Source organism: Lucilia sericata, unplaced genomic scaffold, assembly GCF_015586225.1.
Source record: "Lucilia sericata isolate MDLA Ls3-8-SP2 unplaced genomic scaffold, ASM1558622v1 Contig001556F_arrow, whole genome shotgun sequence".
Classification (NCBI taxonomy): domain Eukaryota; kingdom Metazoa; phylum Arthropoda; class Insecta; order Diptera; family Calliphoridae; genus Lucilia; species Lucilia sericata.
This window is the reverse complement of record NW_023995479.1, coordinates 18,440-90,528: the sequence shown is the minus strand read 5'-3', so window position 1 is coordinate 90,528 and position 72,089 is coordinate 18,440. Positions and strand designations below refer to the sequence as shown.

The following is a 72,089-nucleotide window of genomic DNA, read 5'->3' as shown; positions in this document are numbered from 1 at the left end:
ATAGAGACGACCGGACTTAAAACCCAGCAGTTTTAAAAGCAAATAATTTACAACTTTTACATAAGGGTCACCTGGTAATTTATGAGAGAATCAATCTTCACTTTAGTGTTTATTTATAGAAGAGTGAAGACACTTTATCTCCCACTTTCTACCGAGTCATTAGGTGAATTTCTTATACTGAAACAGCAATCCTTCTGCACTGCTGGGTTATTTTCCAAAAGTTAGAAAAAAGCTAAAAGAATAAAGCAAAAGTTAAATACTTAAAAGAAACAAAGATAAATCATTTTAATTTTAAAAGAAAAACACATTAGTAATGAAAGGGTTTAGAAAGTTTTTTCTTTTTAAAAAGCTCAAAAATATTATGGAATTTTTGTAACTTAAAAAGTTTCTAAAGGAGTATTAAGTAAATTCTAGACTGAAGAAAACAAAAAGTTGTTTTTTTTCAACTTAAACCAATTTGGATAAAGCCTATCACCCTTGACTAACTTGACAATCTATAGATAAGTTTCTATTACAGACTAGTCTAGATTCTAGTCTGCAGCGAAGTCTACAGTATAGTCCAAACTGTAGTCATGACCCATCCAGGCTATAGTACAGGCTATATTTAGGTCTACAATAAAGTCTGTCGTCAAGTCTTTATTCACGTCTACAGTCAACTCCATAGTCAAGTTTTTAGTCCAGTCCATAGTCTAGTCTATTCTCTATAGCCTAATCTATAGTATAGTATAAAGTCTAGTCTATAGTCTAGTCTATAGTCCAGTCTATAGTCCAGTCTATAGTCTAGTCTATAGTCTAGCCTATAGTCTGGTCTATAGTCTAGCCTATAGTCTGGTCTATAGTCTAGCCTATAGTCTGGTCTATAGTCTAGTCTATAGTCTGGTCCATAGTCTAGTCTATAGTCTGGTCTATAGTCTGGTCTATAGTCTAGTCTATAGTCTAGTCTATAGTCTAGTCTATAGTCTAGTCTATAGTCTAGTCTATAGTCTAGTCTATAGTCTAGTCTATAGTCTAGTCTATAGTCTAGTCTATAGTCTAGTCTATAGTCTAGTCTATAGTCTAGTCTATAGTCTAGTCTATAGTCTAGTCTATAGTCTAGTCTATAGTCTAGTCTATAGTCTAGTCTATAGTCTAGTCTATAGTCTAGTCTATAGTCTAGTCTATAGTCTAGTCTATAGTCTAGTCTATAGTCTAGTCTATAGTCTAGTCTATAGTCTAGTCTATAGTCTAGTCTATAGTCTAGTCTATAGTCTAGTCTATAGTCTAGTCTATAGTCTAGTCTATAGTCTAGTCTATAGTCTAGTCTATAGTCTAGTCTATAGTCTAGTCTATAGTCTAGTCTATAGTCTAGTCTATAGTCTAGTCTATAGTCTAGTCTATAGTCTAGTCTATAGTCTAGTCTATAGTCTAGTCTATAGTCTAGTCTATAGTCTAGTCTATAGTCTAGTCTATAGTCTAGTCTATAGTCTAGTCTATAGTCTAGTCTATAGTCTAGTCTATAAACTAGTCTATAGTCTAGTCTATAGTCTAGTCTATAGTCCTGTCTATAGTCCAGTCTATAGTCTAGTCTATAGTCTAGCCTATAGTCTGGTCTATAGTCTAGTCTATAGTCTGGTCCATAGTCTAGTCTATAGTCTGGTCTATAGTCTGGTCTATAGTCTAGTCTATAGTCTAGTCTATAGTCTAGTCTATAGTCTAGTCTATAGTCTAGTCTATAGTCTAGTCTATAGTCTAATCTATAGTCTAGTCTATAGTCTAGTCTATAGTCTAGTCTATAGTCTAGTCTATAGTCTAGTCTATAGTCTAGTCTATAGTCTAGTCTATAGTCTAGTCTATAGTCTAGTCTATAGTCTAGTCTATAGTCTAGTCTATAGTCTAGTCTATAGTCTAGTCTATAGTCTAGTCTATAGTCTAGTCTATAGTCTAGTCTATAGTCTAGTCTATAGTCTAGTCTATAGTCTAGTCTATAGTCTAGTCTATAGTCTAGTCTATAGTCTAGTCTATAGTCTAGTCTATAGTCTAGTCTATAGTCTAGTCTATAGTCTAGTCTATAGTCTAGTCTATAGTCTAGTCTATAGTCTAGTCTATAGTCTAGTCTATAGTCTAGTCTATAGTCTAGTCTATAGTCTAGTCTATAGTCTAGTCTATAGTCTAGTCTATAGTCTAGTCTATAGTCTAGTCTATAGTCTAGTCTATAGTCTAGTCTATAGTCTAGTCTATAGTCTAGTCTATAGTCTAGTCTATAGTCTAGTCTATAGTCTAGTCTATAGTCTAGTCTATAGTCTAGTCTATAGTCTAGTCTATAGTCTAGTCTATAGTCTAGTCTATAGTCTAGTCTATAGTCTAGTCTATAGTCTAGTCTATAGTCTAGTCTATAGTCTAGTCTATAGTCTAGTCTATAGTCTAGTCTATAGTCTAGTCTATAGTCTAGTCTATAGTCTAGTCTATAGTCTAGTCTATAGTCTAGTCTATAGTCTAGTCTATAGTCTAGTCTATAGTCTAGTCTATAGTCTAGTCTATAGTCTAGTCTATAGTCTAGTCTATAGTCTAGTCTATAGTCTAGTCTATAGTCTAGTCTATAGTCTAGTCTATAGTCTAGTCTATAGTCTAGTCTATAGTCTAGTCTATAGTCTAGTCTATAGTCTAGTCTATAGTCTAGTCTATAGTCTAGTCTATAGTCTAGTCTATAGTCTAGTCTATAGTCTAGTCTATAGTCTAGTCTATAGTCTAGTCTATAGTCTAGTCTATAGTCTAGTCTATGTCTAGTCTATAGTCTAGTCTAGTCTATAGTCTAGTCTATAGTCTAGTCTATAGTCTAGTCTATAGTCTAGTCTATAGTCTAGTCTATAGTCTAGTCCTATATCTAGTCTATAGTCTAGTCTAGTCTAGTCTATAGTCTAGTCTATAGTCTAGTCTATAGTCTAGTCTATAGTCTAGTCTATAGTCTAGTCTATGTCTAGTCTATAGTCTAGTCTATAGTCTAGTCTATAGTCTAGTCTATAGTCTAGTCTATAGTCTAGTCCTATAGTCTAGTCTATAGTCTAGTCTATAGACTAGTCTATAGTCTAGTCTATAGTCTATAGTCTAGTCTAGTCTAGTCTATAGTCTAGTCTATAGTCTAGTCTATAGTCTAGTCTATAGTCTAATCTATAGTCTAATCTATAGTCTAGTCAATAGTCTAGTCTATAGACTAGTCTGTTGTCTAATCTATATTCTAGTCTATAGTCTGGTCTATAGTCTAGTCCATGGTCTAGTCTACAGTCTAGTCTCTAGTCTATTCTATATTATATTCTATAGACTAGTATATAGCCTAGTCTATATTTTGCCTAAGAATTCTCTTAATATTTCTCTTAAGTATTGGTGTATTGTAGGCCTTATTAAAGCAAACAATTTTTGAAATTTTATTAAAAATATCTAGCTGAAGTATTCGATGAATACGTACTTGTAATTCTTGTTTAACACAAGTCCATAACAAAGAAATTCTGAATATTTACAATAGAAGTCTTTATTAAATAAAACCTCTTTTTACCATTGCCTTATTTAACAATTTGTATTTCTTTTTTTTTTTTTTCATTTACATAAATGTTCTTTGTATTCACAAGCCCCGGCAAAGTTCATCAAATGAATTGAATTCTTTTTTTCTACTAGAAAATTAAATAGCAACAAAAAATACATTTTTATATAATTTCTTCATCAGACTAAATATAATTGCATGCATCAAGAAATTATTTCTTTTATTTCATATTGTCTCCAAAACTTTAGACCCATCTTGTATACAATTTGTATTGAATAAAATAATGAACAAAAGTTGCAAAGCGCATAGAAAAAAAAATCATGATTTTAATGTAAGAAAAAAAATTAAAAATGATTTGTACACGAACGATTACTAAAAATTCTCCACCCATTTTGTCTTCAATGTTGCTACAATGTTGAATAGAGAAATAATTGAAGCACATCCAGGAAATTCATTTTCATAGTTTGCTTATCAGTTTGGCATGTTGCCTTGCTGCTGTAGCGATGAAATTTAACTTTTTGACAAAGGCAACTAAAGGGTTTCTTTAGTAAGCAAACTTGCATTGCGAATACCCTGCCTTGTAAGTATAAGTGTTACGTAGCCATGAAGAAGATATAATAAATGAACGAAAACTCCTAAAGTTATATTGGTATAAAAGAAAACAGCATTTAAACATAAGTTTATTTTTTGAAAAGAAAAAAAAAAAAATAATTCAAAAGAATTGCAGAAAAAATTATATTCCTTTTGGCTACAAAGAATTTAATTCAAGTGCCACATCTTCGAATTTTTAGTCCTTATGTCTACTCCAATATCAACACTTGAATATTGAAATGTTGAAATCGCAAAAAAAAAACTTAACTTTTAAAAACGTTTTCAACAAAGTGATGAAAAAAACTATATAAACGTTATCGGACGTGGATGTTTGCAACTAAATTGTTCGTTTGCCATATTGATAATTTTTTTGCTTCTACTTTTCTATTCTTAACATTTTGGCCTTTCATGACATTTGCCATGTTGTTGTAACAGTAAAGTTACCAAAAGAAAACCTTTAGTATTTCCGAAACAGCTAGAAAATCTTTAGAGAAATATGTATAAATTTCTAAAATAGTTACTGTCTTCGAAAGAATATTTACTTGCTCTTCTGGTCACCTTATATTGCACTCCTCAAAATTTGTATATTCAAAATGTTAACGTAGTACTAGCAGCAGCAACACCAGCAAAAAAAAAGAAGAAAATATTATCTTAAAACATAGACTACGTGCAATTTTAATATTTTGGCCACTTGACAGTGGCAAAATCGTGGTCAATATGTTTTATAAAATTGGCGCCATTTAGAAAAAAACTCTTTCTTCTTTCAATATGTGAACAAAAAATTGTGAAAAAATACATACTTACCAAGCTACACATCATTGACTTAGACATTGCTTTTAAGCTCCAATGAACTTAAATAGTCATAGTTTTTTTTTACTATATTTATAACAATTTGTATTTTTTAAATTAATTTCAAAACTGTCTCTTGACATTAGATTGGACACACATATCGCATGTTGAATTGTACTGTGAGAATACAATAATTGTTGACCGTTCATAGATGCTTATCCGTTTAGGAAAGTGTGAGGAAAAAAAATGAAATTGTCATTAACTTTTAGTGTCATTATCCTGTTAGTATGCAGCATGGAATGCTACTATGTTTCATGTTCCATATATACCAAATATGTGTTGATATTCCCAGTTTTTAATTTGTATATCGTGTATTATTAAATCTGTTACTCCAACAGTTAGTTGGTAGTGTTTAAAAAATAAAATAATTTTTATTTTTTAATTATCTCTGTAATTGTTTTTCATGTTGTTGTCTGTGTCAGGCAATATGACTTAAGTTATTTTTTAGACCAGGCTATAGAAAACATTCTAGACTATAGAATATACTATAGAGTGGACTGTAGACTAGGCTATAGATTAGAATAAATACTAGAATATGGACTAGAATATGGACTAGACTATAGATTACACTATATACAAGAATATAGAGTATAGATTAAACTATAGACTAGCTTTCAGACTATATTATAGACTAGGCTGTAGACTAGTCTATAGATTAGACTATAGACTAAACTATATACTATACTATAGACTAGACTATAGACCAGACTATAGACTAAACTATAAACTAGACTATAGACGAGACTATAGATGAGACTATAGGCTAGACTATAGACTAGACTAGACTAAACTATAGACTAGACTATAGACTAGACTACAGACTAGACTATAGACTAGACTATAGACTAGACTATAGACTAGACTATAGACTAGACTATAGACTAGACTATAGACTAGACTATAGACTAGACTATAGACTAGACTATAGACTAGACTATAGACTAGACTATAGACTAGACTATAGACTAGACTATAGACTAGACTATAGACTAGACTATAGACTAGACTATAGACTAGACTTTAGACTAGACTATAGACTAGACTATAGACTAGACTATAGACTAGACTATAGACTATACTATAGACTAGACTATAGACTAGACTATAGACTAGACTATAGACTAGACTATAGACTAGACTATAGACTAGACTATAGACTAGACTATAGACTAGACTATAGACTAGACTATAGACTAGACTATAGACTAGACTATAGACTAGACTATAGACTAGACTATAGACTAGACTATAGACTAGACTATAGACTAGACTATAGACTAGACTATAGACTAGACTATAGACTAGACTATAGACTGGACTATAGACTAGACTATAGACTAGACTATAGACTAGACTATAGACTAGACTATAGACTAGACTATAGACTAGACTATAGACTAGACTATAGACTAGAGACTGGACTATAGACTAGACTATAGACTAGACTATAGACTAGACTATAGACTAGACTATAGACTAGACTATAGACTAGACTATAGACTAGACTATAGACTAGACTATAGACTAGACTATAGACTAGACTATAGACTAGACTATAGACTAGACTATAGACTAGACTATAGACTAGACTATAGACTAGACTATAGACTAGACTATAGACTAGATATAGACTAGACTATCGACTAGACTATAGACTAGACTATAGACTAGACTAGGACTATAGAATAGACTATTGACTAGACTATAGACTAGACTATAGACTAGACTATAGACTAGACTATAGACTAAACTATAGACTAGACTGTAGACTAGACTATATGACTAGACTATAGACTAGACTATAGACTAGACTATAGGACTAGACTATAGACTAGACTATATGACTAGACTATAGACTAGACTATAGACTAGACTATAGACTAGACTATAGACTAGACTATAGACTAGACTATAGACTAGACTATAGACTAGACTATAGACTAGACTAGACTTAGACTATAGACTTAGACTATAGACTAGACTATAGACTAGACTATAGACTAGACTATAGACTAGAATACAGGCTGGACTATAGACTAGACTATAGACTAGAATATAGACAAGACTATAGACTATAGACTAGACTATAGACTATAGACTAGACTATAGACTAGACTATAGACTAGACTATAGACTAGACTATAGACTAGACTATAGACTAGACTATAGACTAGACTATAGACTAGACTATAGACTAGACTATAGACTAGACTATAGACTAGACTATAGACTAGACTATAGACTAGACTATATACTAGACTATAGACTAGACTATAGACTAGACTATAGAGTAGACTTTAGACTAAACTATATACTCGACTAAAGACTGGACTAGACTATAGACTAGACTTTAGTTTAGAAAAGATTTTCTTTTGGTATTTTGGTTTTATAAAATTGTTACTATTTTGACTTAGTCACTTTACCCTTATCAGCGGTTTCGTATTACCATTGCCATCAGTTTTTTCCAGCTCATCGTATCATTCTGAAATTTAATCGAAATATAAAAAAAATTAGTTTTTAATGAATTCTGATTGCAACAACAGTCTTAATCTGATGACAATTTTTTTCACAATATTTTAAAACTGTTGTTTCAAATAAAAATTATATGTATATTATTTTTATGTTGTGTGTGATTATGGTCCAAATGATTTTAAACTATTATTTTGATTTTTATTATTCAATTATAATGGTACAATTGAAATATGGAATTGAAGGAGAAAGAAAATTGAATTGAATTGAAATTGAAAAAGAAAATTGCAAAATTTATAAAATGTACTATGTTTATTTATTTAGTTTCGCATAATGCAATTGATTGAGAATATAAATGATTAACTATTGAGAAACCTATTTAGAGAATTTATGATTTCAATTATTTTCTCCTTAGTATCAAGTACTTTGACTGCATTTACTTATTAATAAAAATTCAAACAAGAAATCTGACTATATGTCAATTTGCCAACCAAAACATTTTTAAACATACATTTAGTGTTTGACATTTATAAAATTCCCTCAGTCCTCGTCCAGGCTCCCAAACAATTAACCATAAATTGTTTATTTATTCAACCAAAATTATTTTAATTTGACATTTTATTCCTTGTATTTAACTTTAGTACGAAAACAAACCTACAACAAAACCAAATAAGTACCACATTTAATAAAATACAAAAATACCAACAACATATTACACAAGTTATTAGTAAAAATTCTGATAAAAAAATACACACAAAATGCCACCAGGAGTATATGAATTTGAAAAGTAGCATAAAAATGAAATTATCCTGTAATAATAGGTCTGGGAATACGATATGAATGAGACAACAGAGTCAGCAGCTTTTTTACAGCAAGGACAACAAACACATAGCAACTAGAAAATTATGTATTTATGTATATTACAACAATAATAACAACAATTTTATACAACTACAAGGAAACTAGAGAATGAAAAACATAAAAAAATGTAATAAAAATAAAAAAATAATAATAGACAGAATTATAAAAATATCAAAGCACAAGCATTGAAACACAAAATTATTAAAACACATAATCACACATGCTAGACAAAATATACGAGGGTGGTTAGACATTTTATAGAGTGCTTTTGAAGCTAAACATTATTCGGATTTAGGTCAAAATTGCTAAAAATACAAGAACAAATGCAATAGACTAGACTATAGACTAGACTATAGACTAGACTATAGACTAGACTATAGACTAGACTATAGACTAGACTATAGACTAGACTATAGACTAGACTATAGACTAGACTATAGACTAGACTATAGACTAGACTATAGACTAGACTATAGACTAGACTATAGACTAGACTATAGACTAGACTATAGACTAGACTATAGACTAGACTATAGACTAGACTATAGACTAGACTATAGACTAGACTATAGACTAGACTATAGACTAGACTATAGACTAGACTATAGACTAGACTATAGACTAGACTATAGACTAGACTATAGACTAGACTATAGACTAGACTATAGACTAGACTATAGACTAGACTATAGACTAGACTATAGACTAGACTATAGACTAGACTATAGACTAGACTATAGACTAGACTATAGACTAGACTATAGACTAGACTATAGACTAGACTAGACTAGACTATAGACTAGACTATAGACTAGACTATAGACTAGACTATAGACTAGACTATAGACTAGACTATAGACTAGACTAGACTATAGACTAGACTATAGACTAGACTATAGACTAGACTATAGACTAGACTAGACTAGACTATAGACTAGACTATAGACTAGACTATAGACTAGACTATAGACTAGACTATAGACTAGACTATAGACTAGACTATAGACTAGACTATAGACTAGACTATAGACTAGACTATAGACTAGACTATAGACTAGACTATAGACTAGACTATAGACTAGACTACTACTAGACTAAACTTATAGACAGACAAGACTATATACTAGAATCGACTTTTTTTAAATACTAAAGTAATTTTCTTCAGGACACCTTATAAAGTATTAAATGTGAACCGATAAAGTAATATTGCAATGCATTTCCTTTGTATAGCCTCGTAAATTCACTATAACATATAATGCGGTAATTTGTGAGCCAAATGCAAACATTTGAAATAGTAGAAGTTGAACTGAAAAATTATATGAAAAACTATTTTTAATACAAAAAGAGAAAAGGAAACATTTTATATATGAAGAAGTCATATGATGGAAAGTAAATGAAGGATATGGTACAAAACGAATGAAATTCACCTTAAAAAATACACGATATTTTAACGACTTTAAAAAACATTATATTGAAAATCGACTAGACTAGACAATTCTCAACTTTATCCCATATTTTTTCTCGGTATTATAACAGTGAAATTTGGGTTTCAAAATGTACATATTTAACTAACATACTGTTTATCTTTGAAATCCTTTATTTTACTTTCTATAGTCCTTTATGCAGCAACTAAAGTTTCAAACGTTAATGGGCGTTAAAGGAATGTTATGGCAAATTTTTATAATGTCATCATATGTTCAAGCCAACTTGACTCAATTTTTTTGTGCGTTTTAGTATGAAAACTGAATAAAAAGTGACAAATTAAATATAATTGCAGACAATGTAAAAAATGCATAAAAAAGAGGAAAAATAAAACCTTAGTAAAAATGGAATTCATATGAACTTTATAATAAAAGCTTATAATAGTAGTAATATTTTATTACGAACAATTTTTTGCATAATATACTTTTTTTCTCATAAAGTTTTATTTTATTTATTTTTTTTTTTTTTTGCTTTTATCTTTTCTTTCACAAAAGTAAAGTATGTAATTTCCATAGAAATTTTACCTTTAACATAACCAATTAGTGGCCAGTAAAATGTGAAATTTCGATAATTTGCTGTGTCCTGTATACAGAAATAATTATAAGTTGTAATATTTTATACAGTTACTGAGAAGAAATATAATGAATATAAGTAGTTTCTTTCAATTAATGTATTAATATTTGTAATGAAAAAAAATCTCATTATTACAGAAGTTAAAAAAGGAAATAAAAAACAATTTTCAAATATGAAAAGTTCTCGCATAATATATTGAAATATGCGAGTTAAGATTGCAGTACAAAGGGTTGCCAAGTTAGACATCAGGCTTACTGAGCAAGAACTGAATAAGAACTGAACTAAAACTGAACTAGAACTGAACTAGAACTGAACTAGAACTGAACTAGAACTGAACTAGAACTGAACTAGAACTGAACTAGAACTGAACTAGAACTGAACTAGAACTGAACTAGAACTGAACTAGAACTGAACTAGAACTGAACTAGAACTGAACTAGAACTGAACTAGAACTGAACTAGAACTGAACTAGAACTGAACTAGAACTGAACTAGAACTGAACTAGAACTGAACTAGAACTGAACTAGAACTGAACTAGAACTGAACTAGAACTGAACTAGAACTGAACTAGAACTGAACTAGAACTGAACTAGAACTGAACTAGAACTGAACTAGAACTGAACTAGAACTGAACTAGAACTGAACTAGAACTGAACTAGAACTGAACTAGAACTGAACTAGAACTGAACTAGAACTGAACTAGAACTGAACTAGAACTGAACTAGAACTGAACTAGAACTGAACTAGAACTGAACTAGAACTGAACTAGAACTGAACTAGAACTGAACTAGAACTGAACTAGAACTGAACTAGAACTGAACTAGAACTGAACTAGAACTGAACTAGAACTGAACTAGAACTGAACTAGAACTGAACTAGAACTGAACTAGAACTGAACTAGAACTGAACTAGAACTGAACTAGAACTGAACTAGAACTGAACTAGAACTGAACTAGAACTGAACTAGAACTGAACTAGAACTGAACTAGAACTGAACTAGAACTAAACTAGAACTGAACTAGAACTGAACTAGAACTGAACTAGAACTGAACTAGAACTGAACTAGAACTGAACTAGAACTGAACTAGAACTGAACTAGAACTGAACTAGAACTGAACTAGAACTGAACTAGAACTGAACTAGAACTGAACTAGAACTGAACTAGAACTGAACTAGAACTGAACTAGAACTGAACTAGAACTGAACTAGAACTGAACTAGAACTGAACTAAAACTGAACTAGAACTGAACTAGAACTGAACTAAAACTTAACTGGAACTGAAGAAAAATTGGGCAGCAGGATATCATTATGTTTTCAATCTTGCATTTCATAATAGGACAAATATTTGGTAACTCTGTCTGTCCTTCTCCTTGACAGGTAGAAAAAAAACATAAAGGTTGATGATAATTTGCATAATTTTGCAATTAAACTCATATTACACACACAACTGCAACAAAATGTAGAATATAACAGACAATATTAAACATAAGTACATATGTATGTACATATTTTACAAGTTGCAGATCTCAAAAAGCATCTGCTATACGTACATGAAGTTGCAAGCAAGAAAAAATTTCATTAAAATAGACAGAAAATGCACGAGAAAACAAAGTAATATAATATATAAAATTTAAACTTTTATTGCATAAATTGGGCTAATTAAATGTACAACAACATATTATAAAATATAGAAAAACTGAAGCAAAAAAATCTTAATAATATAAAGCAAAACTAAATTACGAAAATACATACTTTCTAAGAGGTTGAACTCAAAAGTTTTTACAAACTTAATAAAAATTATAATAATTCATTGCATATATACAAAGACCTTTTCAGTTTTGCCCTTAATTGCAAAAAGTTTAAAATTTTCTTATGAATTTCCATAACAAACTAAATAAACCCTAAGTAACATCATTATCACACAACACATAATTATTTCGTTGTTTTTGTTTCTATGTATTGTTAAGTTTTGCAAAGATAATTGCACAAATTTTCTGCAATTTTGTATTTTATTATTTTCTCTAGAAAAACATGTTAACGCATATACAATATAAAATCGTACTTACACATACATATAAATGTACATATATATTTAAATATAAAAGTATTTCTATGTAATATAAGCATGTTGCAGTAAATTTCCGTTTCCGTTTGCTCTATCTCCCTCTATAAAATTACGCATACAACTGTGTACACATATAAACATATTTTCTATCTCTTTAATAAATTTACATACAGGGAAATACATTGTTTTGTTGTCGTTTCCTTTTCTTTTTTGCAGGATAAGAGTTTGCATTTTACTTTGACAATATTAACAATTATTTTGCAATAATTTTATTGTTATTCTAGTTGTCTTTTTCTTTTTGTATGTACATATGTATACTTATTAAATGAAACAACAAATAATTGTTTCTATTATTATCATACTAGTAACCCTACACGCACAAAAATTGATCTAGGGAACAGAATTAAACAGAACTAGAACTAGAACAGAATTAGAACTAGAACAGAACTAGAACAGAACTAGAACAGAACTAGAACAGAACTAGAACAGAACTAGAACAGAACTAGAACAGAACTAGAACAGAACTAGAACAGAACTAGAACAGAACTAGAACAGAACTAGAACAGAACTAGAACAGAACTAGAACAGAACTAGAACAGAACTAGAACAGAACTAGAACAGAACTAGAACAGAACTAGAACAGAACTAAAACAGAACTAGGACAGAACAGAACTAGAACAGAACTAGAACAGAACTAGAACAGAACTAGAACAGAACTAGAACAGAACTAGAACAGAACTAGAACAGAACTAGAACAGAACTAGAACAGAACTAGAACAGAACTAGAACAGAACTAAAACAGAACTAAAACAGAACTAGAACAGAATTAGAACTAAAATAGAACTTGAACTAGAACTAGAAAAGAACTAGAACAGTACTAGAACAGAACTAGAACAGAACTATAACAGAACTAGAACAGAACTAGAACAGAACTAGAACAGAACTAGAACAGAACTAGAACAGAACAGAACTAAGAACTAGAACAGAACTAGAACAGAACTAAACAGAACTAGGACAGAACTAGAACAGAACTAGAAAAAAAACTAAAACAGAACTAGAACAGAACTAGAACAGAACTAGAACAGAACTAGAACAGAACTAGAACAGAACTAGAACAGAACTAGAACAGAACTAGAACAGAACTAGAACAGAACTAGAACAGAACTAGAACTAGAGCAGAACTAGAACAGAACTAGAACAGAACTAGAACAGAACTAGAACAGAACTAGAACAGAACTAGAACAGAACTAGAACAGAACTAGAACAGAACTAGAACAGAACTAGAACAGAACTAGAACAGAACTAGAACAGAACTAGAACAGAACTAGAAACAGAACTAGAACAGAACTAGAACAGAACTAGAACAGAACTAGAACAGAACTAGAACAGAACTAGAACAGAACTAGAACAGAACTAGAACATAACTAGAACAGAACTAGAACAGAACTAGAACAGAACTAGACAACTAGAACTAGAACAGAACTAGAACAGAACTAGAACAGAACTAGAACAGAACTAGAACAGAACTAGAACAGAACTAGAACAGAACTAGAACAGAACTAGAACAGAACTAGAACAGAACTAGAACAGAACTAGAACAGAACTAGAACAGAACTAGAACAGAACTAGAACAGAACTAGAACAGAACTAGAAAGAACTAGAACAGAAACTAGAACAGAACTAGAACAGAACTAGAACAGAACTAGAACAGAACTAGAACAGAACTAGAACAGAACTAGAACAGAACTAGAACAGAACTAGAACAGAACTAGAACAGAACTAGAACAGAACTAGAACAGAACTAGAACAGAACTAGAACAGAACTAGAACAGAACTAGAACAGAACTAGAACAGAACTAGAACAGAACTAGAACAGAAACTAGAACAGAACTAGAACAGAACTAGAACAGAACTAGAACAGAACTAGAACAGACTAGAACAGAACTAGAACAGAACTAGAACAGAACTAGAACAGAACTAGAACAGAACTAGAACAGAACTAGAACAGAACTAGAACAGAACTGAACAGAACTAGACAGAACTAGAACAGAACTAGAACAGAACTAGAACAGAACTAGAACAGAACTAGAACAGAACTAGAACAGAACTAGAACAGAACTAGAACAGAACTAGAACAGAACTAGAACAGAACTAGAACAGAACTAGAACAGAACTAGAACAGAACTAGAACTGAACTAGAATAGAATTCGAACAGAACTAGAACAGAACTAGAACTGAACTAGAATAGAATTCGAACAGAACTAGAACAGAACTAGAACAGAACTAGAACTGAACTAGAATAGAATTCGAACAGAACTAGAACAGAACTAGAACTGAACTAGAATAGAATTCGAACAGAACTGGAGTAGAACTAAAATTGCTGTAACATGAAACGAAGTACCTTTTTTCTCTTGGTGTATCTCAATGTGTATCTATAAGTATTTGCATATAAGTAACTTGCTTATATATATATAAATTCATTTTAAAAGAAGTTGCCGACCATTTGGTACCCTACAAAATGTACACTTTTTAATAATAAAGCATTAAAATAGTTTTTTACCTTTACTAGAACATTCAGTATAATTATGATCTCAAAAGCCATATTCGGGTTAAACGGTTGTATGTGTGTTAAGCAAAGATTTCAATAGGCTTTGTTCTGGGATCAAAAGAAAGATATGTGCCAAATTACATCATTATCCTGAAAATCGCGAACTGTTGCGTGCACTCACTCTAGTTCAGGACACACAGACGGATGGACGGACAGACATAGATTAATCATAAAAGTGATTCTGAGGCGATTGGTATACGTTAAGGTAGGGCTAGGACCTAACTTTTTGGGTGTTACTAACATCAGCACAAACGCATAATAACCTTCGCACTACAGTGGTGTAGGATATAAAAATACCATATTTAAAACTATAGAAATAAAGCATCTTTGCTTACATTCTGCAATTACTTAAAACTTAGAATTTATTCTATCATAGTATATGAGTAAAATAATACATAGGACTAATGTTCTTCTGATCCAATGTACTACTTTGAAAAGACGACCGCTGAATTAGAAAACTCTTTTCATTACCCACACTTACGTCATCATCAAGGTGTCATTTGCCGGAAACAAAATCTGTAATCTTATTTCTTTACATGTACATTTTCGTATTTTGTGCATTACAACTTATTTACAATATTTATGTGATTACGCAAAAACATCTTGTTAATAAGTATGTTTATCTTCTAAAAAACAACAACATCATACAAATATTACTATAAAGATATCTAAAAACAGATTAAAATATAGTAAATATTTTGAAAAATATTTAAAAAAGAGGGAAATGAAATAAATGCATGTTTATTTATTTGTTTAACAGGATTTAATTTAACTTACAAAATCTACAATTTAAAAAGCTAAAACTATTAAGAACACATATTCAAGGATACTTTACTATATACAAAGTACTTGCAAAAATGCTATGAGAATATTTGCAACAGTATATTTAGTAATTTGTATATCGTCGCTGCACCGACCAAAACAGTTATGTGTTTTTTATTAGGTTTCCAGGAAAGCAAAAACAACTCATTTATTTTGTAATTTCGCAAATTCACTTTGAAATTTTTATTGATTTTTTAATACCATGAAAATTTATTTCTAGGATTTGGAAATTTTGAAAACTTTTACATGACTGTTTTGATCGGAGTAACGACGATATAAATTTTCCCCTTTCAAGTACATTAGACTGGACTTAAAGGACTCTATTTGCAACCAAATACAAATGTTACTTCTTATGTCTTAGAGGTCCCTTTCTTAAAGATTTTTTAGAATCTCAGAAAATTTTGTAGAAATTTTATGACAATTTTGAGTTTATTAAAATGGTGCCATCCTAATAATATTTCATTTTATATAAAGAAAACTGAAAATTACAAATATTAAATGAAATTCTAATACAAACATATTCTTACAATACAAATAGACTTAGTGCAGTCTCATATATAGCATGTTATATGAATCTCTAATTCCAAATATACATATATTTTGTAAAATGATATTTTAGTATTCACTTTGTATGTATGTACATATTTATATATGTATGTGTATATTAAATTAATCTTATTTTATCTTATTTTAAATATTTGTACTTTGCTGTAAGTGTTTAAATGTTTGAGTGTATTTTAATAACAATATTATCAGCTTATAAGCTTTAACTATTAAAAAATAAAACATTTGTATTATTAATTTTTTCTCAATTTATGTTTGGATTTAACGTATCAAGGGATTTTAACTTAAGACAACATTGTTCACTAACTTGTTAAAAAAATATATATAAAACTTAAACAAAAAACTAATAAATAAACTAGAACTGAACTAGAACTGAACTAGAACTGAACTAGAACTGAACTAGAACTGAACTAGAACTGAACTAGAACTGAACTAGAACTGAACTAGAACTGAACTAGAACTGAACTAGAACAGAACTGAACTAGAACTGAACTAGAACTGAACTAGAACTGAACTAGAACTGAACTAGAACCGAACTAGAACTGAACTAGAACTGAACTAGAACTGAACTAGAACTGAACAAGAACAGAACTGAACTAGAAGTGAACTAGAACTGAACTAGAACTGAACTAGAACTGAACTAGAGCTGAACTAGAACTGAACTAGAACTGAACTAGAACTGAACTAGAAGAACTAAACTGAACTAGAACTGAACTAGAACTGAACTAGAACTGAACTAGAACTGAACTAGAACTGAACTAGAACTGAACTAGAACTGAACTAGAACTGAACTAGAACTGAACTAGAACTGAACTAGAACTGAACTAGAACTGAACTAGAACTGAACTAGAAACTGAACTAGAACTGAACTAGAACTGAACTAGAACTGAACTAGAACTGAACTAGAACTGAACTAGAACTGAACTAGAACTGAACTAGAACTGAACTAGAACTGAACTAGAACTGAACTGAACTAGAACTGAACTAGAACTGAACTAGAACTGACTAGAACTGAACTAGAACTGAACTAGAACTGAACTAGAACTGAACTAGAACTAGAACTGAACTAGAAACTGAACTAGAACTGAACTAGAACTGAACTAGAACTGAACTAGAACTGAACTAGAACTGAACTAGAACTGAACTAGAACTGAACTAGAACTGAACTAGAACTGAACTAGAACTGAACTAGAACTGAACTAGAACTGAACTAAATGACTAGAACTGAAGAACTGAACTAGAACTGAACTAGAACTGAACTAGAACTGAACTAGAACTGAACTAGAACTGAACTAGAACTGAACTAGAACTGAACTAGAACTGAACTAGAACTGAACTAGAACTGAACTAGAACTGAACTAGAACTGAACTAGAACTGAACTAGAACTGAACTAGAACTGAACTAGAACTGAACTAGAACTGAACTAGAACTGAACTAGAACTGAACTAGAACTGAACTAGAACTGAACTAGAACTGAACTAGAACTGAACTAGAACTGAACTAGAACTGAACTAGAACTGAACTAGAACTGAACTAGAACTGAACTAGAACTGAACTAGAACTGAACTAGAACTGAACTAGAACTGAACTAGAACTGAACTAGAACTGAACTAGAACTGAACTAGAACTGAACTAGAACTGAACTAGAACTGAACTAGAACTGAACTAGAACTGAACTAGAACTGAACTAGAACTGAACTAGAACTGAACTAGAACTGAACTAGAACTGAACTAGAACTGAACTAGAACTGAACTAGAACTGAACTAGAACTGAACTAGAACTGAACTAGAACTGAACTAGAACTGAACTAGAACTGAACTAGAACTGAACTAGAACTGAACTAGAACTGAACTAGAACTGAACTAGAACTGAACTAGAACTGAACTAGAACTGAACTAGAACTGAACTAGAACTGAACTAGAACTGAACTGGAACTGAACTAGAACTGAGCTAGAACTGAACTAGAATATATAATTCTCTTAATACCTTTTCAAAATCTGTTTAAATTTTATGGCCATCTATAAAATTCCTCTTGTGCTAAAACTCCCTCAAAATATGCAAACATTTTTACCAATGGCAAGCTTACAAAACTATGATTTCCGTTTGGCTACATGTAAATTGCAAAAACAATGAAAATATTATGTACAAACATAATTATAATTATAATTATGATTTTTTTTAAATAAAACAATATAAAAACACAACATTTTTGTTGTTGTTTTCATTATACCAGTTAAATAAATATAAAATGGATAAAAAATGTTGTGGCAGAAAACTTAACTACTTATGTATATAGGTAACTCAACATTAACTAAAATTAAAAACAAACACCTATACCTATAAACCTAAACTATTAAATTAACATACATACATGCCTCACATACATACACACTCACATACTTCAAGCTAAAATACAAATTATAGATGTTAATAAAATGTTGCAAGTTTAGGTAGGAAAGTTATTGTATGAGTTTAACTTTACGCTACTTTTCTCTCTTTTTATGTGTATGTATAGGGGAACGTTAAATTAACATTATTGGTAGTGCCACAACTTGTAGTGGATATTATAGAGTTTTGTTTTGTGTATTTTGTTACTGTTTCTGTTGCCATATTATTGTTATGATTGTTGTTAAACAAACTTTTTAATACTGCTTTTATTACGCTCATTTCACTGCAACATTTTGTTTGTATGTTATAGATGCTTCTGATGATGATGATGATGTTGCTTGCATGCACTTTTCCGCCAGCAACAAATATATTAAATACACTTTTACATTTTTAATACAACAACATAGGTATATGTATATGTATGTATGTTTTGTATGAAACTATTTGCTTACTGTTCACTGAGTGGAAGATGATGGGCATACAAATGTGCAAAAAAAAAATTATACATAAACAGAAGTTGCTACAAACTACTACTACAGCTACAACTGTTTTATAGTAAAAAAAACCAAGAATAATATAAAGTGGTATGAAAACAAATTGGAGAAAAAAATGAGCGTTCAGCTTTCAAATTGTATGTAGTGGCAATATATGGTAATCCGTCAGTCAGTCATTTTAAAATCAAGAAAACAGACAAATGAATGGAGAAACGTAGGTGTTATGGCAATTAAAGAAGGGGCCATAAAATGGATTACGCCCAATAATTTTAGGCATCCAAAGAGAAATAAATGATTTCGTGTATAACAAACTGTTTCCTTAATAAGTGATGCTTGATGGACGGATGTCCGTGCATCCGTCCGTCTTTCCTTAAAATTCTTCAATCAAACTAATTAATAAAATTTTAATAAAATTTTTTACATATGCGTCCTATAATTTAAGGATAAATCTCTAAGTTTCAATTATTGTTTCAAGTTATTTCTAACTATTCTCTGTTCCAATCAAATTTGTCACAATTAATGACATTTTCATATCCTTTCACCAGCCCCCCGCTACTGTTTTCATCATCTCAATGAAAAAGTCAGTTTTGTGTAATTTTTTTTCCTTTTTCATCGGAATAATGAACAGCCAGTTACCAAATACATACAAATACACATAAAGATTCATACGTCTGTCTGCCCATAGCATACATTTGCACGTAGAGAAAAACTTCCATCATAAATTGTTTGGATTTGTAGATGAATGAGGTGGTTAAAATGTTGTTGCAGTTTATGGATTTGTCTATGTGTGTGTATGTGTGAGGGTAGTATTAAAATGAGGGACAGGGTTTTTCACAAAGAAGTTATAAAGGAATATTTCCAGAATCTAATCAAATCTTTAAAGGACTTTTAAACTTCTTTAAGATACTCTCATTGCAAGCTAAATAGCGAATACCTTAATTTTGCTTATAATTGAGAATATGAAAGCGAGAATTTCGAATAAATGAGTCGTAAGAATATAGCATTTTACAATGTAATTCAATATAACTTGCAATGCGTGGAAAACTATGAATTCAACTAGCGATAGCCTACGTTAGAAGCCAAAATCGTCGATTAAATATAGCTTACTTAATTCACCACCTACTTATACACCCTTTTATAACTATTGGTCTACTATTTTTTCCCTATTACCATCGTGAAAAGGGTATACATAAGTTTGTCATTTCGTTTGTAATGTCCACAACAGGCATTAAAAATTTAGTACTTTAGTACTTTTCAGAATAGACCATAGTCTAGTCTGTAGTCTATTCTAAAAAGTACTAAAGACGAGTCTATAGTCTAGTCTATAGTCTAGTCTATAGTCTAGTCTATAGTCTAGTCTATAGTCTAGTCTATAGTCTAGTCTATAGTCTAGTCTATAGTCTGAGTCTATAGTCTAGTCTATAGTCTAGTCTATAGTCTAGTCTATAGTCTAGTCTATAGTCTAGTCTATAGTCTAGTCTATAGTCTAGTCTATAGTCTAGTCTATAGTCTAGTCTATAGTCTAGTCTATAGTCTAGTCTATAGTCTAGTCTATAGTCTAGTCTATAGTCCTAGCTATAGTCAGTCTATAGTCTAGTCTATAGTCTAGTCTATAGTCTAGTCTATAGTCTAGTCTATAGTCTAGTCTATAGTCTAGTCTATAGTCTAGTCTATAGTCTAGTCTATAGTCTAGTCTATAGTCTAGTCTATAGTCTAGTCTATAGTCTAGTCTATAGTCTAGTCTATAGTCTAGTCTATAGTCTAGTCTATAGTCTAGTCTATAGTCTAGTCTATAGTCTAGTCTATAGTCTAGTCTATAGTCTAGTCTATAGTCTAGTCTATAGTCTAGTCTATAGTCTAGTCTATAGTCTAGTCTATAGTCTAGTCTATAGTCTAGTCTATAGTCTAGTCTATAGTCTAGTCTATAGTCTAGTCTATAGTCTAGTCTATAGTCTAGTCTAGTCTAGTCTATAGTCTAGTCTATAGTCTAGTCTATAGTCTAGTCTATAGTCTAGTCTATAGTCTAGTCTATAGTCTAGTCTATAGTCTAGTCTATAGTCTAGTCTATAGTCTAGTCTATAGTCTAGTCTATAGTCTAGTCTATAGTCTTCTATAGTTTAGTCTATAGTCTAGTCTATAGTCTAGTCTATAGTCTAGTCTATAGTCTAGTCTATAGTCTAGTCTATAGTCTAGTCTATAGTCTAGTCTATAGTCTAGTCTATAGTCTAGTCTATAGTCTAGTCTATAGTCTAGTCTATAGTCTAGTCTATCTAGTCTATAGTCTAGTCTATAGTCTAGTCTATAGTCTAGTCTATAGTCTAGTCTATAGTCTAGTCTATAGTCTAGTCTATAGTCTAGTCTATAGTCTAGTCTATAGTCTAGTCTAGTCTATAGTCTAGTCTATAGTCTAGTCTATAGTCTAGTCTATAGTCTAGTCTATAGTCTAGTCTAGTCTATAGTCTAGTCTATAGTCTAGTCTATAGTCTAGTCTATAGTCTAGTCTATAGTCTAGTCTATAGTCTAGTCTATAGTCTAGTCTATAGTCTAGTCTATAGTCTAGTCTATAGTCTAGTCTATAGTCTAGTCTATAGTCTAGTCTATAGTCTAGTCTATAGTCTAGTCTATAGTCTAGTCTATAGTCTAGTCTATAGTCTAGTCTATAGTCTAGTCTATAGTCTAGTCTATAGTCTAGTCTATAGTCTAGTCTATAGTCTAGTCTGTAGTCTAGTCTATAGTCTAGTCTATAGTCTAGTCTATAGTCTAGTCTATAGTCTAGTCTATAGTCTAGTCTATAGTCTAGTCTATAGTCTAGTCTATAGTCTTGTCTATAGTCTAGTCTATAGTCTAGTCTATAGTCTAGTCTATAGTCTAGTCTATAGTCTAGTCTATAGTCTAGTCTATAGTCTAGTCTATAGTCTAGTCTATAGTCTAGTCTATAGTCTAGTCTATAGTCTAGTCTATAGTCTAGTCTATAGTCTAGTCTATAGTCTAGTCTATAGTCTAGTCTATAGTCTAGTCTATAGTCTAGTCTATAGTCTAGTCTATAGTCTAGTCTGTAGTCTAGTCTATAGTCTAGTCTATAGTCTAGTCTATAGTCTAGTCTATAGTCTAGTCTATAGTCTATTCTATAGTCTAGTCTATAGTCTAGTCTATAGTCTAGTCTATAGTCTAAGTCTATAGTCTAGTCTAGTCTATAGTCTAGTCTAGTCTATAGTCTAGTCTAGTCTATAGTCTAGTCTAGTCTATAGTCTAGTTTAGTCTAGTCTAGTCTAGTCTAGTCTAGTCTAGTCTAGTCTAGTCTAGTCTAGTCTAGTCTATAGTCTAGTCTATAGTCTAGTCTATAGTCTAGTCTATAGTCTAGTCTATAGTCTAGTCTATAGTCTAGTCTATAGTCTAGTCTATAGTCTAGTCTATAGTCTAGTCTATAGTCTAGTCTATAGTCTAGTCTATAGTCTAGTCTATAGTCTAGTCTATAGTCTAGTCTATAGTCTAGTCTATAGTCTAGTCTATAGTCTAGTCTATAGTCTAGTCTATAGTCTAGTCTATAGTCTAGTCTATAGTCTAGTCTATAGTCTAGTCTATAGTCTAGTCTATAGTCTAGTCTATAGTCTAGTCTATAGTCTAGTCTATAGTCTAGTCTAGTCTAGTCTATAGTCTAGTCTATAGTCTAGTCTATAGTCTAGTCTATAGTCTAGTCTAGTCTAGTCTAGTCTATAGTCTAGTCTAGTATAGTCTAGCTAGTCTATAGTCTAGTCTATAGTCTAGTCTATAGTCTAGTCTATAGTCTAGTCTATAGTCTAGTCTATAGTCTAGTCTATAGTCTAGTCTAGTCTAGTCTAGTCTATAGTCCATGTCTAGTCTATAGTCTATAGTCTATAGTCTATAGTCTATAGTCTAGTCTAGTCTAGTCTAGTCTAGTCTAGTCTAGTCTAGTCTAGTCTAGTCTAGTCTAGTCTATAGTCTAGTCTAGTCTATAGTCTAGTCTAGTCTAGTCTAGTCTAGTCTATAGTCTAGTCTAGTCTAGTCTAGTCTATAGTCTAGTCTAGTCTATAGTCTAGTCTATAGTCTAGTCTATAGTCTAGTCTATAGTCTAGTCTATAGTCTAGTCTAGTCTAGTCTAGTCTATAGTCCATAGTCTATAGTCTATAGTCTAGTCTAGTCTAGTCTAGTCTAGTCTAGTCTAGTCTAGTCTAGTCTATAGTCTAGTCTAGTCTATAGTCAAGTCTATAGTCTAGTCTATAGTCTAATCTATAGTCTAGTCTATAGTCTAGTCCATAGTCTAGTCCATAGTCTAGTCTATAGTAACTATAGTCAATAGTGTAGTCAATAGTCTAGTCAATAGTCTAGTCCATAGTCTAGTCTATAGTCTAGTCCATAGTTTAGTCTATAGTCTAGTATATAGTCCAGTCTATAGTCTAGTCTATAGTCCAGTCTATAGACTGATTTTTGAAAAATTTTATTTAAAAAAAATTTTGAAGAAAATTGTTTATACAATTTTTTTTTTACAAAATAAAATACTTTTTTAACACACTATGGTAAAGGGAATATAAGATTCGCCACAGCCGATTATAACCCTTGTTTTCTTTTATTCATTCAAGGTGGATAGTTAATGTAAATGAGAAGTTTTATACTTTACTATACATTTGTAACAATTGTAAACATTTTTGCAAATTTGCAACAATTTTTATACATTTTTATTTTTTTCACAGTACACAGGATTTTTTTATTATTATTTGTTTGCCAAAGAATTGATGTTTGTTCTCCTACTTAAATTGTAAAATAAAAAGTTTTTTTTTTCTGAAGTTAAACTCTGTATTAGTGATGCTGTAGTTAAACATTTATTTAAATTAACTACGATTTCTTATGATTAATGTATACAGAAAGAAATAAATTGTGTATTTACATTCATTAGTTAAAAAAAATTTAATTCTTCTATTTATACCAAAAATTTTCTTCCTTTTTCTATTTACAGAGCGTAAACTTTTCGTTGGCATGTTAAATAAGAAGTATAATGAAGCTGATGTCCGACAATTGTTTGCCGGTCATGGCACCATCGAGGAGTGCACGGTTTTGAGGGATCAAAATGGTCAAAGTAAAGGTTGTGCTTTCGTTACATTCGATACTAAACAACATGCCATCGGTGCCATTAAAGTAAGTAAAAATTCGTTTTAAAGACTGACACTTTTTAAAAATATAAGTTTAAACTTTATAGTTTTATGGTTATAATTTTGTGAAATTTTCTAAAAATTACTCACGTTATTTAGTTAAACGTGATTTTATTTTTCATACATGATTATTACCAGTCATTTTCACAGCAATTTGTATGGGTGTGTGTGCAAGGCATGCAAATTTTTATATAATCTACGTAGATATATAGTAATAAAACTGTTTATGGATTTAAACCTAAAAGTTCTTTTGAAATGTAAGAGCTGATACTGAAATAGTTCAATCTATTATAAGTTCTTGGAAACAAAAAAACGTTTCAATCGAATTTCTGAATAATTCATACATATATCCAAGATTTGGCACCTCAAATGTGGATTGATATACATACATCTCCAAATCTATAGGATTTTTGTAGAAATATTAAATAATTCCAAAATTTATCTAAACCCTAAAATTACTTAAAATTTTAAGAAAACATTTTTAGTCTGGCCTCGTTTATTCTCATGCAGTTGTTTTCGTTTATGTATGTGTTAAAAATTTCTGGCTTGTATGCAAAATTTATTGCCTACTTTTTCACTACGTCTTTCTTTTAGTAGTTTTTTGTCTTATTGCTTTGCAATTTTTATTGTATTTCGTCGTTTTGCTGCAAATTGTGAGCCATTTGTTTTATAGTCACATTGCATTTAGAGTTTATGACTCACACATTTAAGTTTTCATCTAAAATGGACTAGTATGAACTATATATTCTGAAAGCATACATAACATAGTCATATTGTTTGTAACATTTGGCAATAGACCTAGACAGATCTCTAGCACAAATTTAAATAAATTCGATTCCTTATGAACTAGCGCAGAACTAAAACTGAACTACAACTTAACTACAACTTAACTAGAACTGAACTAGAAATGAACTAGAACTGAACTAGAACTGAACTAGAACTGAACTAGAACTGAACTAGAACTGAACTAAAACTGAACTAGAACTGAACTAGAACTGAACTAGAACTGAACTAGAACTGAACTAGAACTGAACTAGAACTGAACTAGAACTGAACTAGAACTGAACTAGAACTGAACTAGAACTGGACTAGAACTGAACTAGAACTGAACTAGAACTGAACTAGAACTGAACTAGAACTGAACTAGAACTGAACTAGAACTGAATTAGAACTGAACTAGAACTGAACTAGAACTGAACTAGAACTGAACTAGAACTGAACTAGAACTGAACTAGAACTGAACTAGAACTGAACTAGAACTGAACTAGAACTGAACTAGAACTGAACTAGAACTGAACTAGAACTGAACTAGAACTGAACTAGAACTGAACTAGAACTGAACTAGAACTGAACTAGAACTGAACTAGAACTGAACTAGAACTGAACTAGAACTGAACTAGAACTGAATTAGAACTGAACTAGAACTGAACTAGAACTGAACTAGAACTGAACTAGAACTGAACTAGAACTGAACTAGAACTGAACTAGAACTGAACTAGAACTGAACTAGAACTGAACTAGAACTGAACTAGAACTGAACTAGAACTGAACTAGAACTGAACTAGAACTGAACTAGAACTGAACTAGAACTGAACTAGAACTGAACTAGAACTGAACTAGAACTGAACTAGAACTGACCTAGAACTGAACTAGAACTGGACTAGAACTGAACTAGAACTGAACTAGAACTGAACTAGAACTGAACTAGAACTGAACTAGAACTGAACTAGAACTGAATTAGAACTGAACTAGAACTGAACTAGAACTGAACTAGAACTGAACTAGAACTGAACTAGAACTGAACTAGAACTGAACTAGAACTAGAACTGAACTAGAACTGAACTAGAACTGAACTAGAACTGAACTAGAACTGAACTAGAACTGAACTAGAACTGAACTAGAACTGAACTAGAACTGAACTAGAACTGAACTAGAACTGAACTAGAACTGAACTAGAACTGAACTAGAACTGAACTAGAACTGAACTAGAACTGAACTAGAACTGAACTAGAGACTGAACTAGAAACTGAACTAGAACTGAACTAGAACTGAACTAGAACTGAACTAGAACTGAACTAGAACTGAACTAAAACTGAACTAGAACTAACCTAGAACTGAACTTAAACTAGAAATGAAGCTTTCATACTAAGTAAGTAATTCATTACAAATTACGTAAAACTGTCATGTTTCTAAATGGGCTTCCAAGATTCATCTGTGCTGACTGTACAGTTAGTTCTTTTTATTATTTTTTTCAACTTTTTTTTGAGCTTATTTTTAATGCCAAAGTAAATTCGAAAGATTATTGTGTTGTCCAGAGTTTAAATATTAGTAGATGCTTTTATATTTTTATTTTTGACTTTGCAATAAATATGCATTTACCTCATATTTAAAAATATGCATATTTAAAAAATGGTTCTGTTCAAAATATTTCTAGTATTTTTGCTAAAAATATTTACCCATACAAACTATTGCATATTACAGCTTACAGACAAATATAAAATGATTTCACTTACAATATATTACGCAGCAACTCGCTAACATATTTATAATACCCACATATATTTCATATGGCTTGCCTATAATATTAAAATATTTTCCTACACAAATTATTCGCAGTCAACAATATTGAAGCCATGCGAGCAGTAATATACGAACATGAAATGTACGCAAGCAGAGCATATATGTGCCGACGAAAACACGAAACAAAACGATAGTCGCGACTATCAGGTTACAATATTTTTACTATCAAACTTAAATATTATTTACTATAGGAAATGACTTATGGTCTAAAATTTAACATTTCATGTTGAACTTGAAAAATTATAAAATGTGAAAAATGTATGCAAGATATAACCAAATTTTATTTAGAAAATAATTGAAAACGTTTATATCTATGTATGTTTTATGTATATTATGGGAAAAATGTATGCATGAAATAACCAAATTTTAATTAGAAAATTTTTGAATTGAATTATTGAATGTATGTATTTATTAAATTTATGTTTAATTTTTATGTGGAGTATTAAAATGTATGTATTTGTATTGATTGTAATATAATTAGAAAAAAATTATATAAATACTTAGAGGATCATATGAATGTAAAAATATATTCAAATATGTACATATATATGTAAAAAATTGTTTTTACAGGCTATATTTAAACATATTGTTTGTAACAGGATGACAATAAGTTTGTAAACAGGTAGTAATGCATTAGTAGTGTCTATGAAATGATCAATAATGAAGGAAATTATAGGTATTTTAGAAATTTGTAACAGGATGGCAAAAAATTAAGAGGGGACATAAAAACATAAAAAGTTGTTTTTGTAATTTTACATTGTGAAAGGTTAAAACAACAAAAATGTATGAGTGTATTACATACATATACAAGTATGTTTTTCATATGCATGTGTCACATTTCTATAAATTATTATTACATACACTCAATTATCTTACAATAATGAATGAACAGGCGCGAAGAAAAAAATATATAGGTGTTAATAAATTTGCATATGCCATTGCCAACCTTTTGAATTTGCATGAGAGAGACTAAATAATAATGATATTTCTTTCCTCTTCTCCCCACCACAAATTCAAGTAAAGCAAAAAAAAGCATCTTGCGTAAACCATCGTTAAGGAATGTGCGTAAAATGATAAAGTAGGAAAGAGAATTTCTACTACAGGTCATTTTTATGACGAATGTATTTTTGCATCACACGTACATATCTTCTTCCCTCCACCAATTCAGGGAAAAAATGACCTATCGTAATCCACCGTTATGGAATGTGCGTGAAAAGTAGGAAAGAAAAGTGCTGTTACAGGTCATTTTTATGACGAATGTGTTTTTTGTTATTGTTTCACACATACTTACATACATACATATGTATATACAAAACCAGATATAAATGGTGTTGCATATTTGAATATATTTTTACATTCATATGATCCTCTAAGTATTTATATAATTTTTTTCTAATTATATTACAATCAATACAAATACATACATTTTAATACTCCACATAAAAATTAAACATAAATTTAATAAATACATACATTCAATAATTCAATTCAAAAATTTTCTAATTAAAATTTGGTTATTTCATGCATACATTTTTCCCATAATATACATAAAACATACATAGATATAAACGTTTTCAATTATTTTCTAAATAAAATTTGGTTATATCTTGCATACATTTTTCACATTTTATAATTTTTCAAGTTCAACATGAAATGTTAAATTTTAGACCATAAGTCATTTCCTATAGTAAATAATATTTAAGTTTGATAGTAAAAATATTGTAACCTGATAGTCGCGACTATCGTTTTGTTTCGTGTTTTCGTCGGCACATATATGCTCTGCTTGCGTACATTTCATGTTCCTATATTACTGCTCGCATGGCTTCAATATTGTTGACTGCGAATAATTTGTGTAGGAAAATATTTTAATATTATAGGCAAGCCATATGAAATATATGTGGGTATTATAAATATGTTAGCGAGTTGCTGCGTAATATATTGTATGTGAAAACATTTTATATTTGTCTGTAAGCTGTAATATGCAATAGTTTGTATGGGTAAATATTTTTAGCAAAAATACTAGAAATATTTCGAATGGGAGCAATTAAATATATTATATTCATAAAATATATTTATATTTTAATATTACATACGTATGCATAGGAGAAAATATGCATTTTGGTTACTAATATATTAGTAATTTTAATCACTGGTGTTGTCACATTTATTAGACACGTTATCGTCAACGATTTTAAAGAGGTCTTTAAGGAAAATTGAGAATTTAAATTATGCAAATTGAGATTTTGTTATAATGGAGAATTCAACAGGAAAACTAATTGGTTAAGTTTATGCAATTTAAACGTTATGGGTTTTTCAATATGGACAATGTTGTGTCTCTGGTAGGCAAATTATGTAGTAGAAACATTTTGACTCTTTTTAATATAAAAAGATCAAGTTAAAATCTTTGTACTATAGTACAGATTTGTTTCCTTAGGGATTTTAACCCTTTTATATTTAAACACTTTATTTGTATTTATAAATACATTAATATAATGAAAATTACTGCTTCTGAAATATGCATTAAAGACCTTTTTCCTTATATGTTTCCTAAACTTATCTCATAAAACAATAACAAGGACACTGAAACACATATTGAAACAGCAAATGAAAACTTAAACAAGAAATTCTCCGAAAATGCTAAAAAACGGACATACAAACAAACAAGTAGTAGCTGCAATCCCTTGGCGGGTAGTGTTTTGGTATTTGTGGTTGCAGCGGAAATAGTCAACCACAAAATGGTTGTGTAAGATTGCACAGGAAACAAGTAAAATTACAAATTTCCGGTAAACAAAACTGTTATAACAGCAACAACAACAGCAGTTGTCGCAAAAAAAGAAGAACAAAATGTGCAAAAGAAAATATCAAAACAAATGATAAAAACGTATACATAAAGACAAACACTTACAAATGTGAGTGTTTGAGGCAAACGATACATACAACAACTAATTTGTTGTAGTCTTTGTGGTAGTCTAGCCAAAAATTATGTATACATTTATTTAATTTTAACAGCAACACATTTATTACTAAATTAAATTTAATATAAATTCATTTTTACTTTCCTTTCACTAGGCCCTACACCACAGTCAAACTATGGAGGGTTGTTCGGCACCACTCGTTGTTAAATTTGCCGATACACAAAAGGAAAAGGATCAAAAGAAATTGCAACAACTGCAGGTGGGCATATGTGGCATAACAACGCTGACAACACCACCAGCCCAGACAACAGTCATTGGCGCTTTAGCAGCACCTCCCTCAGCGGCCAACGCCTTAAGTCCTACCAATGCCCTAGTGCCAACACCTGTAGCCGCCACAACACGTACAAATCCCACCATGGCTGCTCTGCATGCCGCCATCGCTGCCCCACCACCAACTCTACCGACCGCAACGGGTGCTACAGCTGGCATTATACCCACATCGGCTGCCAGTCTATCGGCTGTAACACCAACAATGTTGGTAACCGCTGCCAGTACGACACATCAGCAAACTTCACCGTATTTAACCACAGCCGATGGCATGTTATCCAATTCGGCAGCAGCGGCCGCCGCAGCCCAAATGCAAATATTCCAACAACTGCAAGCTTTTGGCTTACAACCGGCACATTATCTACAAGGTGAGTGTTGCAATAATTTATACACAACGTAGTCAGTATGTTGAGGAGTTTGTTCAAACAAACATTATTTAATTTTATTTTTTTTATTATTAAAAAAAAATATTTATTTATTTTATTTATATGGATTAGGCCATATAAAAATTCCTTTTTCTCATTGATTTCGTTTATTTGAATACTTTTTTTTCTACAAAATTGTGTTTTTCCTTTTCCCCAACTCCTATTTTGTTATCCTGTTTTCATTACAAACCAACTGCCAAAATAAAAATCATTATAATTTTCATTATTCTTAGTGTAATTAGAGCGTGTTTTTAGTTGTTTGTTTTGTTATATATTTTTTTTGTTTCCAAAATTTTTATTAGTGCTGTAATTTTAATGGGTACTCGTTTACTTCATTTTTGGTTATTTTCAAAATATCCTTTATGTCCTTTATAAAGATAAACTTTTATCCAATTTATTTGTAATGAAATTTCCGATTTTTAGTGGAAAATCGGTCGTTTTAGTAAAAATTGTTTTTTTTTTTAGTAAAAATAGCTTTTTTATAAAAATAGTTTTTTAGTTAAAAATCGGTTTTTAGTGTAATATCGAAAGCTTTAGATTTTTTTCAATATTCTCTCTGAAAAAAATGTTTTCTTATTGAAATACATATTTTACTTTGAATAAAGCTTTCAGTTTTAAGAAACCTATAACACAAGTTCTACCCTCTGAGCTTTTGTTTTTCACTAAAACTATAAACTTTTTCTGATTAAAAGTTAGTACTTCTTTCTAAGAAAAAGCATAAGATTAAGCCATTGTATTCAAAAAAAGCTTTAAAGAATTATCTTACAGAACAATATATTTCTGTAAAAGCTTTCGCTTTCCATTAAATCCACAAGCCTTTACTGATCAAAGCTTAAAGCTATTTGGCAAAATTAATCATTATTATTGGAAATAGCTTTCACGCTTCTACCATATTTCTTTTATTTTTTTTTTTTTTTTTTTTTTTTTTTTTGAAAAAGCTTTCGTTTTCAACTAAATTCACAAGAATTTTATCTTTAAAACTGGGAGCTCTTTCTCTTGAAAACGCTTTACATTTGGACATTTTTGTTAAGGAAAAGCTTCCACAAGCTTTTACCGATTAAAACTGGAACTCTTTTCATTCGGAATTGCTCTTTTATTTCAAAATCCTCTCACAAAACATATATCCTTCTGCAAAAGCTTTCATTTTCGATTGTATCAAAGGTTTTTTCTTCTTTTAGGTTTATCATTCAAGCAAGCTTTTACGAAATCTCTTTTCGTAAAGCTTTTTTATTTCAATAATTCTCGCACAGAACACATTTCCTTCTGGAAAAGCTTTAATTTTCAACTGAATCTAAGGTTTTCTATTGCTTATAATATTGACAAAAATTAAGCTTTATTATTGAAAGAATGCCTTCACGAAATCTCTCAAAGAATTTTTTTTATGAAAAACTTTATCTCATTAAAATTTTAGACTTTTTTCTTGGAAAAAGCTGTACATTTTGACAAATCAGTGATTATTATTTAAAAAAGCTTTGACGAAGTCTTTCAAAGAACTTATTCTGGAAAAGCTTTCGTTTTTTTATTTTTTTTTTTTGCTAAATTCTAAAAGTTTTTGTCATGTTAACCTATAACGCTTTCTTTTTGGAAAATCATTAGATTTTGGTAAAATTTGTGGAAAAGCTTTCGTTTTCCACTAAATCCTAAAAGTTTTCATTTGGAATTGCTCTTTTATTTCAAAAATCTCTTACAAAACATATATCCTTCTGGAAAAGCTTTCATTTTCGATTGAATCAAACGTTTATTCTTCTTTAAGATCTTTATTTTTGAAAAAATGCTTTTAAAACTTGCAACTTTTTCTTTTGGAAAAGAGCGATATATTTTGACAAAATTTAGGTTTATAATTCAAGAAAGCTTTTACAAAATCTCTTTTCATAAAGCTTTTTTATTCCAATAAATCTCGCACAGAACATATTTCCTTCTGGAAAAGCTTTAATTTTCAACTGAATCTAACGTTTTCTATTGCTTATAATTTTAACAAAAATTAAGCTTTATTATTGAAAGAATGCCTTCACGAAATCTCTCATAGAATTTATTTTTTTCGTTGAAAACTTTATCTCATTAAAATTTGAAACTTTTTTCTTGGAAAAAGACAAAATCAGTGATTATTATTCAAAAAAGCTTTAACGAAGTCTTTCAAGGAACTTTTTCTTTCTGAAAAAGCTTTCGTTTTTTTGCTAAATCCTAAAAGTTTTTGTCATGTTAACCTATAACGCTTTCTTTTTGAAAAATCATTAGATTTTGGTAAAATTTGTGGAAAAGCTTTCGTTTTCCACTAAACCCTAATAGTTTTCATTATGTCAACCTATAAAGCTTTCTTCAAAACGAGTACTTTCTTCTTAAAATTACAGCACTAATTCATTTCTTTTCACACCTCTCCCCTTCACTTTTATTTTTGTTTAAAATAAACCTGTGAAATTTATGCATAATAATTGAAATATGCCAAAATAAGAAAGCAAAACCCAAAAACCAAATCTTTATATGTATTCTGTTATAATTTTTTATATAGTTTTTTTTTTGTGTTTTATCAAAATTAGTTAAGCATTTGTTTAATCATACACGTGGGATGTTTTACTGTCAAATACAAAAATAGTTTGGCAGCAAAAAAGTCGAAGAAATGCAAATGTTTCCAATAAAGATGATTTAAATTATTATTATGTAATAACAAAAAACTAAATTTAAAAAAATAATATAAAAAGTTTATATGCGCCCCCGGGTGGGCTCGAACCACCAACCTTTCGGTTAACAGCCGAACGCGCTAGCCAATTGCGCCACGGAGGCTTATACCCACTGTGCGTTTATAGAGATATTTGAAATTGAATCAGTATATTTCTACATTAAGGGTGGTTTAGTTAAAGAACTATTCTTATGCTTCAGTTTAACTTTAGTTTGCGAACTTGAAGAAAATTTATAAAAATTACTGATATACACATACATATCTACTTACATACACAAGCTAAAAATAAACTAAATATTTATGTATTTGAATAAATTAATATTTAACTATCACATTAAAATATGAATTTTAAAGAAATTATTTATTTTAACTAATAATTTACAAAACTTTAAATAATGTAAATTATTTTTAAGTCGAACTTTCTAGAAAGTGCAACTAAAAGTTAATACATAATAAATTTTGGAAAAAAATAAAATAATAAAAAATTCAATGCGCCCCCGGGTGGGCTCGAACCACCAACCTTTCGGTTAACAGCCGAACGCGCTAGCCAATTGCGCCACGGAGGCTATATGCCCACTGTGCGACCTATTAGCTATTTACACATAAATCTGAGGATTGAAAATCCTCCAGGTCCTTAATCCTCAAGGACCAATGTAACAGAAATAACATTTCTTAAGAAAATAATGTATTCTAAACAAATAAAAGAAGATGATACCATCAATTTTTAATCAAATTCAAAGGATTCTCTTATATTCTAATTTCAATTTTAAATTTAATATGAAATACTGCAAAAAAAAAGCTTTTGCGCCCCCGGGTGGGCTCGAACCACCAACCTTTCGGTTAACAGCCGAACGCGCTAGCCAATTGCGCCACGGAGGCATATGAGGGGTCTGAAGCAAAAATTTCAAAGGTCAACTTTACATACATAAGTCCAAAAGTAAAAGAAATGAAACTCTGACCTCAAAACTTTACTACATAATAACTAATCGAATTCAGTTTTTAATAGGTCAAAAATTTGCAGATCACTTCATCATTTATCCTTTATTCAGTTAGCGAACATTACATAACCAAATACATATGTTCTAATTCCTAAACAGTATTAAAAAAGAAAGCTCACAAATTACCATTCTCTCAAATAGATTTAGATAGCGGATTTAAATCCCTTAATCAGCAAAATAATTCAAACTTGTCTTTATTATAGGACCTGACCGAATTTCCTTAGAAACTTTTTTCGAAATATTTGAAGCCCAATATGTATATAGAAATTGACTTTTAAAGTTATTCTTCTTAAGAACTCGAGATGATCTCGATCTATCTATAAACACAGGGGACGGGACCAAGACCTACCAAGGAATATACATAATTTTTTACTGCGCTAAAGAAAGCTTACTTTTAAAAGCAATCGCCCCCGGGTGGGCTCGAACCACCAACCTTTCGGTTAACAGCCGAACGCGCTAGCCAATTGCGCCACGGAGGCATGTGCAGCACTGCTCAGTTAAATGGATTATAAATACCAGAAAAGAAAGGGTTAAATGGAATAATTAATGCCTTCATCATCTAAAGGATTACGTTTTACCATCTAACAATAAAAAACCATGTCTAAGTTAATAATGATTACAGATGATTTGATAATTACTTTATTAATGTTATAATATTTTCTTTAGTTTTGAATTTAAATCTGTACAGATGTAATAATACAAAATAGTTGCGCCCCCGGGTGGGCTCGAACCACCAACCTTTCGGTTAACAGCCGAACGCGCTAGCCAATTGCGCCACGGAGGCTACATGACCACTGTCCAGTTAAACAATTTCAAAAAAAAAAAAAAATGTTATTTATAGTAAAAATATTTAAAGATGAATTTTTCATCAACTTTCTTTTATAATGTTATGACTTTTGAAGCCAAAATCTAAGTGACCACAATTTATGTGGTAACACCCACCACCAAGTGTAAGCGGTTAAAGAGCTTTTCTAAGCATCGTAAACTGACCAAATTCCAAACATTACATAATAACTTTATGTTTCTGTTTTTAAAGGGCAATTTTTAGAAAATATTTGAAACGCCCCCGGGTGGGCTCGAACCACCAACCTTTCGGTTAACAGCCGAACGCGCTAGCCAATTGCGCCACGGAGGCAATGTGCCCACTGTGCGAAAATATTTTTCCAAAAAATGGTTTCCAAAAATAATTTCTTAGAATACATCGTTGTTCTCTAGAAAAATTAAAAATTGGATTTTATTACTGATTAGAATTGCAAAAATTTAAGACCTAACACAGAGTCATAAAAAATATCATAGCGATTACAAATCAAAATAATCATACGCCCCCGGGTGGGCTCGAACCACCAACCTTTCGGTTAACAGCCGAACGCGCTAGCCAATTGCGCCACGGAGGCTTTGGCTCCAGCGAATATCTAGTGATATTTATATAACAATTGATTTAGAAAAAAAGATAATGAGAATTATATAGTATATTTTTGTTCTACACATATTAATTTCATAAGAAAAATGTCACAAAAGGTTGGAAAATATCTAAAAAAAATTGTTTCCATAAATTGAGCTAAAAATCAAAGTAAATTTTAAAATAAGCAATTAAAAAGAATTACGCGCCCCCGGGTGGGCTCGAACCACCAACCTTTCGGTTAACAGCCGAACGCGCTAGCCAATTGCGCCACGGAGGCATATAGTCACTATACCTTAGAGTCACATAAAAACTTAATACTTTATTATTGACAGTTGGAAAATATCCTTAAGGAGTTTACTGAAATCCTTAACCAGACGATATCTGGAACTTTGTCTTAGTTTCTAGAAGACACTGCTTATAAAATACTTCGGTTATAAATTGTAGTAGCTTCAAATAACCAGTAGCTTATATATATACCAACTTTTTGCATTGGAACTTAAAGCTTCATCAAAAGCTATCTTCTTCTTAAGGATACTTCTTCCTTCACACGACTGATTTAATGCATGCATGACTCTGCATTAAATCTGCATTGTTTACCTCTTCTTCAATTACTTATAAAAAGTTGTGCGCCCCCGGGTGGGCTCGAACCACCAACCTTTCGGTTAACAGCCGAACGCGCTAGCCAATTGCGCCACGGAGGCTACGCGTCACTATCGTAAACTTATGAGGATTAATTACTTTCTTAGTATATTATATGAAAAAATGATACGAGAATTACAAATATTTCTCATATATCTCATTGGTAGTAAGATTAATTTATAAAAATAGTCAACGGATTCTCATCTGTAATTCTTTTATATTTTAAACTTTTAAAATGTAAAATAATGAAAAATAAAAATATTTTCGAAAGTTTTGAAAAACTTTCAAAGTTTTGCATATACATAATAAAATAAAAAATTATGAATATGTAAAATAAACACTAAAAAGATGTTGCGCCCCCGGGTGGGCTCGAACCACCAACCTTTCGGTTAACAGCCGAACGCGCTAGCCAATTGCGCCACGGAGGCCATGTGACCACTGTGCAGTACAGATAAAATTAGAATGCAAAACTTCTATTTAAATATGAATAGTAAATTTGTTTAATTTTTGTTAAAAAGGACCTCTCTGGCATACTATAATTGGAATAATTTATTTATTCTCTTTTATATTTTGCTTTTGAGTCTCAAACTAACTAAAAAATTTACGCCCCCGGGTGGGCTCGAACCACCAACCTTTCGGTTAACAGCCGAACGCGCTAGCCAATTGCGCCACGGAGGCTATGTGCCCACTGTGCGATAATACGGACATTAGAATACAAATCAATTAGTTTTCAAATTAAACAGAAAATATGATAAAAATCAGCAAAATATCCTTTAATTTCTTCTCAAAATTTCATGGAATTGGGATAACATTACTTCTTTAGAGCTAAATATTTCATATCAATTAACTAAACTAAAAAAAATCTTGACGCCCCCGGGTGGGCTCGAACCACCAACCTTTCGGTTAACAGCCGAACGCGCTAGCCAATTGCGCCACGGAGGCCATGGAACAGTTGCAATATTAGTTGAAACTAATCATTCTCTCAGAGTAATTTAAATGGAAATTTTGTTCGGGAATTACAAAAAACAATTACTTAAAATGTTAACTAACTTTTAAATAATTTATTGAGTATAACATAAAAATTGTAACTGGCCCAGCAAAAACTGCGAAATTGAATATTTTATTTGTTTGCCTCCAATTTTAAGATAATAACTTAAAAAGCTATGTATGTTCATATTAGCATTCTAATATGCATAAATTTGTTTATATTATCACTGGAATATAAAAAAAGGTACTGCGCCCCCGGGTGGGCTCGAACCACCAACCTTTCGGTTAACAGCCGAACGCGCTAGCCAATTGCGCCACGGAGGCATGTATTTTCGGCTGACAAATTAAAGTTTTATTTAAAATATAAAAAAAAATATAATAAGTTCTAAAGTATGTTCTGAATTTCTAACAAAATATTTGATCCTGTTCTCATAGGTCTGTTAGATCTTGCATGTCCTTTACAATCAAAGATAAGAAATTGAGTTTATACCTTCTTTTATGATATTTTCTAAATAAGTTAATAATTTATCTAGTTATAATTACAGCAATCCAAATCCAAAAAAGTTTTGCGCCCCCGGGTGGGCTCGAACCACCAACCTTTCGGTTAACAGCCGAACGCGCTAGCCAATTGCGCCACGGAGGCTACATGACCACTGTGCAGTTAAACAAATTCTAAAAAGTGTTATTTATAGTAAAAATATATTAAAGATGAATTTTTTTCACGAACTTTCTGTCATAATTTTATGACCTTTAAACTCTAAATCTAAATGACCGCAATTAATGTCGAAGCACCCATCAAGTAACCGGCTCCTAATCTTTTCTAAGATAATATCTCTTCTAATTTAGTAAACTGACCAAATTCGAACCATTACATCATAACTTTCTTTTTCTGAAATTAAAGAGCTATATTTAGAAAATATTTGAAACGCCCCCGGGTGGGCTCGAACCACCAACCTTTCGGTTAACAGCCGAACGCGCTAGCCAATTGCGCCACGGAGGCACTTGTGACATTGCACAGAATTAAAGATTATTGAGTATTATGAACCGTGTTTAAATAAAATTTTAATATATTCAAACTATTTAATAATTATTTAAATAAAATGTTTTAATTAATTTAAAAAATAATACAATAAAAAATTATGCGCCCCCGGGTGGGCTCGAACCACCAACCTTTCGGTTAACAGCCGAACGCGCTAGCCAATTGCGCCACGGAGGCTGATGGCGTCGTTGCGTCTAAATGCTGATACGTAACGTAGCATTAACGTAATATGAACGAACAACGAACAGCAATATAACATAAAGAACTTTTCTGCTAAAACACACTAATAAATGGGTACTACTTTCAACTGAACTGATTTCTTTAGTCATCGTTATTCTAACTGGTGAATGCGCAAAAAATCCAATACATTTTACAATAACAAAATCTTATACATACAATATACGCAATCATATACATACATATACTACATGTATGTATATTTATTACAATCGGTTTATGGAAACGAAAACAAAGTTTATTTTTAGACTTTATCAACAGTATTTTGAGAATACATGATTGAAGCGGAGAGTAAAATAAACTTTACTCTTCATTCTAACTATAGAAAACAACCTAATATACATACAAATGTATTGAAAAGGTTGTTAACAATAGTGTTTATTTGGTGTTTTATAAAAAAATTTATTATTTTTTGTTAATATCTAGAGATAATTGCTGATTAAATTAAAACGCATCTGCACACAGTTCATAGATAGGTAGAACTAAACTAGAACTAGGACTGAACAAGAACTGAACTAGAACTGAACTAGAACTGAACTAGAACTGAACTAGAACTGAACTAGAACTAAACTAGAACTGAACTAGAACTGAACTAGAACTGAACTAGAACTGAACTAGTACTGAACTAGAACTGAACTAGAACTGAACTAGAACTAAACTAGAACTGAACTAGAACTGAACTAGAACTGAACTAGAACTGAACTAAAACTGAACTAGAACTAGAACTAAACTAGAACTGAACTAGAACTGAACTAGAACTGAACTAGAACTGAACTGAACTAGAACTGAACTAGAACTGACCTAGAACTGAACTAGAACTGAACTAGAACTGAACTACAACTGAACTAGAATTGAACTAGAACTGAACTAGAACTGAACTAGAACTGAACTAGAACTGAACTAGAACTGAACTAGAACTGAACTATAACGAACTGAACTAGAACTGAACTAGAACTGAACTAGAACTGAACTAGAACTGAACTAGAACTGAACTAGAACTGAACTAGAACTGAACTAGAACTGAACTAGACCTGAACTAGAACTGAACTAGAACTGAACTAGAACTGAACTAGAACTGAACTAGAACTGAAACTAGAACTGACTAGAACTGAACTAGAACTGGAACTAGAACTGAACTAGAACTGAACTAGAACTGAACTAGAACTGAACTAGAACTGAACTAGAACTGAACTAGAACTGAACTAGAACTGAACTAGAACTGAACTAGAACTGAACTAGAACTGAACTAGAACTGAACTAGAACTGAACTAGAACCTGAACTAGAACTGAACTAGAACTGAACTAGAACTGAACCTAGAACTGAACTAGAACTGAACTAGAACTGAACTAGAACTGAACTAGAACTAGAACTGACTAGAACTGAACTACAGAACTGAACTAGAACTGAACTAGAACTGACCTAGAACTTGAACTAGAACTGAACTAGAAATGAACTAGAACTGAACTAGAACTGAACTAGAAATGAACTACAACTGAACTAGAATTGAAACTAGAACTGAACTAGAACTGAACTAGAACTTGAACTAGAACTGAACTAGAACTGAACTATAACTGAATAGACTGAACTAGAACTGAACTAGAACTGAAATAGAACTGAACTAGAACTGAACTAGAAACTGAACTAGAACTGAACTAGAACTGAACTAGAACTGAACTAGAACCTGAACTAGAACTGAACTAGAACTGAACTAGAACTGAACTAGAACTGAACTAGAACTGAACTAGAACTGAACTAGAACTGAACTAGAACTGAACTAGAACTGAACTAGAACTGAACTAGAACTGAACTAGAAATGAACTAGAACTGAACTAGAACTGAACTAGAACTGAACTAGAACTGAACTAGAACTGAACTAGAACTGAACTAGAACTGAACTAGACTGAACTAGAACTGAACTAGAACTAGACTAGAACGAACTAGAATAACTAGAACTGAGCTAGAACTAACCTACAACGAACGATGAACTAGAACTGAAACTAGCCACTGAACTAGAACTGAACTAGAACTGAACTAGAACTGAACTAGAACTGAACTAGAACTGAACTAAAACTGAACTAGAACTGAACTAGAACTGAACTAGAACTGAACTAGAACTGAACTAGAACTGAACTAGAACTGAACTAGAACTGAACTAGAACTGAACTAGAACTGAACTAGAACTGAAACTAGAACTGAACTAGAACTGAACTAGAACTGAACTAGAAATGAAACTAGAACTGAACTAGAACTGAACTAGAACTGAACTAGAACTGAACTAGAACTGAACTAGAACTGAACTAGAACTGAACTAGAACTGAACTAGAACTGAACTAGAACTGAACTAGAACTGAACTAGAACTGAACTAGAACTGAACTAGAACTGAACTAGAACTGAACTAGAACTGAACTAGAACTGAACTAGAACTGAACTAGAACTGAACTAGAACTGACCTGGAACTGAAGCAGTACGGTTTTTTTTAGATCCCTTAACGGAAATTAATTGCCACAAAATAAAACATAATCTAAACTTCTATACGATAAAATAAAAATATTACCACAATTTCTTCAAGTACATAAACTATTTTCATTCAAGAGTTAGTTTTTTTTTCTTTATTTCTCAACAAAAATTCTTGTTTGAGAAAAATAAAGAAAACTATTTTAGCAGTAAGACGGAAAATGGAGGAAAAAAATTAAAGTAGCAAGTTAAATTTTCTGCGGGCCCTTAACATTTTAGATGAACTTTGAGAAAAAAACACACAAAGTTGCTCTAAACAACAAAGAAGGAGATACTAAGCATTTTAAATTACCTGTTGGGCTTGGTATTTAAACGCATGTAAGAATATATTACAAAAAGAAACTGATCGTAAAATACCTCTACACGGAGAAAAGATCAAATCTCTAAATTACTGAAATACTCTAAATTTTATATTTAATTTGTGGCTCTATTATTGATTTTAATTCGCAATGTTAAAGCTCATAACTTGTCGGCTGGAAGTTAACAGCTTAACAATCTCTTTCCGTGTAAATATGCCTCAAAGGACATTGTACTTACAAAAACGCCTTTGAAGTACTAAACTATAAAGGGAATTTTTGACGATGCAAAAAAGTACAAAAATGCAAACGAAATGTTAAAATAAAAACTTGAATAGAAAATCAACAAAAAGAATCCAACTTTTCTTTGTTTTCTTACTTCTTTTCTACTTAAAATACTTTCAACAAGGTAAACAAAGGCGCCAGTGGAGGTGGTGGTTCTTCTACGTGCATCAGTATAAACAAAATCTTTGCTGCTTTAGTTCATTTATTCTTGTAAGAGTTGGTATGCGTGTTTAATCACTTGAAAAATGTTTTTGAGAAAAGAAAATTGTAAATGAATTTGAAATTTAAAAGTAATTTACTGTTAGAAATATTTTATAGAAATAATTATCTTAAATAGCTGCTTTTAACTTGCATTATTTAACAAAAGATCATAAAACCAAAGTATATTTCAGGGAACCAACTTAAATGGTAAACAGATCTCAGCATGCAAACAAGATCAGTTAAAGTTTGTTATTATATATTGCCTACTTTAGGGCACTAATTTAAATCATCTAAAGTGATCCGAAACATTTGCATTTCATTAAAAAATTAAAACTATTTTGGGCTTAATAAAACTGATAATTAACAAATTTTTTTTATAGTTTTAAACATCAACTCTTCGTGTTAGTTTGTTTTAGTTTTAATTTTTGTTAGCATGTGTCAAACAATTTTACGTTTCTCTCTCGTACCCTGTAAACAAATAAACTAAATGTCAGTTTTACCAAGTAAATGTGTGCGTGTTGTGTATTCTCTCTATCTCATGTTCTATGTAATATTCTATCTTATATACACAAATTGCAATTATAATTAAATTCTACATAAATTACATTTTATATAAATTTTGCTAATTAACTAAAATGCCTTTTTAATGGAAAATACTCTATATTTGGCTAAAAAAAATTTTAAAAACTGCAACATCATATATAAAGAAATTTAAAACTTTTAATGTATTTTAGTTAAAAAATCAAACTAAATTGTTTTACTTTGTCTAACAGCATTTTTTTCTATTTTTGCATAAAACAAACAGTAAACGTTGAATAATTATTTTTTTCTTTTGATTTAAATATTTATTTTTTTTTGTGTTTAATTTTGATTTATTGCCTTGATTTTTTCTTTGATTTTGTATTATTATGTTGTTTTGTATGTATACGTTTATTTAAAAAATATTTCCTTTTCCTTTTAATAAAATTACCAGTAAAATTGTATTTGTATTAAACATTTTTAGAAAATCTAAATGGAACTATAACAGAAATAGAACAGATCTAGATCAAAACTAGAACTGAACTAGAACAGATCTAGAACAAAAGCAGAACTGAACTAGAACAGAACTCGAACGGAAAAAGAACAGAACTAGAACAAAACTAGAACACTAGAACAGAACTAGAACAGAACTAGAACAAAACTAGAACAAAACTAGAACAGAACTAAAACAGAACTAGAACAGAACTAGAACAGAAATAGAACAGAACTAGAACAGAACTAGAACAGAACTAGAACATAACTAGAACAGAACTAGAACAGAACTAGAACTAGAACAGAACTAGAACTAGAACTAGAAACAGAACTAGAACAGAACTAGAACAGAACTAGAAAGAACTAGAACAGAACTAGAACAGAACTAGAACAGAACTAGAACAGAACTAGAACAGAACTAGAAGAGAACTAGAACAGAACTAGAACAGAACTAGAACAGAACTAGAACAGAACTAGAACAGAACTAGAACAGAACTAGAACAGAACTAGAACAGAACTAGAACAGAACTAGAACAGAACTAGAACAGAACTAGAACAGAACTAGAACAGAACTAGAACAGAACTAGAACAGAACTAGAACACTAACAGAACTAGAACAGAACTAGAACAGAACTAGAACAGAACTAGAACAGAACTAGAACAGAACTAGAACAGAACTAGAACAGAACTAGAACAGAACTAGAACAGAACTAGAACAGAACTAGAACAGAACTAGAACAGAACTAGAGCAGAACTAGAACAGAACTAGAACAGAACTAGAACAGAACTAGAACAGAACTAGAACAGAACTAGAACAGAACTAGAACAGAACTAGAACAGAACTAGAACAGAACTAGAACAGAACTAGAACAGAACTAGAACAGAACTAGAACAGAACTAGAACAGAACTAGAACAGAACTAGAACAGAACTAGAACGGAACTAGAACAGAACTAGAACAGAACTAGATCAGAACTAGATCAGAACTAGAACAGAACTAGAACAGAACTAGAACAGAACTAGACAGAACTAGACAGAACTAGAACAGAACTAGAACAGAACTAGAACAGAACTAGAACAGAACTAGAACAGAACTAGAACAGAACTAGAACAGAACTAGAACAGAACTAGAACAGAACTAGAACAGAACTAGAACAGAACAAGAACAGAACTAGAACAGAACTAGAACAGAACTAACAGAACTAGAACAGAACTAGAACAGAACTAGAACAGAACTAGAACACAACTAGAACACAAGTAGAACACAAGTAGAACACAACTAGAACACAGAACTAGAACACAACTAGAACAGAACTAGAACAGAACTAGAACAGAACTAGAACAGAACTAGAACAGAACTAGAACAGAACTAGAACAGAACTAGAACAGAACTAGAACAGAACTAGAACAGAACTAGAACAGAACTAGAACAGACAAACTAGAACAGAACTAGAACAGAACAGAACTAGAACAGAACTAGAACAGAACTAGAACAGAACTAGAACAGAACTAGAACAGAACTAGAACAGAACTAGAACAGAACTAGAACAGAACTAGAACAGAACTAGAACAGAACTAGAACAGAACTAGAACAGAACTAGAACAGAACTAGAACAGAACTAGAACAGAACTAGAACAGAACTAGAACAGAACTAGAACAGAACTAGAACAGAACTAGAACAGAACTAGAACAGAACTAGAACAGAACTAGAACAGAACTAGAACAGAACTAGAACAGAACTAGAACAGAACTAGAACAGAACTAGAACAGAACTAGAACAGAACTAGAACAGAACTAGAACAGAACTAGAACAGAACTAGAACAGAACTAGAACAGAACTAGAACAGAACTAGAACACAAGTAGAACACAGAGAACACAGTAGAACACAAGTAGAACACAACTAGAACACAACTAGAACACAACTAGAACACAACTAGAACACAACTAGAACAGAACTAGAACAGAACTAGAACAGAACTAGAACAGAACTAGAACAGAACTAGAACAGAACTAGAACAGAACTAGAACAGAACTAGAACAGAACTAGAACAGAACTAGAACAGAACTAGAACAGAACTAGAACAGAACTAGAACAAGAACTTAGAACCAGCACTTAGAACAGAACTAGAACAGGAACTAGAACAGAACTTAGAACAGAACTAGAACAGAACTAGCACCAGAACTCGAACAGAACTAGAACAGAACTAGACCAGAAATATTGAACAGAACTAATACAGCAACTGGAATTTTAGCATATTTTCTACAACAAATTCTTGAATTAAATTTGTATCTAAAAACTTTAATCTCTTTAAAACTTACTTATGAAATTAACACTTATTTGCAAATACTTTAAAGATAAAGGAATTTTTTTAAATTATTATTGTTTATTTTTTTATTATTATTTTGATTTTTTATTTAATTTATTTGTAATGTAAATAATCCAATTGGGTGGTGTGTTTTCTTTCTATGTTTTTTATATTCGTTCAAAATACATTTTGTTGGTATGTCTATGATTGACTTGATTGTGTGGTCATGTATAAAAAAAAACTATATATAAACCTTAAACCATCAAAAAAACACAATTCAAAAATTCCTTACAAAAAAAATACATACAAAAACTATAAAATAAAAAAAATGGATAAAAAAATCAGGACTAAATTTCCCACCGGATCATAGTACCACAGCTGCTTCATTATCGGCCTCGGCAGTCGCCGCTGCCACCAACAACCCTACTCCTGGCAACGGACTATTGGCCACCCCCATTTCCATGCAAAATCTGGTTACCTTAGCCTCTTTGAATCCCGGCACAGTACAATCCGCACATGTTACTCAAGGTGCTACTAGCCAGCATCATGGTGTACCCACTTCTCAGGCTCTTACATTTAATGCAGCCCAGGTGCATCAGCATCATCAGCAACAACAGCAAGCCCATCATCATCATCAACAGCAACAACAGCATCAAGCTCATATGGCTCAACTAACCGCTGCTCACCAAATGTCTATGGCCGCCGCTACACCCCCCTCATTAGCTGCACATTTTGCTGCTGCTGCTGCTGGTCCCACTGGTCATCATCACGCTTTATGTAAGTACAATTTTTTATACTTTTTTTCAATTTTAGTTTTTAATTAAATGACTTTGCTAAACATTTAATAGTTTTATTTGTTTGTAATGTATTTGTGTTTTAAGTGTGTAATTAGTTAATGCACCCCCTTTAGTATTGCATGCTTTTAAAGCTAATTAATAGTATTTTTATCTCCTCTTTTTTTACTTTTTCTTTTCCTTTTCCCTAAATGTCCTATTTTATTACCATAATATGCAACTTAATTTAATAACAACTTATAGCAAAGCAGATATTTGAAAATTCTGTAAATTTTAAATATGTTAACAGGTTACAGCATTCGAAGCAGTTATGGATATTTTTGAAATATGTTTGTATGTATGTGTATCTATGATGTAAATGTAAGCCTATAGCTATTATTCTCACTGAGCAAAACAAAAATATACAACCAGTTATGATCTCCAAAGTAATTTTTTGAAAAAAATTGTTGGAATGATTTAAGTTTTTCGTTTGTATGGATTTAATCGACACATATTGTTCTTAGCGAGTGACTTACTGAATTCAGAAATTCTCAAGTCGCACTTTGAATTTTCTGAAATATAATTAAGAAGTTCTGAATATATTTGGAAAGGTTGGAGGAGTTCAGTTCTATTTCAGTTGTAGTTTCAGTTCTAGTTCAGTTCTAGTTCAGTTCTAGTTCAGTTCTAGTTCAGTTCTAGATCAGTTCTAGTTCAGTTCTAGTTCAGTTCTAGTTCAGTTCTAGTCAGTTCTAGTTCAGTTCTAGTTCAGTTCTAGTTCAGTTCTAGTTCGAGTCAGTTCTAGTTCAGTTCTAGTTCAGTTCTAGTTCAGTTCTAGTTCAGTTCTAGTTCAGTTCTAGTTCAGTTCTAGTTCAGTTCTAGTTCAGTTCTAGTTCAGTTCTAGTTCAGTTCTAGTTCAGTTCTAGTTCAGTTCTAGTTCTAGTTCAGTTCTAGTTCTAGTTCAGTTCTAGTTCAGTTCTAGTTCAGTTCTAGTTCAGTTCTAGTTCAGTTCTAGTTCAGTTCTAGTTCAGTTCTAGTTCAGTTCTAGTTCAGTTCTAGTTCAGTTCTAGTTCAGTTCTAGTTCAGTTCTAATTCAGTTCTAGTTCAGTTCTAGTTCAGTTCTAGTTCAGTTCTAGTTCAGTTCTAGTTCAGTTCTAGTTCAGTTCTAGTTCAGTTCTAGTTCAGTTCTAGTTCAGTTCTAGTTCAGTTCTAGTTCAGTTCTAGTTCAGTTCTAGTCAGTTCTAGTTCAGTTCTAGTTCAGTTCTAGTTTAGTTTAGTTCTAGTTCAGTTCTAGTTCAGTTCTAGTTCAGTTCTAGTTCAGTTCTAGTTCAGTTCTAGTTCAGTTCTAGTTCAGTTCTAGTTCAGTTCTAGTTCAGTTCTAGTTCAGTTCTAGTTCAGTTCTAGTTCAGTTCTAGTTCAGTTCTAGTTCAGTTCTAGTTCAGTTCTAGTTCAGTTCTAGTTCAGTTCTAGTTCAGTTCTAGTTCAGTTCTAGTTCAGTTCTAGTTCAGTTCTAGTTCAGTTCTAGTTCAGTTCTAGTTCAGTTCTAGTTCAGTTCTAGTTCAGTTCTAGTTCAGTTCTAGTTCAGTTCTAGTTCAGTTCTAGTTCAGTTCTAGTTCAGTTCTAGTTCAGTTCTAGTTCAGTTCTAGTTCAGTTCTAGTTCAGTTCTAGTTCAGTTCTAGTTCAGTTCTAGTTCAGTTCTAGTTCAGTTCTAGTTCAGTTCTAGTTCAGTTCTAGTTCAGTTCTAGTTCAGTTCTAGTTCAGTTCTAGTTCAGTTCTAGTTCAGTTCTAGTTCAGTTCTAGTTCAGTTCTAGTTCAGTTCTAGTTCAGTTCTAGTTCAGTTCTAGTTCAGTTCTAGTTCAGTTCTAGTTCAGTTCTAGTTCAGTTCTAGTTCAGTTCTAGTTCAGTTCTAGTTCAGTTCTAGTTCAGTTCTAGTTCAGTTCTAGTTCAGTTCTAGTTCAGTTCTAGTTCAGTTCTAGTTCAGTTCTAGTTCAGTTCTAGTTCAGTTCTAGTTCAGTTCTAGTTCAGTTCTAGTTCAGTTCTAGTTCAGTTCTAGTTCAGTTCTAGTTCAGTTCTAGTTCAGTTCTAGTTCAGTTCTAGTTCAGTTCTAGTTCAGTTCTAGTTCAGTTCTAGTTCAGTTCTAGTTCAGTTCTAGTTTAGTTCTAGTTCAGTTCTAGTTTAGTTCTAGTTCAGTTCTAGTTCAGTTCTAGTTCAGTTCTAGTTCAGTTCTAGTTCAGTTCTAGTTCAGTTCTAGTTCAGTTCTAGTTCAGTTGTAGTTCAGTTCTAGTTCAGTTCTAGTTCATTTCTGGTTCAGTTCTAGTTTAGTTCTAGTTCAGTTCAGGTCTATTTCCAGGACTTATTTTACAATATAGTAAGCTTTTAGATATGACATATTATATGTATATGTATTACTGAAAAGAAAATTAAATCTGGTTTATAATAATGTTAAATATTATACAAACACTTTATAGGTTTTGGGAAAATTTGTGTAAAAATTTATAGTAAAATGGAAGTTTATTGATTCCTTGTGTAACACTAGAAATATATTTCGTCGTCCTCGTAAAGTACTGTAGCTGTGTAGTGGCTGTCTGTCTGTAGTCGTTAAATTTTCTACCTATTTTTTATAAGTAACAAATTTTGATGATTTTTTGCTGATTTATTTTAAAGTCATTGACCTATAAAATATGACACAAAACAGTTTATTGTGAATAAAAAAAAATTTTCGCTAATAACTCAAAGTAAAGTCTGCAAATTAAGCTACATATACAAAGACTAATATCCAAATTCTTGTTGATAATAAAATTTGTTTCATATTCAATTTTAATACGAAAATTCTTTTGATATTTACTGCTATTTTATTTTTGCATGTTTCGTATCAAACAAATTTATTGTTCAAATTTTAATAAACGTATTTATGAGCTACAATTTAGAGTAGTGTGTTAAAGTTAGAGGTTATATTGGAAACATTTGTATAATGACGCCATTGTTTGCAAAAATTTCATTTAAAGTTTGTACATCTTAGCGACGTCTGGAATTCGTTGATATTAATACACATGTACCTACACATGTATTTCAAAATTAATCAATTAGTTTTTGGTTTTTTTAATAAAAATATTCTTTAAAGGTTTTCCTTTGTCGACCTGCATCCATTCAACACTCTCTTCAATGGTTTCATATTAAAAAATATGTTCGTCATAGAAAAAGGACAAACGAATAAATAAAAAAAAAGTAAACAATAAACTCTGTATATATAAAGGATAATAATCTGCAAACTGTTAAATATCAAAGTATAAAATTTTTTGTTTTTCTTCTTTTTTTAATAAATATATTTTTTTTGTCATGATTTTTTACGTTTCATTGTAAAAAGACAACAAACAACACAAGCCATTGAATGGAATGTAATAAATGAAAATATTTGAAAAACAAAATAAAAGAAACACAAAAATTCTCTACAAAAGATGAAAATCAAAAAACATTTTGTTGCTGCTGTTCCTCGAGTTTAAAAATATGACAAAATTGCTAAACGAAACAATGATATTCTTTGGCAATAAACAACAACGACAGGATATGGTGACAATAAAAAAAAATGCCAGAAAAAAAGGAAAATATTTCCATAAACAACAATAACAAAAATTTCGTTCATGAAAAAATGAATAACAACAATATGTTTTTAACTTTTTTTCTCTTCTTCCTTGTGTATGAATTTGTCTGTGACTTTACTTTTTATAACAGGAGGGACTTTTTAAACAATATAAGATTTTTTTGTTTTCATTTTAGTCGTTTATAGAACCTGTTTTGTTTTTAGTTTGAACTTTTTTGAACTGAAAACAACCAAATGATTTTGAAGTTTTATTAGAAAAAAAAAACAACAACAATAATTCTAAAAAACCATAGTAACATCGCTAGAATAACGCTAAATCTATGTTCAATAAATAAATTTAAAAAAGTGTAAGAATGTCATACTTTTTTCATAAAAACTGCATGGCACCAAATTGAGTACAGTTCTAGTTCTAGTTTCAGTTCAGTTCAGTTCTAGTTCAGTTCCTAGTTCAGTTCCAGTTTCAGTTCCAGTTCAGTTCTAGTTCAGTTTCTAGTTCAGTTCTAGTTCAGTTCTAGTAGTTCAGTTGTCTAGTTCAGTTCTAGTTCAGTTCTAGTTCAGTTCTAGTTCAGTTCTAGTTCCAGTTCTAGGTTCAGTTCGTAGTTCAGTTCTAGTTCAGTTCTAGTTCAGTTCTAGTTCAGTTCTAGTCGTCTAGTTCAGTTTCTAGTTCAGTTCTAGTTCAGTTTTTTCTAGTTCAGTTCTAGTTCAGTTCTAGTTCAGTTCTAGTTCAGTTCTAGTTCAGTTCGATTTCTAGTTCTAGTTTCAGTTCTAGTTCAGTTCTAGTTCAGTTCTAGTTCAGTTCTAGTTCAGTTCGTAGTTCTAGTTCAGTTTCTAGTTCTATGCAGTTCTAGTCAGTAGTTCAGTTCTAGTTCAGATTCTAGTTCAGTTCTAGTTCAGTTCTAGTTCAGTTTCTAGTTCAGTTCTAGTTCAGTTCTAGTTCAGTTCTAGTCAGTTCTAGTTCAGTTCTAGTTCAGTTCTAGTTTCAGTTCTAGTTCAGTTCTAGATTCAGTTTTCTAGTTCAGTTCTAGTTCAGTTTCTAGTTCATTCGAGTTCAGTTCAGTGTCAGTTCTAGTTCAGTTTCTAGTTCGTTCTAGTCAGTTCTAGTTCAGTTCTAGTTCAGTTCTAGTTCAGTTCTAGTTCAGTTCTAGTTCAGTTCTAGGTTCAGTTCTAGTTCAGTTCTAGTTCAGTTCTAGTTCAGTTCTAGTTCAGTTCTAGTTCAGTTCTAGTTCAGTTCTAGTTCAGTTCTAGTTCAGTTCTATTCAGTTCTAGTTCAGTTCTAGTTCAGTTCTAGTTTCAGTTCTAGTTCAGTTCTAGTTCAGTTTTTCTAGTTTCAGTTCTAGTTCAGTTCTAGTTCAGTTCTAGTTCAGTTCTAGTTCAGTTCTAGTTCAGTTCTAGTTCAGTTCTAGTTCAGTTCTAGTTCAATTCTAGTTCAATTCTAGTTCAATTTTAGTTCAGTTCTAGTTCTAGTTCAGTTCTAGTTCAGTTCTAGTTCAGTTCTAGTTCAGTTCTAGTTCAGTTCTAGTTCAGCTCTAGTTCAGTTCTAGTTCAGTTTGACATCGTGACAAATATTTAATTTCCAGGTACATTTACTAAAAACCCCATGGCTGCTTTAAAGCTAAAAATGAATTTTCTTCAATGTGTGAATAAATTTGGATTTTCTCTAAAAATTTTCTTTTTTCTCTTTATTTAGTTTTTACAGTTAAAAAACTTTCAATATACTCTACGTATGTGTGTATATGCTTCGGTTTTTAAAACAAAAATTTAGATTTGATTTTTTATTTGCTGTTATTGTTGTTTTTATTATTTAGTCAGTTGCCACTTGAAATGCAGGAGTCAGAGTTTAAGATTGTATGTACTATGTAGTGGCATTGATGGTTACTCTTGGTCGTTGTCAGTTGGTTGGGATTTTTTCCCCGAGTATTAAAGTTGACTTTCAGTCCATACACGAGGATTTGTAAAACGGATGTGTGGGTATAGAATAAAAACCCATAAAGATTTGTTTATTTAATCATGAACATTGACTGTTTTTGTTTTTTTGGTAGTGTATTTTTTGTTGATAGAAAAACTTTGTTGGTAAATATTTACGGCACAGGAAGAACAGTATGTTTTGAATGTTTTGATGTCTTTTGTTTTAGTGGCAACCCCAGTTTTAGTCAGGTGTTAGTGAAGTGGAATTAAAAAAAAAAATTTAGTTATTTTTTTGGACTAAAACATTTGTCAAAGATTTTCAGATTAAATGTTGAAAAAACAATATCTTGCTAGAGTTTTGTATGAATTTAACTATGATGACAGCAACATAAGAAGAATGTTAAGGTTGAAATTTAAAAATTTAATAAAATTTTGTTTTATTATTAAATTGTTAAGTTAATGAAAAAATCAGTAACCGTTAGGGGATAATTGCTATAAAACTATTTATAACTATATTAAGGGCAATTTTTTTAAAAATTCATTAATTTCTGCTATCTAAGGGGCTGTTTTTATTTATATTCATAGTAATTTGTTCATTTAAGAATTTTTTTATAATAATTTTGTGGTTTTAGTTTTATTTTTCCATTTTTTATAAATTTCTTTATTTTATTTTTAAAATACCTGTGCTGTACGTACATAAATATCAACAACACGTCGAGTTCTTTTGAGTTTTTCGTGATTATAAAATATTCCAAAAAAAAAAGTTTATATATAAATATTTTTTTTATTTATTTATTCAAGCACCTCAATTAAAAACAACAATACAACAATGTAAAATAAAACAAAATAAGGAGAAAAAAATATTACATGAGTAGTGCAAAAAAATACAAAATAATATATACAACCTTTTATGCAACTGAACGCCAATTTTAAATCCTTTTGTGTAATATATTTTTTTTTTTGTATATCATGCTTTCTTTTGTTTTTCTTTTTTTTTTTGTTGATATTTTCATACAAAAGAATATGAAATTTGAAAATTTTGTATCTCACACTCAAACATTCCCAAAGAGATGCTTAAAATTGTAAAAAACAGTTCTTTTTTTAAGTTTTCCTTTTATATAAGTTTGTTTCTTTTGTTTTAGTGCTGTTGGCTGGTAGATGAGTAGTGAGTGTATTTACAACCTTATAGATTAGGTTGGCTCTTGAAATAAGGATTTTTCCTGGATGAAAAAATTTCCATAATCGACTTTTTGATTCCTTATGTTAAAGAGAATCTGATATTAATCAGATGATATATTGTTCATATTTCTGTTCTATATAATTAGAGCCCTTCTAATGTACATATATATGCATGTGTATGAGCATTTGATTTAGTATGTGTTGAGTTGTGTTATTTTGCTTTTGTTATACCCTGCACCACTTTAGTGGGGTGGGTATATTGGGTTAGTGCTGGTGTTTGTAACGCACAATAATATTCGTTCTTTACATACCTTAAAGTATACCAATCGGCTTAGAATCATTTTCCATGTCCATCCGTCCGTCCGTCTGTCTGTTTGTCTGTCTGTCTGTCTGTTTGTCTGTTTGTCTGTTTGTCTGTCTGTCTGTCTGTCCGTCCATCTGACCTTGTCGCATGTACTAGCGACGAAGCCTATTGAAAATGGACCATTATTTCACCTAGCCCCCATACAACTGAACCCGCCGAATAAGACTTTTAAGTATATAATTATATGTAATATACTCGTATCTCGTCAAAAAAAGCTGCAAAACAAAGTTCTATCCTAGCCTGGATAACCCTGATGATTTCCATAATGATAGGGCCTTATTTGACCCTAGCCCCTATACAAAGCCCTCTTCAAAATATAACTTAAACGTCCACAATTTTATTCAACAATAAATGGCTTAAGTATATCTGATTTAAGGCACAATTCAACTTAAATATTATGAAAGCTAAATCACATTTTATTTTTATAACAGGTGTAGGGTATTATAATGATCGGCCTCGGCCGACTATAATTTCTTACTTTTTTTGTTCATATAATAGATGGATGTAAAAATAAGAACTTAAATTATTATACACTTGTATTTGTATAATTAGAAAAAAAAAAAGTTCATACAAATTAAAACAAGTACCGCATAAAAACATACTAATACATATAGACATACGAACATATTTAAATCTACAGTGAGTGAGAAAATAATCAGAAAAGTAACAAAAAGCGAACCGTATCTGTTAAGACGCTTTCTCAAACAGAAACAAGTAAGAATGTATAGTCGGACATGGTGTTAAAAAGTGGATAAAAGAGAGAAAAATAAGAGATTTTCTAAAAGAGAGGTTATATGGGGTCAGGGGGTTAATATGGGTCTAAGTTTACATGGACACACGGACGGATAGACAGACAGACAGACAGACAGACAGACAGACAGACAGACAGACAGACAGACAGACAGACAGACAGACAGACAGACATACAGACAGACAGACAGACAGACAGACAGACAGACAGTCAGACAGACAGACAGACAGACAGACAGACAGACGAACAGAAAATTAGAGTACTGTAGCAGTATCTGTAAATCAGTCGATATTGTTTAAGTATGAGTAAATATCTTTGTTTATCCTTAAATGTTTCCCACTGTACAGGATACTTATATTAATTTGTGTATGTATGTGCAATTTAAATAACCTTTTCCCTATGTATGTATGTCGTTTCTTGTGTGTGTGTAAGCATTTTCCCAATAGAAACCTGGTTATTTTTCAGCTGTCCCTTGTTGTTTTAATTTCTTTGTTTCTTTTGTTTAATCTACACAACCTTATTTGTTTATGTGTGTTTAAGTTATTTAATGTTCATTTTGTTTCCCTGTATTTCCTGCTCAACAACATATAAGTATTTTTATGTAAGTTTAAGTGTATATGTATATGTCTACTCTAAAGTGTGTAGGTATTTAAACATACGTTTCATTTTTTTGGATTTAAACAAATGACTACATAATTATTTTGGGTATAACAACCCCCACCCACAACCACCTTATAATTGTGTAATACAAGTCTGTTCCTTTCTTTTTTTTTAATTTCTTTACAAAATGTTAATAAAAATAAATTTATTGAAAATGTTTATGTGTGTTTTTTTTTTCTCTATCTCTTCTTTTTATTATATTTTTCCATTTAGGGACTGGCGCTGAGGCTCTTACATCACCATACGCTCCAACACTTAATCCATTGACCAATGGTGCTTATGCTGCTGCAGCTACAGCACCCCTAACGGCATCAGCACTACAGGCAGCCGCCGCAGGAGTAGCTGGCAAACAAATTGAAGGTTAGTTTATATTTGATTTTGTTTCGTTCATTCGTTTTTTTTTCTTGTTGTTGAAAATCTTTTGTTATTTTCATATTTATGAAATGAAAAATATGTTGAGAAAAAAAAACCGTACAGAACAAAATTAAATTAAAATTTTAATAATAATTTTCATACCTGGACCTAAGGGATATGAATTTATTTGATAAATTTTATTTGCAAAAAAGGCTAACATGGTAAATTAATTAAAATTACCAAGGGAATGAAGAGGGGGAATTTTTAAAAAACATATTTAAAGAGTAAAAAATATGAGAAGATTTTAAATTTATCTTTCCCATTGGACTATAGACCAGGCTACAATCTTGACTATATCTTCGCTAACAATTTTCATAACCTTGATTATAGATCAGTCTATAATCTTGACTAATGACAAGTTTATAGACTAATTTATACTATATACTGGCCATAGATCAGTACCTACTCGTGACTATATTTCAGTCTACAGTTTTAACTATAGATCAGTCCATATTCTTAATTACATATATCTTGAATAAAGATCAGTCTTGACTATAGATTACTCAATGGTCTTGACTACATATCACTCTATATTCTTGACTACAGGCCGCTCTATAGCATCGACTATAAACCATATAGTCAGACCGTTAGCTAAAGATTAGTATCAGTCTTGAAAATAGATAAATCTATTGTCTTGACTATAGATCACCCTATAGTCTTGGCTATATATCACTCTATAGTCTTGACTATTGATAAGTGTACAGTTGTGACTATAGATCAAACCATAGTCATGGCATTGGACTGGTTTATAGTGTTGACCATAGATCAGTCTGTAGTTTTGACCATATATCAGTCTATAGTCTTGACTATGGATCAGTTCAGAATCATGACTATAGACCACTCTATAGATCAGACCTTAAGCTGCAGATTAGTTCACAATATAGTCGTGACTAAAAATCACTCTATAATCGCAACTGTAGATCAGACTCTACTTTTACCTATAGATTTGTCTATAGTCTTGACTACAGAGCAGTCTATGGTCTTGACTATAGAACAGTCTATAGTCTTAACTATAGATCAGTCTATAGTCTTGACTATAGATTACTCTATAGTCTTGACTATAGATCAGTCTATAGTCTTGACTATAGATCAGTCTATAGTCTTGACTATAGATCAGACTATAGTCTTGACTATAGATCAGTCTATAGTCTTGACTATAGATCAGTCTATGTATAGTCTTGACTATAGATCAGTCTATAGTCTTGACTATAGATCAGTCTATGTATAGTCTTGACTATAGATCAGTCTATGTATAGTCTTGACTATAGATCAGTCTATAGTCTTGACTATAGATCAGTCTATAGTTTTGACTATAGATCAGTCTATAGTTTTGACCATAGATCAGTCTATAGTCTTGACTATAGATTAGTCTATAGTCTTGACTATAGATTAGTCAATAGTCTTGACTATAGATCAGTCTATAGTCTTGACTATAGATCAGTCTATAGTCATAACTGTAGATCAGTCTATAGTCTTGACTATAGATCAGTCTATAGTCATAACTGTAGATCAGTCTATAGTCTTGACTATAGATTAGTCTGTAGTCTTAACTATAGATTCGTCTATATATTAGTCTATAGTCCGTAGCTTTAACTATAAAGTATGCCATAGCCTTCTCTATAGATCAGTCTATAACTTTACCTAGAGATCATTTTATAGTCTTGACTATAATATCAGTCTATTCTTTTAACTTCAGATCAGTCTATATTCTTTATTAAAAGTCCATACTAAGGTTAATAGGGAGATCTATAATCAAGACCATATATCAGATGAGTCTATAGATAGATATGTGATTGACCAAATATCAATAAAAACTCTTATCTATAGATCAGTCAATAGTAATTTTTCGTTGTATATTGTCTCTACGTAACTACATTCTAAATCTGTCTTAATATTTCTAATCATTTTTTTCTCTATTTTATAGGACCCGAAGGCAGTAATTTATTTATTTACCATCTACCTCAGGAATTCACCGATACTGATCTCGCTTCAACATTTCTACCTTTTGGTAATGTTTTATCTGCCAAAGTATTTATCGATAAACAAACAAATCTGTCCAAATGTTTCGGTTTCGTATCCTACGATAATCCGCTATCAGCCTCCGCTGCCATACAAGCCATGCATGGCTTTCAAATCGGCACAAAACGTTTAAAGGTGCAATTGAAACGTTCTAAAGATGCGGCCAAGCCTTATTAGTTTATAAAAGAACTAAATACTAACAAAGAAAGTATCTATAAAAAAAAAAAAATATTTTAAATATTTAAGTATTTGAAAATTTAAAAAAAAAATATATAAAGTAATTTGAGTGCCTTTAGCCCTTAAAAGATAAAAAAGAAAAAAACATTTACAACCAAAGGACCAATTTTGTTTTTAACAAAAATTTAATTAAAAGAAATACATATTTTTAATAAAATTAATTTTATGAAAAATAAAAAAGAAAATAATAAAATAACAACCCTTTTTATTAAAAACATTTTAAAAAGTAGTAGTAAAACCAAAGAATGTAAACCATTTTTAGCAAAAAAATTAAAAAAAAGAAGAAAAATAATGAAAAACAATAAATATTAATTAAATAAATTAAACAATAAAGTAATAATAAATATATTTAACATAAATACATTTTTAATCATAACAAATATTTTGTGGTATACATGCATAGTTTATTTGTTTGTTTGTTATAATTAATAATTTAAATTAAATTAAATTTGTAATCATATGTATTTTTAATTGTATTTTTACTTACATACAAACATATATTTTATAATATACAATATGAGCATATTTGTGGTCTTTATTAAGAGTATAAATCAAATTGTAATTGTTCTTATTTTGTTTTTTTAATTTTTATTATTATTGTTTTTTTTTTTTTGTTTGTTAGATTTTTAAGTAAAAAGATAATATATAAAAAAAATTAAAATTAATCTAAATGAAATGTTTAAAGCCAAATAGTTAAGTAAAAGTTTTTGTCATAAATATATGTGTGTGCGTGTATTAGGATTAAATTTTAAATGGAACTACAAACCCAATAAACAATATAGACCCAAGAGTAATCTAAAGGCTTAACTATAGAGTAGTCTGTAGTCTTGATTAGTAGTCTACAGTCTTGACTATAGAGTATCGTAGAGTGTTGAATATAGAGTAGTCTACAGTCTTGATTATAGAGTACTTTATAGTCTTGACTATAGCGTAGTCTATAGTCTTGACTATGGAGTAGTCTATAGTCCTGACTATAGAGTAGTCTATAGTCTTAACTATGGAATATTCTATCGTCTTGATTATAGAGTAGTCTATAAGCTTAACTATAAAGTACTCTATAGTCTTGACTATTGAGTAGTCTATAGTCTTGAATATTGGGTAGTCTATAGTCTTGACTATATAGAGTAGTCTATAGTCTTGACTATATAGAGTAGTCTATAGTCTTGACTATAGAGTAGTCTATAGTCTTGACTATAGAGAAGTCTATAGCCTTGACTATAGAGTAGTCTATAGTCTTGACTATAGAGTAGTCTATAGTCTTGACTATAGAGAAGTCTATAGCCTTGACTATAGAGTAGTCTATAGTCTTGACTATAGAGAAGTCTATAGCCTTGACTATAGAGTCGCCTATAGCCTTGACTATAGAGTAGTCTATAGTCTTGACTATAGAGTAGTTTATAGTCTTGACTATAGAGTAGGCTATAGTCTTGACTATAGAGTAGGCTATAGTCTTGACTATAGAGTAGGCTATAGTCTTGACTATAGAGTAGTATATAGTCGTGACTATAGAATAGTCTGTAGTCTTGACTATAGAGTAGTCTATAGTCCTGACTCTATAGTCTTGAATATAGCGTAGTCTATAGTCTTGACTATGGTGTAGTCTATAGTCCTGGCTATAGAGTAGTCTATAGTCTTGACTATGGAGTATTCTATCGTCTTGACAATGGAATAGTCTATCGTCTTAACTATAGAGTAGTCTATAGTCTTGATAAGGTATATATAGTTTCGACTATAGAGTAGTCTATAGTCCTGACTATAGAGTAGTCCATAGTCCTGACTATAGAGTAGTCTATAGTTTCGACTATAGAGTAGTCTATAGTTTTGACTATATAGTAGTCTATAGTCTTGACTATAGAGTAGTCTATAGTCTTGACTATAGAGTAGTCTATAGTCCTGACTATAGAGTAGTCTATAGTCCTGACTATAGAGTAGTCTATAGCCTTGACTATAGAGTAGTCTATAGCCTTGACTATAGAGTAGTATTGACATAGAGTAGTTTATATTCTTGACTATAGAGTAGTATATAGGCCAGACTACCTATAGTCTTACCTACAGAGTAGTATATAGTTCTGACTATATAGTCTGGACTATAGGGTAGCCTATGGTCTTGACTATAGATTAGTCTATAGTCTTGACTATAGAGAGCAGTATAGTCTTGACTATAAAGTAGTCTATAGTCTTGACTATAGTAGTATAGAGTAGTCTATAGTCTATAGTATAGTCTTTAGTCTTAACTATAGAGTAGTACCATAGTATTGACTAAAGGGTAGTCTATAGTCTAGACTATAGAGTAGTAGTAAAGAGTAGTCTATAGTCTAGACTATAGAGTAGTAGTAAAGAGTAGTCTATAGTCTTAATCATAGAGTAGTCTATAGTCTTGACTATGTAGTAGTCTATAGTTTTGACCATATAGTACTATATAGTCCTGGCTATAGGGTACTCTATATACTTAATTATAGAGTAGTCCATAGTCTTGACTATAGAGTAGTCTATAGGCTTGTTAAGGTATCTATAGTTTCGACTATAGAGTAGTCTATAGTTTCGACTATAGAGTAGACTATAGTCTTGACTATAGAGTAGTCTATAGTCTTGACTATAGAGTAGTCTATAGTCTTAACTATAGAGTAGTCTATAGTCTTGACTATAGAGTGGTCTATAGTCTTGACTTTAGAGTAATACTATAGTAGAATGGAGTAGTCTGTAGTCTTCACTATAGGGTAAACTATAATCTTGACTAAAGGGTAGTCAATAGTATTAACTACCAAGAAGTCTATAGTCTTGAAAATTTAGAATGACGTAAAGTATTTTTATGAAAAAAAATTACGGAAAAGCTTTTCGAAATTGTTTATTGGGTTGTTTATTAAACAGAAAACAAAATGTGCAATTAATTTAAACATAAATTTACACATTAAAATGTTATAAATATTCTAATACAAAATTTATAAATTATTAAGTAAAAAAAATTTAAAACATTCTAAAAATTTCCAGCAGGATTTAGAGAAAAAAAGAACAAAATTAAAACAAACAAAAAAAAAACATTAAAATTAAAACACATTTAAAAGGAAATTAAAACAAAAGTTAAATAAAAACCTGAAATGTTTGGAAATTTTTTTTAATAATTTTTATAAAAGAACAAATTCAAAAAATATAAATAATAGTTTGATATAAGCAAGTTTAGCTGGATAAAATTTGATTTAATTTTATTTATGTTAAATTTCAAAACAAAAGGATTCCAAATTAAGTTTTAAGTTTCAAAAAAAATATTAATTTTCAAAGTTTCATTGCCAATTATATAAGTTTGAAAGTACAGATTTCTGAGCTTTAGTTCAATACAAAGTAACATTTCTTGGAATAATTCTGCTGGAAATTTTTCAAAGAAATAACATTGTTTATTATTTTAATATTCTTTAAAAAATAGTATATTATATATAAATTTAAAATTATTATAAAAAAAAACTGAAACATAGTCATATACAAAACATGTATTTTTTAATAAAAAAAATAATTAAATAAAAATATAAAAAATATAAACCCCCAAATAAATTAACACAAAAATTACAAAATAACACACTGTTCAAAGTAGTAAAAAAAGTCTGCATAAATAAAGCCTAAGATTTAAAATTTTTTAAAAATAAACAAAAAACATATAAATATTGCTGTTGAAAAAAAATTAAACTAAAAATAATATAAAATATTTTTTTCTAAAAAAACACATTCTTATATTGAATAATATTACAAAACCTTATAAAATAATTGTTTTTGTTTTTAGTTTTAGTCTAAATGTTGTATTTCTTTAAAAATTTATAAAAAATATATAATAACAAATGTACTTAATTTTTAGTATATTTACTATAATAAATATTTTATTTAGTTTATAGTGGAATTAAATGAAAACAAAATTAAAATTAAACAAAATTATCAACATTATTTAAATTAAACTAAAAGTTTCTAAATTGTAGCAAAAATTATTCTAAATATTGTAAAAGTATAAAACAAATTATAAACAAAATGGAGTAACAAAATCTAAAAAAAACAAACATTTATATTTGAAAATATATATTTACAAATAAATGGGAGTGTATACACAAAAAAAAAATATACGATTTTTTATTTAAAAATGTTTTAAGTTACAAGACTAGCACAAATGGAATAGTTTGTAACTAGTCCCCAGTATAGTCGAAAGTATAGTCCATAAACTTTCACATATAGCAGCTAATAGACTCATCCATAGGCTATTCCATAGTCTATCTAGACAGACTGGTCCAGTATATTGAATAGTCAATAGCCTCGTCAATAGTCTATAGAATGGTCAATAGAGTAGTCCATAGAACAAGTCTAGTCAATAGTTAGTAAAAATATTAGTCAATAGCCTTTAGAATAATCAATAGAGCAGTCCATAGACCTAGTCTAGTCAATAGTCTTGTCAATGGACTAGTCAATAGTATAGTAAATAGATTAGTCAATAGTCTAGTCGTCAGACAAGTCCATAGTTAATAGTCTAGTCAACAATCTGGTCAACAGTCTAGTAAATAGTCTAGTCAATAACCGAGCCTATAAACTAGTAAATATTCTATTCAATAGTCTAGTCAATAGTATCTTCAATAGTCTAGTCAAAACTCAAGTCAATAATGTAATCACTAATTTAGACCATATTCTAGTCAATATTCCAATAAAAAGTCTCGTCAATTGCCAAGTCAATAATCTAGTCAATAATCCAGTAAATAATCTTGTCAATAATCTTGTCAATAGGCCAATCAATAGTTTAATCAATAGCCAAGTCAATAATCCAGTTAGTAGTCTAGTCAATAGTCTAATCAATAATCTAGTCAATAGTCAAGTCAATAGATTAGTCAATAGTCATGTCAATATTCTAGTCAATAGTCTAGTCAATAGTCAAGTCAATATTCAAGTTAAATTAATTAAAAGTCTAGTCAATAGTTTAGTGACTAGACTCTAGTGAATAGTGAATAATCAATAGTCAAGTTAATAATCTAGTCAATAGTCAACTCAATAGTCAAGTCAATAGTCTAGACAATAGTCATATCAGTATTTTAGTCAATATTCTAGTCAATAGTCTAATCAATAGTCTAGTCAATAGTCTAGGCAATAATCTAATCAGTAATTTAGTCAATAGTCTAATCAATAGTCAAGTCAATAATCTGTTCAATAGTCAAGTCAATAGTCATGGCAATATTCTAGTCAATAGTCTAATCAATAATCTAATCAGTAATTTAGTCAATAATCTAGTCAATAGTCTAGTCAAAAGTAAAGTCAATAATTAGTCCATAGTCTAGTCAATATTCTAATAAATAGTCTAGTCAATTGCCAAGTCAATAATCTAGTCAATAGGCAAGTCAATAGTCTAGACAATAGTCATGTCAATATTCTAGTCAATAGTAAAGTCAATAATCTAGTCAATAGTCAAGTCAATTCAATAATTTAGTCAATAGTCTAGTCAATAGTCTAGTCAATAGTCTAGTCAATAGTCTAGTCAATAGTCTAGTCAATAGTCTAGTCAATAATCTAGTCAACAGTCTAATCAATAGTATAGTGAATAGTCAAATAAAAAAAGTCAATAGTAAAGTCAATATTCCTGTCAATAGTCTAATCAATAGTCTAGTCATTATTCAAGTTAAAAATTAATAATCTAGTCAGTAGTCTAGTCAATAGTCTAATCAAGAGTCTAATTAATAGTCAAGTCAATAATCTAGTCAATAGTCAAGTCAATAATGTAGTCAATAGTCATGCCAATATTCTAGTCAATAGTCTAGTCAATAATCTAATAAATAATTTAGTCAATAATCTAGTCAATAGTCTAGGCAACAGTCTAATCAATTGTTTAGTCAATAATCTAGTCAATAGTCTAGGCAACAGTCTAATCAATGGTTTAGTCAACACTCAAGTCAATAGTCAAGTCAATAATCTAGTCAATAATCTAAACACACAAAAACAAAATACACAAGGCAGGCAAACCAACAGACATCCAAACATATGTACATACGAAACGAAATACATAAAGAAACAAAACCAAAATACACAACGTAATGAAACCAACAGAGTCTGTTGAACAGACATCCAAACATACGAAACTGAATACACCAAGAAACAAAAACAATATACACGAGGCAATGAAACACACAGCCATCCAAATATACGAAACTGAATACACCAAGAAACAAAAACAATATACACGAGGCAATGAAACACACAGCCATCCAAACATACGAAACTGAATACACCAAGAAACAAAAACAACATACACATGGCAATGAAACATACAGCCATCCAAACATACGTAACGAAATAATCAAAAAAACAAAAACAAAATACACAACGCAATGAATAAGCAGTGTTGTTGTTGTTTATTTTTTATGAAATTTTCAGAGGTTGTCTCGGATTTTTGCTTATACCTCCGTTGTTTATGGACGGATTTTGCTGATTTTAAATAGGAAACTTCTCGAAAGCATGTCTGATAGAATTATTGAAGATTTGGATCCCGAAGATATCTGGTATCTTCAGAAAACTGATTTCAACAGACAGACAGACAGACGGACATAGCTTAATCGACTATCTATAAGGATTCAGAATATACATACATATATACTTTATAGGGTCGCAAAATTATATTTTGGAAATTACAAACGGAATGACAAACTTATATATACCCTTCTCACGAAGGTGAAGGGTATAATTACGACATACAGAACAATCAAAGGCACAAGTAGCGGGAAAAAGTGCTAGCACTTCGATTCGTGGGCCTTCTAAAAGACATACATATTTACTTATTATAAAGATGCGATACTCATTTCTCTATTTGCTTTGCGCATGAGATATTTCAGGAGGCCTCTTCTAAAAGGATTTGTCCATCAAAATTTTATAGACAAATTTGCTTTATAAAACTTGTATAAGTTCTAATAAATAAGTCAATATGACTATTAATGTAATTTCCTATGAGGACATAGCTTTATATGTATGTATTATAATAGAATAAGCACTCACCTTATTTAACACTTCCCTTTTTCCATGATTTCTTACCGCAAACAACTTCAATTGCTCTTTTTCGTAAAAATTATAAATATGCTTTTACATTTATTTTCACCTTATTTACAGATTTTTCATTTGCTTTTTATATTAATTTTCTATATTTTTATTTAAGCTTTTTAGTAAGCTTTTTATTTATTTTAACAACTTTTATATTTTCTCATTATTTTAGCTTTTTTTTAAAAAAGATCAACATTTGATTTCCTTCACTACATTTGAAAGCTTATTTCCTTTACTAACTATACTTATAAAAGCTTTTTTTTTCTTTTTCGCTTCACACAAACCTTTATTCACTTGCACCTTTACCAACTGTTGCACATGATACATTCTCTGCACAACCATACTAACATACATACATACTTATTTATTAACGACGAATGGCAAAACTAAAGCAACACTGACCGGCACAATACATATTTTATATTTTGCCAAATAATTTTCGAACACTATTTTCACTAATTTACAAGTTACTTTTTAACAACATTTTTACACACAACGATTAAAAAACATTTAAATTTCATATTTATGCAAAAATATTAACAATTTGTTAACTTTTTACCGGATTTATTAATTAATTAAACGACCACTTATCACCAAACAACCGAACACTTGCGAAATTTCTAGAAAACTAAAAGAGAAAAATGCAAGTAATGTAGTTGTTGTTGCTGCTTTCATTATTTGATTTGTACTAAATTGTATGCATATTGTGTTTGTTGTAATTTCATTGTGTTGGGTGGTGGGGGAGAATATTTTAAAGTGCGTACATAGATTAGGAGCACAATGTTAAGTAGAAGAGTTTTTGGTGATGGTCAAACAAAAAAATCGACTTTTTGCGAAAAGTGAAAGTCGACTTTTTTACAAGGTCTTGTAAAAAAGTCGACCATCTTGTAAGAAAGAAGTCTATCTATATCTATCTATCTATCTATCTATCTATCTATCTATATCTATCTATCTATCTATCTATCTATATCTATCTATCTATCTATCTATCTATCTATCTATCTATCTATCTACTATCTATCTATCTATCTATCTATCTATCTATCTATCTATCTATCTATCTATCTATCTATCTATATCTATCTATCTATCTATCTATCTATCTATCTATCTATCTATCTATCTATCTATCTATATCTATCTATCTATCTATCTATCTATCTATCTATCTATCTATCTATCTATCTCATCTATCTATCTATCTATCTATCTATCTATCTATCTATCTATCTATCTATCTATCTATCTATCTATCTATCTATCTATCTATCTATCTATCTATCTATCTATCTATCTATCTATCTATCTATCTATCTATCTATCTATCTATCTATCTATCTATCTATCTATCTATCTATCTATATCTATCTATCTATCTATATCTATCTATCTATCTATATCTATCTATCTATCTATCTATCTATCTATCTATCTATCTATCTATCTATCTCATCTATCTATCTATCTATCTATCTATCTATCTATCTATCTATCTATCTATCTATCTATCTATCTCTATCTATCTATCTATCTATCTATCTATCTATCTATCTATCTATCTATCTATCTATCTATCTATCTATCTATCTATCTATCTATCTATCTATCTATCTATCTATCTATCTATCTATCTATCTATCTCTATCTATCTATCTATCTATCTATCTATCTACTATCTATCTATCTATCTATCTATCTCTATCTATCTATCTATCTATCTATCTATCTATCTATCTATCTATCTATCTATCTATCTATCTATCTATCTATCTATCTATCTATCTATCTATCTATCATCTATCTATCTATCTATCTATCTATCTATCTATCTATCTATCTATCTATCTATCTATCTATCTATCTATCTATCTATCTATCTATCTATCTATCTATCTATCTATCTATCTATCTATCTATCTATCTATCTATCTATCTATCTATATCTATCTATCTATCTATCTATCTATCTATCTTCTATCTATCTATCTATATCTATCTATCTATCTATCTATCTATCTATCTATCTATCTATCTATCTATCTATATCTATCTATCTATCTATCTATCTATCTATCTATCTATCTATCTATCTATCTATCTATCTATCTATCTATCTATCTATCTATCTATCTATCTATCTATCTATCTATCTATCTATCTATCTATCTATCTATATCTATCTATCTATCTATCTATCTATCTATCTATCTATCTATCTATCTATCTATCTATCTATCTATCTATCTATCTATCTATCTATCTATCTATCTATCTATCTATCTATCTATCTATCTATCTATCTATCTATCTATCTATATCTATATCTCTATCTATCTAATCTATCTATCTATCTATCTATCAATTATGTATTTTCATCATTTTATTTGCATTTACATTTTCTTTAATAAATACCACATATAAAACAAAATCCCGACCCTGTCATCATTCCTTTCTTAACATTTTACTAAATATTTACGATTTGACATTCACTTATAAATCTCCTTTATATCTTGTTCTTAATCTATTTACGCACTTTTTATTATCCCCCTCTCTTCAACAAAATAAAATAACAACAAATATATGACATATTGTCTCCACAATTTAGTGCAAATCAAAAAATGACAGCAGCAGCAACAACAACAACATTACTTGCATTTTCTCTTTTAGTTTTCTAGAAATTTCGCAAGTGTTCGGTTGTTTGGTGATTAGTGGTCGTTTAATTACTAAATAACTCCGGTTAAAAGTTAATAAATTGTTAATATTTTTGCGGTTGTTGCTTTAGTTTGGCCATTCGTTGTTAATAAGTCAGAGTTGATGTGCGGGTAGGGGAGTGTGTTAAGTTTAAAAAAATGTTGTTAATAAGAAAAAGAAAAGCTTTTATAAGTTTTGTAAAGAAAAATGAAGAAGTAAAATAATTTAAAATAAGTAAAAGCTTTCAATTGTAATAGTAAAAGGAAATGAGAAGGAAATCAAGTGTAGATCTTTTTGTAAGAAAATAAAGCTAAGAAAATAAAAAAAAAGTTATGAAAGTAAATAAAAAAGCTTTGAAATAAAAGAGAAATATAAAAAATAAATAAAAAGCTAATTAAAAGTTTGTGAATAAGAGGAAACAAAATTGTTGGCGTAAAGAAAAGAAGTGTTAAATAAGGTAAGTGTTTTTTTTTTTTTTAATTAATTATGATTCAAAACATTTAAAAGGGTTAATAAAATTTTGGTAGCATAAAGAAATAAAATTTTTATTAAAATATGAAAAAAAAAATTATAAACAAAAATTCCGAGATTTAGACAAAACAAAGGTAAGCAGCGGGAAAATGTTAGGACTTCGATTTATAGGCCTTCTAAAAGTAATATGTATATACATATTAGAAAGATGCGATACTCATTTCTCTATTTGCTTTTAACGTGAGATATTCCAGGAGGGATTTGCTTCCTCTTTTAACAGGTTTCATGCACATTTATTAAAGGTGTGTGTATGAAATTTTGTATGAAAATTAGCTTTTAAAAATTTTATAAGTTCTAATGAATAAGTCAATATGATTATTAATGTAATTTCCTATGAGGACATTCTACAAATACTTATACTGAAGATCTTCTAATAAGGCCTTAAAGACTTCAACAAAAGAACTTCCAATAGACTTTTATAGGCCTTTTTAAATTCTATCAACATGTAAAATTGAAACGATTTTGAAATGCGTCTGGATGTAATTGTCATTAATCTAGTCAACAGTCCAGTCGATAGATTAGTCAATATTCCAGTCATTATACCAGTGGAGAGACTAATCAATAGGCTAGTCAATAGAATTGTCAATAATCTAGTCAATAAACTGGTCCATTATCTAGACAATACACTAGTTAATACTTTAGTCTATAGATTAATTAATAGTCTAGCCAAAGTCTAGTCAATATTTGTCAGTAATATATTCATTAGAATAATACATACATTTGTTAAAAGTCCAGTCAATAGCCTACTCAATAGTCTAGACAATACTCTAGTCAATATTCATGTCAAAAGTCTAGTGAATAGGCCTGTCATTAGTCAAGTCAATAGAATTGTCAATAATCTAGTCAATCAACTGGTCCATTATATAGTCTATAGACTAGTCTATAGAATAGTCGATGTACTAGTCAATAGCCTAGTCTATGGCTTAGTCAATAGTCTATTCAATAATATAGTCAATAGTCTATAGTCTAGTAAATAATCTAGTCAGTGGTAAAGTCAATATTCTATTGAGTAGTTAAGTCAATAGTATAGTCAATAGTCTAATCGACAGATAAGTCAATAATCTATTCATAAGAATAACAAATCTAACATTTGTCAATAGTCCAGTCAATAGCCTACTCAATAGACTAGTCAATAGTCTAGTCACTAGTCTAGATTATAGTATAGTCAATAGTCTAGTCTATAGTCTTGTCAGCAGTCTAGACAATAGTATAGTCAATCGTCTAGTCGATAGATTAGTCAATAATATATTCATTAGATTAACCCATAGATTTGTCAATAGACCAGTCAATAGTCTACTCAATAGTCTAGTCAATGGTCTAGACAATAGACCAGTCAATAGTCTAGTCAATAGTCTAGACAATAGACCAGTCAATAGCCTAGTCAATAGTCTAGTCAACAGTCTTGTCAATAGTATGGACAATAGTGTAGTCAAACATCTAGTCGATAGATTAGTCAATAATCTATTCATTAGATTTACCCATAGATTTGTCAATAGACCAGTCAATAGTCTACTCAATAGTCTTGACAATCGACCAGTTAATAGTCTAGTCAATAGCCTTGTCAGTAGTCTTGTCAATAGTCTAGTCAATAGTCTAGACAATAGATCACTTAATAGTCTAGTCAATAGTCTTGTCAGTAGTCTAGTCTATAGTCTAGTCAATAGTCTAGACAATAGACCAGTCAATAGTCTAGTTAATAGTCTAGATTATAGTCTAGTCAATAGTCTAGTCGATAGTCTAGGCAATAGTCTTCTCAGTAGTCTAGCCCTAGACCATTTAGTCAATTTGTCTATATATTATTTTATAGAAGAATTCATTGACTAGTGAACAGACATGTCAATCAACTGGTCTATAATAGTACATCGAATAGCCTAACCAAACAGCTAGTTAATATTCTAGTTTATATGTTTGTCAATAGACAAGTCTCAAAACTAGTCAATAGACAAATCTGCGTATTAGTGCTTAGAGTAGAACAAATAATTTGCAAATGCAACAAATTGTTAATCTTACTTTAAAAAAAAAAACTTTTTTTTGTAAATTTATTTCAATTTCTCTAGTTAATACAAATATAAAGCTAAACAACTTCTTAAATTTCCAACATTAAATCTCTCTTATTAATAACATGGTTTATCACTTGTCATAAGAGGAGGCAGCAAACAAAAATTTTGAAAAAAATCCAAATAAATTATAAACATTGAGCAACAAACAAGATTTTTCCATAACCAACTCATAATTCATCCTGTTAGATTGTCTACTCAATAATACTTGTACTTCAAAACAACAGCAGCAGGAGCAAGAGCGGCATAAATGAAATAAAAAAAAAAAAATTATATAAAAAAGTGAATAAAATCTTATATTGCTATAGCAGCATGATGTTGAAGTTGATGCCGATACTTGAATTTATAATACATATTTGCCAGTGGTTGGGTTTAAGGAAGAAATAAAAAAATAAGGAAAATTACTCCTTCAGAAATAAACCCACAATGTTGTTACTTTTCTAACTGTATTGCTGCCATTGTTGTTGTTGTTGTTTTTATTACAATATTTACATTAGAGTTTCTTATAATAAATTTGATTTCCATATAAATAAACTGTCTGTATGGTTGGCTGCTCAACATCCGCCAACTTAAAAGAATCTTATAACCATCCATTTAAACTCTCATATTCATATACTAGATACAACCACTTGGTTACAATCCTACAGTTTTATTGCTAACGGCTTATGTGCTCAATTTTGCATACAATACAAACAAACAATTCAACCATTCATTTGTTCGCTTTTTTTCCATTCTTACTTCATTGAAACCGCCAGTTTGTACGCTCGCCTGCCTGCTTTACCAGCCAAGTAGAGAATGAGGCAACCAGTTGGTAGTTTAGTTTACAGTATTATTCTTCAAGTTACCAACTAACCAAGCATACGAGTCGGTATGGTATTCACTATTCCGAATTACTTTCCGCAGTATCTCCTCTTGCCATACATACAGTGAGGAATAGAAGTTTTCGTACGCCGATTTCAATCTGAGTATGGGATTTCCAATGATTGTTAAGGACTTACTGTTGGCTTTATAAAAATTGTTTATTACTCTAACTAGAAATAATTTTTCGTTCTTTACTTTTCATCCGCACTGTAGAAAATTTCTTTATGATTTCTTTTTTATTTGTTTGTTTTAGTGATTTTTCCATAAAAATGCATTTTACTGCTGCATGTTATGAGAGAGCAACAATAAAAACAACAACAAAATTGAAGAAATAAATACGTTTATATATTTAAATGTGGTTGTAACCAATCTTTAAATCCTTTAGCTACAAACTCAAGCGCCAGCAGCCGTAGAGCAGGAGCAATAGCATTTTATCCTTAAAGTTATAAATCAAAATGTCTGCAGTTAGTTTGTTTGTATGTATATGTGGGTGAGTCAGTGTATGTCGGTGCAATTCAAATGTTGGCGTTAACATATGAAATATGCAAAAGTTTAACCTTTTGATATCCCCACTTCTCTATTTTGCTTTTTTGTAATATACTATACATATGCAAACGAAATTTTAAGTTCAGAGAAGAGTATGTAATTCAAACTTTTAAAATAATCAAAATTAGATAAACATTTAAATAGAACAAAATCTTATGTATGTCCCAAATCGTTCCTTGATGCTTAATTTAGTAATGGCACATTTCTACATAGAAATACAGACGTCTTAGTGATGATCCTTAAGCATTGTTAATAGTGAAGTGTTCAGTATATTCGCTATTGCCTTATATGAACATTTTATGAGATTTATTTTATTTTTTCGATTTGCTTGCTGAATGAATGCTAGCAAGTAACTGCTGCTGGGTTGGTGGTGTACATACGTAGTGCTCTGGTATTTTCAAGATCTTCGTAATAAACATTTTAACAAAAGCACAATCTAGACTTTTTTATGCTAGGTCAAGCTAAATAAGGGGCCTTAAATAAAATCGTTGCTTCCTAAAGGGAGAAGAGCTAGAATAAATCATAAAGAAGAGTTGCTGTCTTTATAATGTAAAAGCTTCCTTTTTTGTTTTAGTAGCAAAATTGATTCAATCGTAATTCAACTTTTCAAGCACTACTTTTAGGTTCCTTAACAACCCAGCTAAAACTTACATTTACAAGTAAAAATGCTAAAATTTACTTACACTATAGTATTTTAATACTCGGAAAACAATGGAGGCAAGTGTTTACCACGCTTGCTTATAAGTAGGGAGTTAGGTAAGAACATACACGATCACCCGCAAAAAAGGAGTTAAGTAGTTTTTTTCTGAGAAAACTGAGAGGATACGTCCACTGCGTCTAATATTAGTTTTCAAACAAACTTCGAAAACAATACTTCAAGGCTTAAAATAAAGTACTGACATTATACTATGTTATTTGTAAGACATTACTAGACTCCTTCCATGTAACGTTGACGAAGTAAGAAATGAATGGTGGCACCTGGAAAATACTGTACTTTCCGGGATGCCAATGGAACCCATATGGTGACACTGAGGCAACATAGAACCATATGCCTATAAACTTTAATCAACTACCTCATTTTATCACAATGGAGAAGATCAAGTGAACTCTTAGAACAATAGAACCATACAAATCGTCAGTTTTAAAAAGTATATATGCCATTACGTTACAGAATTCCACATA

At 30.6% G+C, this 72,089-nt stretch overlaps 1 protein-coding gene and 16 non-coding genes across 17 annotated transcripts; 1 reads left to right on the top strand and 16 right to left on the bottom strand.

Moving 5' to 3' along the window:
- Positions 1 to 24,248: 24,248 nt before the first annotated feature.
- On the top strand, positions 24,249 to 58,305 carry LOC119611897 (CUGBP Elav-like family member 2). The gene is made up of 5 exons (XM_037967605.1): positions 24,249 to 24,430; positions 30,094 to 30,634; positions 45,629 to 46,060; positions 54,724 to 54,870; positions 56,849 to 58,305. Exons 1-5 carry the CDS (start codon positions 24,272 to 24,274, stop codon positions 57,118 to 57,120), a joined length of 1,551 nt encoding a protein of 516 aa, XP_037823533.1. The 5' UTR covers positions 24,249 to 24,271; the 3' UTR covers positions 57,121 to 58,305.
- On the bottom strand, positions 33,396 to 33,469 carry Trnan-guu. Its single transcript has one exon. It is a non-coding gene; the product is annotated as a tRNA-Asn (tRNA).
- Trnan-guu lies at positions 33,858 to 33,931 on the bottom strand. Its single transcript has one exon. It is a non-coding gene; the product is annotated as a tRNA-Asn (tRNA).
- Trnan-guu lies at positions 34,171 to 34,244 on the bottom strand. The gene has a single exon. It is a non-coding gene; the product is annotated as a tRNA-Asn (tRNA).
- Positions 34,769 to 34,842, bottom strand: Trnan-guu. The gene has a single exon. It is a non-coding gene; the product is annotated as a tRNA-Asn (tRNA).
- Positions 35,074 to 35,147, bottom strand: Trnan-guu. The gene has a single exon. It is a non-coding gene; the product is annotated as a tRNA-Asn (tRNA).
- Positions 35,425 to 35,498, bottom strand: Trnan-guu. Its single transcript has one exon. It is a non-coding gene; the product is annotated as a tRNA-Asn (tRNA).
- Trnan-guu lies at positions 35,684 to 35,757 on the bottom strand. The gene has a single exon. It is a non-coding gene; the product is annotated as a tRNA-Asn (tRNA).
- Trnan-guu lies at positions 35,969 to 36,042 on the bottom strand. The gene has a single exon. It is a non-coding gene; the product is annotated as a tRNA-Asn (tRNA).
- Trnan-guu lies at positions 36,393 to 36,466 on the bottom strand. The gene has a single exon. It is a non-coding gene; the product is annotated as a tRNA-Asn (tRNA).
- Trnan-guu lies at positions 36,759 to 36,832 on the bottom strand. Its single transcript has one exon. It is a non-coding gene; the product is annotated as a tRNA-Asn (tRNA).
- Trnan-guu lies at positions 37,009 to 37,082 on the bottom strand. Its single transcript has one exon. It is a non-coding gene; the product is annotated as a tRNA-Asn (tRNA).
- Positions 37,273 to 37,346, bottom strand: Trnan-guu. Its single transcript has one exon. It is a non-coding gene; the product is annotated as a tRNA-Asn (tRNA).
- On the bottom strand, positions 37,642 to 37,715 carry Trnan-guu. Its single transcript has one exon. It is a non-coding gene; the product is annotated as a tRNA-Asn (tRNA).
- Positions 37,961 to 38,034, bottom strand: Trnan-guu. The gene has a single exon. It is a non-coding gene; the product is annotated as a tRNA-Asn (tRNA).
- Positions 38,318 to 38,391, bottom strand: Trnan-guu. The gene has a single exon. It is a non-coding gene; the product is annotated as a tRNA-Asn (tRNA).
- On the bottom strand, positions 38,534 to 38,607 carry Trnan-guu. The gene has a single exon. It is a non-coding gene; the product is annotated as a tRNA-Asn (tRNA).
- Positions 58,306 to 72,089: the final 13,784 nt, after the last annotated feature.

Bases quoted from the DNA above. Each gene is read 5' to 3' on its own strand.
- LOC119611897 (XM_037967605.1), top strand. From the start codon at position 24,272: ATGTTAAATAAGAAGTATAATGAAGCTGATGTCCGACAATTGTTTGCC. The intron at 24,431-30,093 runs GTAAGTAAAAAT...TCCTTTCACTAG, and splicing joins ATGCCATCGGTGCCATTAAA to GCCCTACACCACAGTCAAAC. The intron at 30,635-45,628 runs GTGAGTGTTGCA...TAAAAAAATCAG, and splicing joins ACCGGCACATTATCTACAAG to GACTAAATTTCCCACCGGAT.